The following is a 60,948-nucleotide window of genomic DNA, read 5'->3' on the forward strand; positions in this document are numbered from 1 at the left end:
CTGCAAGCTGGCAGACCTTGAAACGTCACACCCCAAATATTTTTTTATTGTTATATTTTACGATGCTTTATTTTCATTAAAAAAAAGCATAAATAAATCGAATCATTTTTTTTACTACTGAAAACCATAACTTTAGTAAAGTTTTTTTTTTGTTGTTGTTTAAACAAAATAATACATTTTCACTAAGATTTGAATAAAAATAATGGATTCAATATATTCCGTGATCACTATTTGATAAATACTGAAAATTTCATCAAAATTGGTTAATTTCCTGATTTTGGGTGAATTTTTAAGTAAAGGGAGGGATCAAAATGTTTATTCATTTTGAGCATCGGCATTCATTTTGCACGTACCTATATGTCTAAGAGCTGTGTTTTTTTAATCAAACAAAACCAGTTCATAAATATATCTCGGTGAGAAAAAAAAAACAGTTCATAAATATTTTGGTATTATTATACAAACACCGTGACAGCGTTAGGGTTAGGGTTTAGGGTTAGGGTTAGGGTTAGGGTTAGGGTTAGGGTTAGGGTTAATTCGCTGTCACGGTGTTTGTATAAATTTACCAATATTTTTAATGGCAGTTCTATTTTTTATGTTAGAAGTAAAAAAAAAACAAAAAAAAACATATCGACACCTAATGTTTGATTAAAAAATTAAAATAAAAAAACAGTGCATAAATATGTTTTTATTATAAAGGTTACAATTTTGTTTAAAAAAATTTTAAATAAAGAAGTGTCAATCTTAATAAAAGCTTATAAATCTTCATGTATTATTTCAGTTGATTGTTAATAGAGTTTATATAGATTGTAAGCCGATTTCAGCAAAGGTGTGAACCTTATTTGGTTTGTTGAAAGGAAAATGTAAATTAATGAATTTGTAAAAGTTATTCCCCTTGCATTGGCTATTTTTTTTTTAATGATTAATATATGGGAAAGAACTTTGTGAATAATTTGAGATAAACCAAAAAAATAAGCTCAATACATTGGAGTTTTATATATATATATATATATATATATATATATATATATATATATATATATATATATATATATATATATGGATTATTATGGATACTTTGGATTATTATGGACCATCTTCTTCCAATTACGGGATTTCCTTGGATTTTACTTGTGCAAATGGAAATTCTTTTAACTTTCTTGAAGTTTTACATTTGGATTTTACGGTCACTGGATTTTTTATCTTCCACCAGACTATCCATTCATGTGAAATCACCTTTCTGTTCACCATATTCCCTCTGCTTCACTTTGTTTTTGTTTTGAAGTAAGATCTTTGACTTACTTGTTGTTTTATCAAATACTTCTGCATGCAAAATCCGATCCTGCATTTTGCTAATTCCTACCCTCTGATGAGAAGGAAAGTATTTCTTCGAAACTCCGCAGATTAAGGACTATCCATTTATCTAGTGTTTCCTTTTCGGATTAAATATGTTTTTAACTCATTTCAAAGTGTTTTTTTAACATATTTTATTAACTGTTTGCTCATATTATAAGTTCTATTTCCTATTTGGTTTTATCGAGCTTTTACATCTGGCTGAGATAATTTTATAAATATTATTTCTTTAATATTTATAATATACTTTAATTTTACCATCGTGGATCATTTTGGTAAATTTAATTGTAATTTTTATTTTATATATATATATATATATATATATATATATATATATATATATATACATATATATATATATATATATATATATATATAAAATAAAAATTACAATTAAATTTATCAAAATGATCCACGTCGAGACAGCCATCCCTAGACAGAGAACTACCAAGATACACAAATGAATCAACTACTCCCAGTCTAGCACCACAGACCATGACGTTCGGCTTCATGTATGACTGGCCCAGTGCAGGAGTAAACATCACCTTTGTTTTAGACAAACTGATCCTCAGACCAAAGGCAGTACAGGAGTCAGCAAAGCTATTCATTATATGCTGCATATCAGTCTCAGTGTGTGACAAAAAACAGCATCGTCTGCATATAGTAACATCTTGACCAAGACATGATGCAGCTTGGTTCTGGCAGTAAATCTTCTAAGATTAAAAATGCGACCTGTGGTTTGAAACTTTAACATGACATCCTTATCGCAATCCCGAAATGCATGAGCAAGTAGAGCAGCAAAATATATAGATAAAAGAGTAGGGGCATGAATATCAGCTTGTTTGACACCATTGTCAACTGGGATTTCATCAGACAATTTTACGTTAAACGAGACTCGAGCTTTCATGTTCCTGCGCAGTTCCTTGAATATTCTAACAAAGGTTGGAGGACACCCTACTTTCTCTAAGATTAACCAGAGAGCATACATACATACATACATACATACATACATACATACATACATTTAAACAGACAGGTTAGATTTATATTATAGATTACGTGAGAAACCCTTAAAAAAATTGACAGAAAGAAAAGCAATCATTTTAGTATATAGAATGGAAGATCAATTTCAAATATACATTTAGCGTAAAATAATCGGTAATTCTTTTTTGGGATACCAGAATGCCAGATTTCAATCCGCAATTTTGGTTTGTGAAAAATTACACCAGTGCGCCAAATTTTATTCCTCATAAAAACAAATTCCTACAAAAAAAAAATTATTTTTACATTTTTATCTAGCGAATAAACATAAAATTACATATGAAAAACCATGTTTATTATTTATAAAAATCCAACATCGGAGCTGAAGTCGATGTTTTGCTTCTAAAAAAAAATGAACTTTTTGGATAAATCTCTGTTTGGCGTACCAGGAAAATATTTTTTCTAAAGAATAAAAGTGAATAACGTTTATTTTTACAAGAATCTTTATCAATTTATCTAGCGAATAAACATAAAATTACCTATGAAAAACCATGTTTATTTTTTTATTTATTTATTTTTATTTTTTTTACATGGAGGTCACCACTTATCAAGGCCCAGAAGCCACTTGGGGGTAAGGGTTATTGCGTGTACAGTAATCACTGGGATAGTATCGTAGTAATCATTAGTATTGGAGATTAGATAAAGTGTCTTACTTAAGGGGGCGGTTTGTCAGGAATTTGTTTATATTGGACTTGAAGACATCACAGTTGTAGTCATGTGGGAAACAGGCAAATGGAAGAGAGTTCCACAGTCGTGCACTTCTAAGAAAGAAGCTCTGCTCATGGAATCTACGCTTGGATTTAGGCACAGATAAAGAGTGGGGAAAATTAATGACAGTGGTTTCAGCCAGATGGGTGTTTTTCGTGAAAGATTGGCGAGGGGGGACCAGAGATTGGAGCTCAAACGAGCACTTCCCATGGAAGTAACGATCAAACAAAGACAGGCTCGCAAGTCTCTTCTGTGGGAGAGAGGTTGCAGGGAAGAGAAAAGGGCATCCCTCACTAAGCCATGAAGTCTATTTTGTACTTTGTCAAGGCAGGATAGGCTGTTTTTAGCAGCTTCTGCCCAGATGTGGCAGCAGTACTCCATCCTTGGACGTACTTGGCTTTTATACAGATAGAAAATTGCATCTGTAGTGAGATATCTTCAGGAGCGGTAGAAGAATCTCACCATCCTCCTAGTGACCTTGGCAACAGACCTGATGTACATGTTCCATTTCAGATCAGGAGTAAAGGTCAAACCCAGAAGCTTGTCAAAACATGGAGCCTCCCCAAGACGAGAGGCATCCATTTCAATTGATGCCAGACGGGAGTCAGAGCGTTGATGATAATAAATGTCGCAATCCAATTTTTCTTTTTGGGGAAGTTTAAATGTAGATATAATTTCCTTTTAAATTAAGAAAATCTTCAGAATTTTTTCTCTGTATGCATTTTATCCAAGATTTTGATAAACTCATTGGAAATTTTCATCTCTATTTTTCACTTGCGTCCAAAGAGAAGCGCCATAGAACTTCAATTATTTCAGAAGAAGCTGATGAAAGACACCGCCAATGTACAGATGGTGCCAACGAAATTTAAAAACCCCATCCAGAGCATTTAAAACCTTTTAATAATCAAGTGAACTCCCTTGGATGGGGACATATAGACATTTAGTGAATAGATGCAAAACGTTTACAAAGGGAATAAGCAAGGTATCTCTCGATAAATAAAATAAATTAAACTCTGTGAACAAATGTTAAATCTGTAAATGAGATTTATAACACATTCTGTGACCTTCTCAGTCTTATGTTGTACAAGAACAACTTCTCATAAAAAAAAACAATTTGTGCTTATTTCATTTTTATTTTAAAAATAAAAAGAAAAGAATCGGTTTGAAATCGGAAGGCTATAATTTTTCCGATTTCGATAGCCCAAAAAGTTTCCATTTTTCCGATTAATCGTCCCAACACTAGTTACTACCCTAACTTTGTGTGAATTTAAAGGATTTTATAGTGTGTGTGTGTGTGCGTGTGTGTGTGTGTGTGCGTGCACATGTGTGTATGTGTGTGTGGCAAAAAAAATTGTTTGAATTAAAACATTTTTTTAACAAATTTGGAACGAACATTTACCAAATTGTTATATAATTTTAATATTATAAGCTCTAGTAATGTATACCCTCTTGAGTTACTAGTAGTGATGGGACAATACCAATATTTTCCCTGATTCCGATACAATTACCGATTCCGATTCTGATTCTTTATAAATCTCTAAATATTTAACTACAGAATTGTTATTTCCCCCGATTTTCTTAAAAAAACATGTTAAATATGCAGATATTTTCCTAACCGTTAAAATACACTTGTGGAGGATGATCTATCGAGTTTTAACTTTACTGGTAATTTAAAATCAATAAATGTTTATTATTTTATCATTATTAACAGCAATGGACGATTTTGTTTTCTACAAAATCAAATAAAAATAAAATACAATCAAAAGAATTGTTTTTGGCATTGGAAAATAAGCACCAATTTTTTCGATTCCGATACCCCAAAATTGGTCGATTTTTCCGATTCTCGATTCCGATTAATCGTCCCAACACTAGTTATTACCCTAACTTTAGTGTGAATTTAAAGGATTTTATAGTGTGTGTGTGTGTGTGTGTGTGTGTGTGTGTGTGTGTGTGTGTGTGTGTGTGTGTGTGTGTGTTTCATTTGTTCGTTTATCTTCTTTATTTCAACATACATCAATTTTACCTTTACTTATGGTGCAACGAAAAACCGACGAAAAGCCATCGGCTATCTCATTCATGCCAGGATTCACGCCACCGCCACAGGCGCCACACCTATGTGCCCGGAGACCCAAGAAGTTTTACTGTATGATATTGCTAATCTGTTTTATTATATAATGTAAAGGATGGTCCAATTTTTGAAGTATTTTCTCTCTTTTTTATAAAAGTAAAAAAAAAAAAAAAGTGGGTGGATCACTGGATCATATCAAGGCGCCAAGACTTACAATAATGACACTTATATGTGTATGTGCAGGAATTTGGTGGGTGTATGTGTGCTTTTATATATTTTGTGTATATGTGTGTGCTTTGTGTGTACGTGTGTGCTTTGTGTGTAGCCTTGTGCGTGTATCTGTGTGATATACCCCCCCCCCGCCGGACACGGTTGTGTATGTTTGCCGTATATTTTGTGTTTGTTTTAGTGTGTGTGTGTGTGTGTGTGTGTGTGTGTGTGTGTGTGTATGCGTGTTTTCATGTTTTTTTGTGTGTATGTGTGTACGCGTGCACACATGTGTTCAGTAGTGCGTGCGCTTCTTCGTGTGTGCGGGTATGTGTGTATATACTCGCTAACACTTGTGTGTATGTATGTATGTTTTTTTGTTTGTTTAAGTGTTTGTTCTTTGTGTAAGTGTGCCCGCGTTGTGTTCGTGTATGTATATGTGTTTGTGCGTGTTTTGTGCGTGCGTGTGTGTGTGTGTGTGTGCGTGCGTGTGTGTGCGTGTGTGTGTGTGTGTGCGTGTGACATACCCGTTGATAAGAAAGTGCTTTATCGTGACGGCTACCACGTTAAACAACTTTTTAATTCGAGAATCAACGTTAAATCAAAAATCTGTTTTCGTTTTGAAATGGCGGCCACACCATTTCCCCAGCACACTACGGAAATCCTCGTCACTTTCATTGGATCCGGAATTGCTTTGGTAGTCGTTGCTAAACTGATACGCCGATTCTGGGGAGAAAAGGAAAAGTAAGTAAAATCAAGGGGAGAAAATGGTTCAATTGTTGAATAGAGAATGTCGAATATCTCGCCGATTTCACTTGCATTTCGCTTAACATTTCGATAAAACGGGGCGGGGGTAACTTAAAAAGATCGCGGCCATGGAAAAATGCGAGAAAAAAAAAATTTGAAAGTAGTTCTATGTTGTTTTCGTTAAATATTATTAATTTATATTATTAATCAATAATATAAAATGATGAATCATTTCGAGTTAAAATTCGATTTTCATCGTTAGATAAACAGTAAACACAACCTGAGTTCAAATTTGGTGGCCATTCTGTTTTGCTTCGGCTTCTTTCACATAATGTTACACTTTTCAATCGTGTTTTCCTCAATTATAGATGCATAATACTAACTGGATTTTTTTTTTTATAGGATTCCTCATTTTAATAATATACAACGAAAAAAACAACATGAAACTATTTTTTTAAATGCCTAAATTGATTTTTCTCGCGTTTTGCAAGATCACGATTTTTCTAAATTACCAAATGTCTGACGTCGTGGACAAAACTGATTTTTAACGGCCCTATGAAAGTAGAACGTTGAAGGTCGCAGCTAGATAATGAAACGAAAAAAATTATGTGTAAGCAACAAATGGGTTTATGTTATTGTTTTTATTATATACTAGCAGGCAGCTCGGCGTGGCCCGGTCGTAAGATACGCTTAAATCTATATATCTATAAAAGTGAACGTGTCTGTGTATCTGTCTGTCTGTGTGTCCGCGTGTGTATATTTCCCTACGCAATAACTTTACACTCGAAATTTGATATACAGGGTAGTGAGATTTGGGAAAATCGATGTGATCGGTTTTCGGCCAGAGATTTTTTGGTGATTAAGGGGTCAACGTTCAACGATTTGACCTTTGAGAACTCTACCAAACTCCTCTGATAATTTTGAGTCTAAACAATTGAAATTTTAGATGTAGGTTCCTTGGACATGGATCTAACAACAACTTGATTTGAGCCCAAAACAATAAATTTTAAGGGATCATAGTTAAAAAATCGACCGCTTTTTTTTTTTTTTTTTTTGCTCAACATACACCTCCAAATACCCGGGCAACGCTGGGCACCTATGCTAGTATTAGATATTTTAATTCATGCAGATTACATATTTATTATCAAGAGACGATTCTTTAACGATTATTATATCAAACCTATTATATAGGAGTGATATCAAAACAATATATTATATATATGTTTGCTCTTATTTTGTTTCTCCTTTTGAAACTGATTCATAATTTACAGTTATTTTTCCTCTCTTCCCCCCTCTCTCTCTCTCTCATATATATATATATATATATATATATATATATATATATATATATATATATATATATATATATATATATATAGAGAGAGAGAGAGAGAGAGAGAGAGAGAGAGAGATAAGTATTGGCTGAAGAGAGCTTGATATGGATATCTTAAACGGTCCTACCTATCAGGCTTGAAACCGATGGTACCAATGACTTGTCTCATCTAACAACTTTCTGTACACAAAATACAAAATATAAATGCGCTCTTATTTTCGGATTTTCCTTTTAATTGAGCTCTCTGCTGGATTTCTTTTTCCAAAAAAACTAATCATTTCTTTTTCAAAAAAAACTAATATATATATATATATATATATATATATATATATATATATATATATATATATATATATATATATATATATATATATATATGGTGTCATAGAATTAGAATCGAAACCAAAGCATACAACTCTCCACCCTCATTCCTTAGCCTCTGAGATACGCCTCTCTCTCTCTCTCTCTCTCTCTCTCTCTCTCTCTCTCTCTCTCTCTCTCTCTCTCTAAGTTATTAAGTTAGATCCATGTCCAAGGAACCTATATCTAAGATTTCAAGTGTTTAGACCCAAAATTGGCGGAGGAGTTTGGTAGAGTTCTCAAACGTCAAATCGTTTAACTTTGACCCCCTTAACAGCCAAATCTCTGCCCAAAAACCGATAAAAATGGAATTTGCCAGGTGAAGGTCGAACGACGGCATTACGAATATACATGCGTAACGTAATAGTTCATGGTTTAATGAAGCAAACATGTCTTCATAGCTCAGGTATTAACATCAAAGGTAAAAGTAAATCGTAAGCGAAACATTTTGATTTCGATTCTTGGTGGTGGCGCACAAGTTATTTTTATTTTTTTTTAAATCATTACTATAAATTGAGTCCAATATAATATAATAATAAATACGAAATCTGTATCAATAAGAATATCATATTTAAGCATATTTTACAACCGGGCAATGCCGGGCTGCCTGCTAGTATATATATATAAATGCACCTGTCATCCCTTTTTATAAAATAGAATCACTCGATCGTTGAAGACAAGATGCAAGCAAGCAAGCAAGCAAAATTCACAGATTTTATAATTATATAGATTTCTAAATGAGGAATCTTTTCCATTTAGAATCCATTTAGTTTCATGCATGCAAAATAGAGAAAAGTACGCTTTTTTAGATAAACATGACATCAGGTGAAATTTGGTCGACATTTTGTTTTGCTTCAGCTTATTTACATGATGCTAACACATTTCAAGCGTGCTTTTCCTATATATTTTTAAATTCCACCCACCTCCACATGTTAAGAAAGGCTTCCTAAAATCTCGCAACTTTGTAATTATTTGGAATTTTGAATAATCTCCCCTCTCTTTTAAACTATTTGCAATATGGCGTTGAAAGATCGCCGTTTAACCATAAAATTTGATTTTCTATTCTAAAATTAAACTATCTGATCAATTTATGTGATTTTTGGTGTGCAATATTTTCTTTCCGCCAGGAATACATACACAATAATAATTTTCCTTCCTTTTAGTTTCTTATTGGAATTGAGGAGGTATGGGCTTACACTCAAAATTTAACTCAAATCTACAAGCATTTACAAAAAATTATATGGTATTAACCCTATAAAAAGAATATTATTACATGACTTTATGTCAACGGCAAGCGATTGGCAGAGACCAGGGGTTCCCAACCTTTGGCACTCTCGACCCCTTATCTAAAAGTTTGAAACCAATGCGACCTCCTACTTAGGGCTTACTTACTATCAACAGCTTAATTTTCTTTCTTTCTTTTTTTTTCTGTGAGCTACGGGAAAGAAACTTCAAACAAAATATTTTATGCATATTTTACGACCAGGTAACGCCCGGCAGCCTGCTAGCATGGTTACATACGTCAATAGCAAGCGAGTCAGTTGGTATAAAGTTTGAAATACACCAGGGCTTCCCAACCTTTTGGCACTCTCGACCCCTTATCTAAAAGTTTGAAACTCATGCGGCACCCTACTTAGGGCTTGCTATCAGCAGTTTAATTTTCTTTTTTACTTTCTGTGAAGGCAGTGAAAGAAACATGCACGAAAGTGGCCAGTGATGTGATTTGTCAGACATCAGTGGACATGTGATTGACGTGTCCACTGCTACTACACACATACTCGCTACTCACTGGTACACACATACATACAGTGAAACCTGACATAGTTATATGGAATAAGTCAGGACCATAATTAGAGCTTAAACTATGACAAAGCTCAATAAATGAGCTGTGCAACGATTTTCAGTCTCTGAGAATTTGAGTATAAATCTTCAAATAGTATTGAACCCCCCTCTCTCCCTTAACCACACACGTCTATCTGCAGTAAGAAAGAATTCAAACTGGGATCCAAAGTCAGAACCCAATTTGTTTCCAACTTTTAAACATTAAACATTAAGCAATTTTTTTTTGGGGGGGGGTATAATTAAAACTGTCCATCTTAACCTGAATCGTACTGTTGACTTGATTGTTTTTATAACTTGGCATTAATAACAATATTAGAGTTCAACTTGGTTTGAGAGACGTAAATATGAAGCGTAATAACTACTAAGATATCACTGATTGAGTCACTGTGTAAATTACGACCATGTAATTCCTACAGCCATCTACCTTGAAAATGATGCTGTCAAACCTGACATAGTTATCTCTTCTCTTCTATCTATCTTCTATTTCCTATTTATCTATCTATTCTTCTATTCTATCTATCTATATATCTATCTATCTATCTATCTTCTTTCTTCTTCTTCTATCTTCTATATAAATAAATCTATATAAATAAAATGAACTCATTTTTTCCGTCTGACTTTGACCTTACTAGGATTAAGAATCTAGACATTTTACGCAAATGTACTATGCACAAACTGCATCACGATATCTGAGGTGTGTTATAGGCATATTAGCTATCCACTAACTCGCAGATCAAAGCTTCCTATATTATATCTGGTGAGAGTTCACTGCCAAAACCAGTTGCGATCAATGGAAGTAGTAAAGTCATCTCTCTCTAAAAAATTATACTTCCACCGCCACTCATTTACACCGTCCGTGACCATTCACAAGAGACAAATAAAGACAAACGCCGGTTTAGGTTTTCATAAAAACTGGACTGCAATTAAGGTGAAACGCACCACGCTAACTTTTACGTTGGTTAAAAATAAAAACAAACACAAACCAAAAAAAAATTTACATTTCCTTACAGTGCATTAAACCTTATGATTTTTTTCTTTTTTTTTTTTTTACATAGGCATCACCACATTATCAAGGCCAAGAGGCCACTCAAGGATAAGGGTTAAAGAGTGAACAGTAGAAATTGGACATTATAGTAATCATTAGTAATGAAAATTTGGTAAAGTTGATAACTTATATGGAACGGCTCATCAAGAACTTATTTACGTTAGACTTGAAGACAACCATATTGTAGTCAGCCGGAAAGCAGGAAAACGGAAGACAATTCCACAGGCGTGCAGTTCTAAGAAAAAAGCTTTGTTCATGGAATCTACGTTTAGGTTTAGGCACAGATAAAGAGTGAGGGGAATTATTGATAGTGTTTACAGCTAGACGAGTGTTTCTTGTGAAAGTTTGGCGAGGGGGGACCATAGATTGAAGCTCATTCGAACACTTTCCATGAAAATAACGATACATCAGAGACAAACTCGCAACATCTCTTCTGTGAGATAAAGGTTGCAAGGAAGAGAAAAGGACATCTCCTTCGAGGCTACGAAGTCTTGAACTCTATCAAGGCAGGCCAAGTCCTTTCTAGCAGCTCCTGCCCAGATGCTTCAATTCCGTTTTATTTCGCATTCTCCGGCATTTACAACATCGTTTTCTTATTGGGGGTGGGGGGCTCCATGTATCTTCCCTCTGTTTTTCGTTTTTCCGATCTTTCCCTTTCTCAAATTTATTTCTTCTCTTTTTCCGTGTTTCCTCTATTTTTCGGCAAGTTCACCACCGCTTGTTTTCATTTTTATTTATTTATTTATTTTTTCTGTTTCAACGAACTTTACATTTTGTTTGTTTGTTTGTTTGTTTCTTCTCTCTTTCCGTTTTTCCTCTTCCTTCCGCAAGTTTAACATCGTTTCTTTCTTTGTAATACAGCCAGATTTTTTAAACACTAAAAAAAACAAAAATAAATTACATGGATTATTTATACGTTGTTCACATTTATACACTATTATTTATACAAAAAAATTACAAACAAATTACAAACACATTCTTTCCATTTTATTTTTATTTCTTCATTTTTTTTTTCTGGAAACCATATATTACATGATTTTCGTTAGATTTCGTTTCGTTCCGTTCTATTTTTGTGTTTACATTTTTCCTATCTTTCTGGAAAGTTTGACATCGTTATTTTTATATATTTATTTCCGTTTTATTTGATTTCGTCCAGTTCGATTTTTCTTTTTTTCTGTTTACGTTCTTACGAACTTTCTGGTATGTTTGACAGCGTTCTTTTCTTTTGTTTTTTTGTTTTTTTTTTGGGGGGGGGGGTACAGTTAGATATTAATTTTCAAGTCAAATTAATTAAAACATTCTTATTTACAATGACACTCTTAATATTTGCAGGGGATCTTTCTTAACAAATATATTCAACATCAAATTAGATTTTCTCATTTTTTATACGATCCCGAGCAACGCCGGGTAGCATCGCTAGTATGGAATAAGTCAGAGAGAGTTGCAACCTTGGTTGAAGTGAATGTCCCTAATGATGGAGGTGTGAACAGAGCTGAAAAGGAGAAACAGACCAAACATCAAAGGTCTCATGTATGCTAGAAAGAAACTGGAATCTTAGAGAGATATCAATTTATACCAGTTATTATAGATGCCACAGGGCTTATGAAGAAGAACCTGAAATCCTACCTAACTAATATCCCTGGTGAACCAAGTGCAAAAGAGATCCAAACAATTGCACTTAAGGGAACGAGGATACTAAAAAAGAGTTCTCGGATAGTTTTAATAAAAAGCAGGGCAATGTTGACAGCTGGTTTGGCTGCCCCATACCCAGCATTACAATCTTCAAACAAAAAAAAAAGTTTTAGACGCGCATACATATTCAAACACGCACATTCACTCACAGGCAAGCATACACACACCTAATGTCGTTGAACTAACGTAGCATGCGTTTTGCTTTACAACTAAACAAAAAATATAAGACTTTGAAAAATGTGATGATAATGCCTCCGTTCAGTCTCAAGATTGAATCTCACGTCAATCTATAGTTTTTTTTTTTGTTTTTTTTGTTTTTTGTTTCTTTTTTTTTAAACTGGATATGAGTTTTATTAATTTTTCCGGTGTGGTCTGACTATAACGCTGTCCATGAACCAACGTGTTGTAATCCCAGTTTGCGTCGCAAAGTAGACCAAGATTAGGAAAGAATTTCAACTCGCTTTTTCTTTGTAACAACAACATTTATTTCCTCATTATTACGGCTGTGACGTCACCCACATGATCTCGAACGTTATCTCGTTCCGTGTTCCACGTCTTTCACGTGATCGTTTTCTTTCTCTTTTTTTTTATAGTCTTTATGTCTTTACTGGTGACGTCATTTCGCATATATATGCATACGCGCGTCCGCGCTATGTTACACGACTACAACTGCTTGAAAGTATGAAAAAAAATTCAAACTGTACAGGCGCTTAAAGTAGTCCAACAAATTCTCATGCAAAAACATACGATCGCTCGATGGGCCAATTACTCAATGATAAGCCTTGTCTGTTTGCATTAATAGAAAATAGTGCATCAAAGCATGTTGTTTTAAGAGTCTGTCTGTTCGAAATCAAATAGAAATATGTGATTGGTTAACAAAAAAGGGAATAGGCAGAGTACTCATTACTAAGGCAGTAGATTTTATGATGTCAATAGCCGTCATTTATTTGTCTTCGATCATTAATCAATTGAAAGTAAAACATGAATCAATTCAACTCAAATGTTTTTTATTAATGAGTCATCAGTTATCAAGAACAAATGCCATTCGAGTATGAATAGCTTGTTCGGTAACAATTTTTTTTACACAGGAATCACTACTTATCAAGGTCGGAGGCCACTCGAGGATAAGGGTTAATGGGTATACATTAGTCAATGTGATTATAACGTAGTAAACATAAGTAGTGGGAATTTTGTAAATTGGATTACTTAGGGGAACGGTTCATCAAGAACTTGTTTACGATCCCGAGCAACGACTTGAAGACAATTAGATTGTAGTCAGCTGGAAAGCAGGCAAACAGAAGAGAGTTCAACAGATGTGCAGTTCTAAGAAAGAAGCTTTGTTCATGGAATCTACATTTGGGTTTAGGCACAGATAAAGAGTGTGGGAAATTATTGATAGTGGTTTTGGCTAGACGAGTGTTTTTCGTGAAAGTTTGGCGAGCAAAGTGGGGGGGATATAGACTGAAGCTCAGACGAGCACTTGCCATGGAAATAACGATAAAGCAGAGACAGGCTCACAACGTCTCTTCTGTGGGAAATAGGTTGCAGAGAAGAGAAAAGAGCATCACCCACTAAGCTACAAAGTCTATTTTGAATTCTGTCAAGGCAGGATAAGCTGCTTCTAGCAGCTCCTGCCCAGATGTGGCAACAGTACTCCATCGTTGGCCGTACCTGGCTTTTATATAGATAGAGAGTTGCATCAGGAGTGAGATATCTACTGGAGCGGTAGAAGGATCCTACCATTTTTCCGGCAACCTTGGTAATGAATTTAATATATGTGTTCGATTTCAGATCGAAAGTAAAGGTCAAGCCCAGAATCTTGTCAAAACATGAAGTTTCCCTAAAACGAGAGCCATTCAGTCAAATTATTTTGCAACATATCCAATTTATTGCATTAGCAACTAGTGATCGAACGATTCCAATATTTTTCTGATTCCGATACAATTCCCTATTCTGTTCTAAATTCCCGATTCCGGTACAATTATTGATTCTAATTCTTTTTAAATTTCTAAATAGTCTTTTTTTTTGGGGGGGGGGGCGATCAGATTACTGCAAAACCCATGTGCATATATTTTCGCAAGTGTAAAAAATGCATTTATGGGTATGACCTATAGATTTTCGTTTTTAATAAAATTCTTTAAAAAAATCAATAAATATTTGTTATTTCGTTATGAACAAGAGTCGTGTCGCGGTAAATAAACTTTTAAACGAAAACAAAGAAATACAAACAAGAAAAAGAATCGTTTTAAGCATCAGAAAAATAGACCCACATTTTTCCAATTCCGATACCCTTAAAAGTTCCGATTTTTCCTATTCCCGATTCCGGTTAATCGTCCCAGCACTATGAACAACGTGATAATATTTACAGAAATGTGTCTAGAATGAAGTTTTATTTTTATTTTTTTTATCTAGACTCGGACCCCACCTACTCTTTGGCGCCCTAGGCGTCAGCTCATGTGTGAAATTGCCTCTAATAAATCTGACGTAATGACCCGATTTCTTAATTTGTTCTCAATTTTCTTATCTCCATTTCCTTATGCAGATTTCGTTCTCTTTTTTAAGGTCAGACGAGATCAAATAATCAAGGTCATTGTGACAATGTCCTGATTAATCTAATATATAAACCGCTATATGTCTATATATCTATCTAACTATCTATCTGTCTGTCTGTCTGTCTGTCTGTCTGTCTGGTGGTCTGTTTGTCTCCATATGTTCAAACTCTATCTCCTCCGAAACTAAAAGTCGCAGAGCGGTGCTAGGGGCTTCAAATGATTGGATTTTTTTTTTTTTCACAGACCATTCTTTTATGGTTCTTTAGCCGGTTAAAATTGGTTTTAAGGGGTCAAAAGTGGGTTAAAATTGAAAAATTTGTTAAAAATTTTGTACAATCATCTTAGTTTATTTTTAATTTTTAAATTTTAATTGGTTTATATGCGTGTCACGTTGGTACAGTGGTAACGTCACCAGCTGCGAATGCTACAGTTTTCAGTTTGATGGCACCTAAATACTTTTTTTTTTAACTTTTGAAATCACGCCTAATAATAATATATACGAAATCTGGACAAATTAAAATATCATATTTAAGCGTATTTTACGCCCAGGCAAAAACCTGGTTCATATATATTCATATATATTCATTATAGGTCTAATTCGCATTAGTGTGATTAGTCAAAGGTTATCCTATATTTTTTTAGAACCTAAAAATCAAATTAGTGTTTATGAGAGAGAGAGAGAGAGAGAGAGAGAGAGAGAGAGAAAGAGAGAGAGAGAGAGAGAGGGCAGTTAAACAGACAGATAGAAATTGTAAGGATATTTATCTGTGATAATGAAAGGTGATATTTAGGTACTGGCAATTAATGGCTGCTTCGGTAGGGGCGGGGCATGGTTTTTAACGCCGGTTAATCATAATTTTTTTTAAATTTTCGAGTACTTTTTTGTTGTATTTGGAAGATTATAGTTTAAAGTTAATTTCTCAAAGAAAAAAAGTATGTGAAATAAAAAAATACATGGAATAATTTTATCTCAAATCTGAAAAACCCTAGATTTCACGTAAAAATTCATCATGACAAAAATCGCGTTTACATTTTTTTGGCAAGAAAAATGTTTTCTGGAATTACTTCCAAGTTAAGTATTAAGTAAAGTCTTAAGATAATGAATTAATACAATAAATGTTCTTAACTTTTGCTAAAAAAAAAAAGTAATAATTATCCAAAAATGACGAGCATTGTTTATCGTATCCATAAAACCTCTGGCGGCAAAATTGAAATATGTATGGAAGGACAAATTAGACATAATTTATATCTTTATTTAACATTATTTCGCCATACAGACCGACTTTTTTTTTCTTTTTTTTCTTTTTTTTTTTTTTTTTTTTTGGGGGGTCGCAAACCCTCCTTCATTCATTTAAAAATGCATAAAAGTTAATTAAATTCATTAATTATACTACTGACAATTTATTCTTTGAAAAAAAAAGTTAGCACCATTATTTATTAATATTAATACAAAATTACAATTGGTTAAGAAAACAATTTATAATCATTGAAAAAATTACACACTGAAAAAATACAGACTTACGTTAAAATTTATCATAATGTTTACGTGAAATTTAAAGTTGATAAACACAAACAGGCGGGTAGTTGAAAAGAGGTTGAGGGTGGGCAAAACAGACTGGTTTTCTTTTCAACTCTGTACATCCGTACTTACTGACATGGAACGTTCGTATAATTTTTGCGATTTTTTAATTAAATTATTTTTCTACGTTCCTGTTTCTCAATTTATTTTTTTTTACTTTATTTTCCAAGATTATATGAACATTATTTTACATTGATAATTATACGTTCTTGCGTGCAATGGAAATATTAGAATCTTACATGTAAAGATTATGTTAAAAATGTAAGCGTAAAAAAAGTAGAAATAATTTTTGCAATTATAATTTTTTTGTGTGAAAATATTAAATAAACAATGCTTAATTCAATGATAATATTGGTAGTTTGAGAAATAAATTTTTCTTCGAGTTATATCGAATTCATTAATACGGACTTCAGGGGCTTTTTTCATAATGTTCGTGAAAAAATTATTTTATTTTTATTTTATTGTTACAAATTACGATGCTTTATTTATATAAAAAAAGCAAAAATAAATTCTTGCGTTTTTTATTTACTACTGAAACCATAACTTTAGTAAAGGTATTTTTTGTTTAAACAAAATAATACATTTTCACTAAGATTTGAATAAAAATAATTTGTCCTTATATGTCGCGATCATTATTTAAAAAATACTGAAAATTTCATTAAAATTGGTTAATTTCCTGATTTTTTATAAGTTTTTATACATTTTGAGTAGTGGCATTCATTTTACCCGTACCAAGTGATATTCTGTAGGGGACTAGGATATATAAATACACCCAATCCCGTTACAAAAGAATAATGAAACGAATGGGAATTGAAGGAAACAAAGACTCAATTAATGGATAAGATAAATGTCGTTTATTTGCTGTTGAAAGAAATGAGCGTTTTAGTTATAACATGTCCGCGCGTATGTAACCCATGTTCGTTACAGGACTGGTGTTGTAGCAAGAATAGGAAATGTGTTTTCATCTCAAGTTCGGGTCACTATTGTTTGTTCGCGCGTGGGAAGAGAAATAAATGTTGTAGGGAAATTGAGAATGGTAGTCCAGCGTGTAGACAAAGAAGAGGATATTAGAGTTGTCATCAGTTAGTAGTCAGCGACGCGAAGGTGTTCTTAGTGGGCAGTAGTAGATGTAGAGAGAAAGAGTGAGAATGTATACATACAGTCTTTAGCTCGTGCCCCATACATAGTAGGAAGTGGGCGTGAGGTACGCGTGCGTGCGCGCGCGCCGAAACGGTGGCGGCTTGTTAGCCCAACCTCTCTCGTTGAGAGTTGGTTCTAAAGAGGATTAGAAACAGCTTATCGGCTTGTTTTTATACTCGTTTCCAGAGTGTATTTTGCGCATGTGTATTTCCTTAGAAAGCGGAAGTGACGTCGTCCATGTGCTGTGTTCGTGTTCGCGTGTGTGAGTACATGTGTATACGTGTGTGTGTATATATACGTGAATGTGAGTGTATGTACGCGAACGTGAATAAGTGTACATGTGTGGACGTGGGCGCGTATGTTTGTGTGCGCGTATGTATATGACAGCTTGAAATATGAATGTGTGTTTTGTGTGAGACTTGAAAAAGGCTCGTACAATTCTAGTGTCGTTATTACTCATATATATAAACACCTTCAAACTCTTCTCTCTCTCTCTCTCTCTCTCTCTCTCTCTCTCTCTCTCTCTCTCTCTGTGGCATGCCCACAGCCATACAATCTTTATCTCTTTTTGAGATATCATTATTTGATTTTGGAGAATAACGTTGAAATATAGGACAGTCTATGGCCTCGGTTTTTATGAAAGGATTAGAGGTGGGAAAGGATGCCATAGAGGTCACAACAAAGAATACATGAAATGAACAACTTTGGAAGTATGTAGATTCTGACTCCATATAATTAAAGACAGACAAATATTGAAGGTTGAGCCGACTTTATTTACTACTAACAGTTTGTATTAGAAGAGGCAAAGTGATCGTAGGATGGAATGTGATTTAACGAAGGATGGATTGTCCGATGGATATATTTGACAGTTTGTGTTACGGTGAAATGTTCGTAGAATGTTTGCAGGTATGTACGCTTTAACAAGGAATGAATGTTCGTAAAATGTTTGTAGGTGTGTATGAATTGACAAGGAATGAAGGTTCGTAAAATGTTTGTAGGTATGTATGAATTGACAAGGAATGAATTTTCATAAAATGTTTGTAGGTATGTATGAATTGACAAGGAATGAATTTTCATAAAATGTTTGGAGGTATGTATGAATTGACAAGGAATGAAGGTTCGTAAAATGTTTGTAGGTATGTATGAATTGACAAGGAATGAATGTTCGTAAAATGTTTGTAGGTATGTATGAATTGACAAGGAATGAATGTTCGTAAAATGTTTGTAGGTATGTATGAATTGACAAGGAATGAATGTTCGTAAAATGTTTGTAGGTATGTATGAATTGACAAGGAATGAATGTTCGTAAATGTAACTTATCTTTTGGACGATGGATGTGGTAGGGGTAGGCCGGTCATCCTGCTGTCGGTGATGCGTGTCCTGGCTTGTAACTGGAAAGCGGGTGACTTCTTTCATCAGCAGCTAGCAGCCCGGCGTCTTCATCTTCTTTTTCCTCCTCCTCTCCAGTTCCCTAATATCCCTCGTTTTATAGTGGCAAACCGACTCTCAGTGACTGTGATATTTGATGTGTTTATTTTAGGCGCGGAGCTCTGCCATTGGTCGATAACTATTTTGTGGTTATCTCATTTTTTTTCTTCCCAAACGGAAGCGATGCGTGGAGCCATGTGCGAAAGACGATTTTTCATTTTGTCTCTCATGGTGGATACGTTAACATCCGGTTCGCTGCTAATTCTCATCATGTTCCCACAAGTCTTTGTTAATGTCCGTTTGTTGCTGCATGGTGTCAGAATTACTCACACACAAACACACAAACACACAAACACACACACACACACACACACATAGAAGGAAAAAAAGAGAGAGATACTATAATATTAAAATAAAAATTTTCCAATTTCGCATTCAAATATAAATGTTAATGACATAAAGTTTCTTTAAATAGCTCGGTAGTGCAATACTAGAGCTATAAATATCTTTATACCGCTTCACTGGTAACAGGCATTTATTTTTATACTCATCTCAAAAGATTTCAATTACGGCACAATCATACAATTGTTACAACTTTGCTGAAAATTTTGTATATAGTTCTTTGCATATATGTTTCTTTTTTTATTAATCTTAAACCAGTGGGGAATTCATCAGGTTTAAATCAAAACAAAATAATAAAAGTCATATCGACTTAGGAATAGTCTATTTCACAATATATATATGTGTGTGTGTGTGTGTGTGTGTGTGTGTGTATGTCAGAATGTGAGAGACTACATAATTATTTCCACAGCCAAAAATCGCCGTAGCTCACAAGAGCCATGACAGCGAACAAACCGGAAGTCCATGGCTCAAGTTTCGCCCTCATTTAGGCTCATCAGTTAGACATATCCGAACTCTGGATTCGAAACCCGAGCCTCTTGCATGCGAGGCGAGTACTCTGCCACATGAGCATACGCGTCACACACGAGAAAGTCTATTAACTAACACAGATCAAGCAAACCGCGGCGAAATTCGATATATATAAATATATATATATATATAGTAATTTATAAAATATATATGGCGATTAAGCTACACTGAATATTCTGCGTTTCATCCACTATAGGATTCGTCAGGCTTATGCACGAATTCTGTGGTTGCTTCTTGTTTTTATATATGTTGAGGATTTCTAGTTAGCCAATCAGCTTTCTAGTATCCACCGCGCCCCTTCCTATCAGCCAATGGGCATGCATTTTATCGAACAAAGGATCTGTTTTAGAACTAGGTTAGTGGTTTAAGGTAGATCTTTTCCTTCCTTTTTTATATATATATATATATATATATATATATATATATATATAAATATACCTATATTTAGTTATAGGTATATTTATATATATATAACTACTTCATTTATTCACATAAATTTAATATACGAAAGTACAGATTTATGTGTAAACTTTAAGTATTTACTTCAAAAGTGCTCAATACGTAGGTAGAGCTAGTTAGTAATTTATAAAATATATATGGCGATTAAGCTACACTGAATATTCCGCGTTTTATCCAACTTTGTGTTTTTGCGCCACGAAACAGATAATGTCAAGAGTGGGCGTTTTGACATGTGAAAAGAAGTAAATGATAAGATTAGTAATATTTTGGAATTTGGAATATAACTGTTTTGTCATCTCGCTTTCTCTTTCTCTCTCTCTCTCTCTCTCTCTCTCTCTCTCTATATATATATATATATATATATATATATATATATATATAGCCAGTAGAGTTTAGTTTCCTAGAAGTACATCCAATGAAACAACATGTGTCTACCAAAATAGTGCTCAATGAGTGAACAGAGCAGGTATATTAATTTTATTTATACAAACATTAATGGCTACATATGTGCATACATGTTTCTGTAATCACCCACGTTGGGGGATTACGTCTTCAGGCCAAGAACCACCTGGATGGTGGGTGGAGGTAGATTAAAAAGGCACCGGTCAGTACTTGGTTGACCATAGCTAAGGCTTATTAACTTACAGACTCTAAGACAAGAAAACTAAACTCTCAAGTACCCTATGCCATAAAAAGCCAAAAGTTAGGTTAGATGGGGGAAGGGGAAAAGAAAAAAGATGTTTATCATCTTCAAAGATCTCACTCATCCTTTTACCGTTTTTGTTTTTTGACTCCCACCCAGGTTGTATTTTTAACTTGATAAACGAAATAGAAAAATGTATTTTGGTGGAAATGTCACTTTTGAAGGTGGTTCTTGGCCTGAAGACGTAATCCCCCAACGTGGGTGATTACAGAAACATGTATGCACATATGTAGCCATTAATGTTTGTATAAATAAAATTAATATATATATATATATATATATATATATATATATATATATATATATATAAACAAAAAAAAACATCGTATTCCACATGGTAACCTGAAAAAACTGTATTCTAGGGCTACCGTACTCCGGGGTTCCGCTAATATATATATATATATATATATATATATATATATATATATATATATGTATAGGAATTAAGTTACGAACAGTTATTTATTTATTTTGTAATTATTGTTCATTTTTTATGTTTATTACACGGGTTTTGAGTTTGTCTCTCTTCAGATATTATTATAATTTTGAAAAGAGCATTGTAACTCTGGTAAAATATTATAGCTCTGAAAGAGGACTAAACTGAAGGAGGACTAAATCTGCTTATATATATATATATATATATATATATATATATATATATATATATATATATATATATATATATATTTCATAAGCTGAAAAGCTATAGCAAGCATCTATATGAGTACTTTAACCATAGTTCCTGATTTCAAAAGGCGAAAAATTAAAAGATACATCTACCTTACTTTTAATGCTAGGTTTATTTATGGTGTCTTTTACATTTAATAAAAACCCTTCACAATATTTGCTGATGAGGAAACCTTGTTTGTTAAAAAACTATATGTAATAATTATTGTCGGTAACTTGATGTTTACCACAATAAAAACACTGTTTTCCGAAACGATCGTACAAATAATTGATTTTGTTGTTGTTCCTTCTTATGAAACGGATTTTTAATTTAATTATAATTTGATTTTTAAATTATCAATCACATTACTAAATATTAAATTAGCTCTAGGATATTTACCTATCGAGCTTATTATATATCTAAATTACAACGAGCACTTTTTCTTTCCTGTATTTTAATTAAACTAGTAATTTTACTATTACATTAAAATACACTCTGCTCTTTATACTATTATTCTAATCTCCTTTAAATTTATATATATATATATATATACATATATATATATATATACATATATATATATATATATATATATATATATATATATATATATATATATATTAAATGAAGTTGATTAAAGATATCTTTAATAAATCAAACCTATCAATATAGTGGAAACTCTACACGGTTAAGAGGAGCAATGCATATAATAATGAGATTACATAAACAATGAAACCAAAAAGAAAGGCCGCGTTTTCATAATTAGAAATGATAGAAAATGACAGAGACCTGAAAAAATTGGAATGATTAAAAAAAAAACTTGATTGCTCATTATGATAACCAATTTATGTTAATATTACACGTTTTTAGTTTGTCTCTCTTAAGATAGTTTTTATTTTGGAAAGTTTTATAGTTTTGGAAAGAACATTGTTACTTAGAAAAAATCTTATGGCTCTGAAATTGAAAATCTAGTAAAACAAAGTAAAGACTGTAAATTAGCAGCAAAAGCCCCGCCAGTAAAAGTATTCAAAAACTCCTAACGATTTATAGGAAAAGACCAGATAAAAATACTAACGCAAATTGATCACACCGCCGAATTTACGTTCGCAAGAAAGATGCGTTCAGTATCCGATGAGATTTTTTTTTTTTTTTTTTTACACAGGAATCACCATTTATCAAGGCCAGGAGGCCACTTGAGGATAAGGGTTAATGGGTATACATTAGTCAATGTGATTATAGCGTAGTAAACGTAAGTAGTGGGAATTTTATAAATTGGATTACTTAGGGGACGGTTCATCTTGATGAACCGTCCCCTAAGTAATCCAATTTATAAAATTTACGTTGAGGACAATCAGATTGTAGTCAGTTGGAAAGCAGGTAATCGGAAGAGAGTTCAACAGACGTGCAGTTCTAAGAAATAAGCTTTGTTCATGGAATCTACATTTAAGTTTAGGCACAGATAAAGAGTGTGGGAAATTATTGATAGTGGTTTTGGCTAGATGACTGTTTATCGTGAAAGTTTAGCGAGAGGGGCCATAGATTGGAGCTCAGCTGAGCACTTTCCATGAAAATAACGATAAAGCAGAGACAGACTGGCAAAGTCTCTTCTGGATATTACCAAGTAATAAAAAAGTGACTAAAGATAGTACAACATGTAAAACATATAAGGCCGGCGATAAAGTTTTTTCATGAACTATCAAGCAGAAAATTGTTTTGGAGGGGACGGTATAGTTTCAAAATGAATTGGAACAAGTGAAGCATGCGTGGTCCCCCGTGAATGCACAGTGAACGAGGAATTAAAAAAATGACTAAGTTCAGCATTTGCACCCTCCGCCACATTTAGCCCCAAAAGTCTCCAGGGGACGTGAAATCCTGGTGAAAATGAACAAACGGTGCAGTTTTAGGCCTTAACATATGTAAATTTGAGTTCTGCATCATGCGAAACTGCTAAATAGACATCGCAGAAAATTTTGGACAAATATGGTAAAATAATCCCAAAAATATAGTGTTTTTTATTAACCCTAAAAGAGCCCTGGGGCACACTCAAGATTTATTGCAAAGTATAGAAAAACACAATTATATATAAATCAGTTAGTTACAACTTTTCAGAAAGTTTTATAAAAAATCCAAGGCATCAATTTTTTTTAATAAGCACAAAAGTGTCAATTTTAATCCGAAAGGAAGCGACCGGAGTTTTCCCGGAAAATCCGTTCTGTTAATTTTTTACTCATATCATGTTTAATGTTTGTGCAAAAGTTCATAAAATTCCAAGGCGTAGTTATTGAGAAAAGTGCAGGCAAACGAACGGACGAATGGACAAGGGTGAATTTACAGGTCCACCTTCCGTTTGTCGGGAGATCAAAAATAATGAAGATAATACAGAGTATAAAACATAAGGACGGCGATAAAGTTCTTTTCAGTTATCAGGCAGGAAATTGTTTTGGGGAGGACGGTATAGTCTCAAAATGAATTGGAAAAATGGTTTTATATAATAATGTAACAAAGTACATATAAGCGTGTGGGAAAATATCAGCAGCAGCGAAGGGTGACTGGCTTACAAAGAAGTTAGCATGAGCAGTAGGAGCCGAGCATGCAAATTAGGAAGTGTGCGCGAGAAGAAAAAGGAAAAAGGAGAAAAAATGCACAAACATGGTCGGAGGTCAAAGAAAATGGGCATGTAAAGTTGAGAACGAGAATGGGCCGGCTGTGGCCGGCATGCACTCGAAGGAAGGACAAACACGAACCAAGCTAGATAGACATGTGACAGTTAGAGATTTTTAAGTGATTTCGAGACGAGTAATAAATGCGGATTTTTATTCTATTTTATTTACTTTTTTTTCAGTTTGTTTTTATGAATTACTAAAGTAAAGTATAACGTTACGTAACGTTACAATAAACGCAAAGACATTTTTCCGTAATAGCCATATAAATTAACTGAGACTCCGTTACAGGGAAACAGTGGAAAACAATATGGAATTACCAATGGAAGTGTTATGCGGCATTTTCCAGATTAAAAAGTCACATAGACAAGGAAATACCGATGGCGCTAACGTCAACTCCAAGAAATACGAATTCTCCAGAAACTAAAAATACACCATTTTAAACTCTAGGGGGAGGGGGAAGGAAAAAAGGAGTGAATATTTCTGTCCAAAATCAAAAGAAAACAAAATGTTGAAATCAAAATTCTAGGGAAGAATTTAGCCCTGTAGAAGGTATTATAATGAAACAGACTAGCACCTATGTAATACTAACAATGGTTAGCTAATCGTGAGAGGTTCCGACGAAAAAAAGATAGAAAAGGAAGAGTTTCGCACGCAGAAGGAAAAGAAGCAAAGACATTCACGTGCGTTGTCGGCGAAATACTTTTTCGTACTTTCTGATGATCTCTACAGACCAGTCAATCAATCGATTTGATTCAAAAGTTGGGCGATTTCCCCGATTTTGAGGACAATAAAAAATATGGAAGTATGAAAAATTCGTTGATCATCATTACAATCCCGGGCAACGTCGAGTCTCCCTTAATATATATATATATATATATATATATATACATACATATATATATATATATATATATATATATATATATATATATATATATATAGAGAGAGAGAGAGAGAGAGAGAGAGAGAGAGAGAGAGACTCGCTGTTTGTTTATAAATAAGCACTATAAAAGTGGCGTCGGATGTTTATTTAAAATAGACTATATATATATTACAGAAAGTTTTTAGATAAAACAAGTCATTGGTACCGTCGGTTCCAAACCCAATAATTAGGACCGTTTTAGATACCCATATCAAGCTCTCATCAGCCAATACTCATCTGCGCCTGGAGATGAGTATTGGCTGACAAGAGCTTGCTATGGGTATCTAAAACGGTCCTAATTACCGGGTTTGAAACCGACGGTACCAATGACTTGTCTCATCTATAAACTTTCTGTAAAAAAATGTATATGTATGTATATATATTGTTGTGTCTGCACAAATAATTAACAAGAACACGGAAAGTAAAGGTATAACAATAATATATTAGGAAGAAAAGTTATATACATACTTACATGTCTTCAGATATACTTCAGTTGGAGATATTCCGGCAGGTGGTGTGTTGAATGTCTTACTGGAGGCAATATAGGCGTCTTGCCTATTTGGCGGTCGGTTGCCGAACTCTCCCGGTATTGGTGATTGATATCTTTATATATCTCACTCACCCGCCTATTTTAATTAGTGGGTGTCTCCACAACATACATACATACATACATACATACATATATATATATATATATATATATATATATATATATATATATATATATATATAAATATATATATATATATACGCTCTTATTTTCGGATTTTTCTTTTGATTGAGCACTTTGCTGGATTTCTTTTTCCAAAAAAAATAATTATATATATATATATATATATATATATATATATATATATATATATATATATATATATGTCTGTATATATATATACTAGCATGGGTACCCGGCGTTGCCAGGGTTGACATGAAGTTCCGTTTGAAACACATCTGCTATACTAATCATTTTCATCATGGGTAATGTGGAAACCCCACAACAATTTTAAAAATAAAAGAACGGATAAAAACATGTAAATGTAATCGCCCCCCCCCAAAAGAAGTATCTGATACCCTCTCCAGATATTTCGGCAGAAGGGATCACTGTCCTAAGAAAACTCACGATTTTGTGTACCTAAAAAAATAACGTTTATAAATATTACTGTGTGCATTTATTTTTTATTTTGGTAAATGTGTAGTTTAGCGGCATAAATTATTTGCAAATATAAAAACTATTTCTATATAAAACACATTGTTAGACCCAAAGGTTGAAATAAAACCATAAAAAAATTCATTTTTATTATTTTTTTATAATTTATATTTATTATTCGAGGCCGCTATATTGCTTTTAAAATTTGGCCTTTCTAAGGTTTGGCAGATTGGCCTTTTTAAGCTCTTTCATGAACTATGTTTTTGGCCGCCATGTTTTTTTTTAATGAAAGAGCGTAAAAAGACCAAATTTGGCTTTTAAAAAGCCAAACTGCCAAATATAAAAAGGCCAAATTTTAAACGTGTAAGGCGTGCACATTAAGTCTAATAAAAAATGATAAAAAACATAAAAATGAATTTTTTTTTGTTTTATTTCAGCCTTTAAGTCTAATAATGTTTTATATAAAAATAAATAGTTTTTATATTTTTTTTTGTCTGTCAAATAATTTACGCCGCTAAACTACACATTTACCTTTATTTTTTGTAAGGACACTTCTTTTACTGACTTTTTTTTTGTAAATAAAGGAAATTTTAGATTTACTTTTTTAGGGAGGGGGGTGGCTTTTCGATTTGCTTTTTATTTGTCGTTTTATGTTTCTAATGCAATACCCCCCCCCAAAAAAAAATAAAATTGAATTTGTCATATTTTCGGCTTTGTTTTGTTTAATAAATTGTTAGGTGAAAGTAGAGAATGGTTTCACAAAAAATAATTAAATTTATCGTTATTTTATGTTTCCAATGTAATTCCGCCCCCCCCCCACCAGAAAAAAAAAACAAATTGTATTTGTCAGATTTTGCCATCTCCCTCAATCGTCAAACTTGAAAAAATGCTAGAGGTGACATGTCTCGTTGAACGCTTGGTGGACAAAAAGTGGGTGCTCATTTTACGTTAAATTTCTATAGAAAAGTGATCACCCACTCTAACATGTTATTTTTTTTTTTTCAAAATTTCTTCTCATAATATTTATAAAGGTTGTTTAAATGTATTAGGCTGAAAAAAAGTAGATCTCAATTTTTTAAAGGTTAAACACCGCTGGGTCACGTCCTATAATTAGAAAATTAAGTTTGTAATCGACGAAATTAACGCGAAAAAAGAAACAAAAAAGTGTACATTGTGGAATTTAGAGGGGGGCATTAGATCTTCATTTTTTTTAGGTATTAAACGACGTATGAAGCAATGTTGAAATCGTAATCTGTTTCAACCATTTCTGAGACTGACTTCATATCCCCCACCCCACTGTTAAAAATATACATGCAATAAAGTAATATTTAAAACGTAAAATGTTTCAGCCATTTCCGGGACTGACTTAATATCCCCCCACCCCACTGTTAAAAATATACATGAAATAATGTAATGTTTAAATCTTTAAAGGTTTCAGCAATTTCCGGGACTTAATTCATATCCACTACCCTACTGTTTAAAATATGCATGTAATAAAGTAATGTTTAAATCGTAAATGGTTTTAGCCATTTCCGATTTCATATCCTCTACCTCACTATTAAAAATATACCTGGAATAATGTAATGTTTAAATCGTAAACTGTTTCAACTATTTCCGGGACTGAATTCATATCTCCCACACCACTGTTAAAAATATACATGAAATCTAGTAATGTTTAAATCGTAAACTGTTTCAGCAGGTTTTCGAAATTGATACATATAAACATTAACACGATTAGGGATTAAACAACGATTATTTCAACATGAACGTTAAAGTGTAGTATCTGTGTCAGTATTTCTGTGATGTTAATTCCCCCCCCTTAAAAAGAGTTTTTGCAATTACTGCCATAAGGACATTACAGACCAAAATATAAACTCAACATACTTGATCTATTTATATGATTTTTGGAATGTTAAAAATAAGCCTCTAGCATGCACGTTGTCCATTTACTTGACTTTTAGAATCAACAGTTGATCCACGTGATTTAAAATTTTACGTTCCTGCTTGCACAAAACCAGCCAGTTCACCCACTTAGAATTAATTGTTTTGGATAATTTTTACATATAATTCATGCGAGAGAATGCTCTTTCCAACGGTACCTCTGAGAAAAGTTTTAGGCAGACATACATACATACATACATACATACATACATACATACATACATTACCACTGTTATTAAACAAATAAGCATATCTTAGCATGGAATTTTTAGCAACTACGTGCATTTTGGTTTTCCATTTTTATTTTAACAAAATAAAAAATCGAATAATATAAGGTTTACGAATATGATGGTGGATATATTGATACACAATTGTAAATATAAAATAATATATACACTATAATTTCCAATTAGGTGAGTAAAGTGCATTCAGTCGTATGGCAATATAGGTATGACTGACCCTCTCCATTTCTTATCGCTCTAAATACCTATGTTGCTGGCAGGGATACCCGAAAATATTACATGGATCCCCAAATGAAGGAGACATCATCACACTACATACTAAATGAATAAAATATTTTTCTCTTTAGGAAAAAGGAGTATCCGAAAGATGTGGTTATTTTATTCCAAGCACCTCGGACTCCAGAAGTACCTAACCTATCTCCATTTGCAATTAAATTGGAAACGTACCTGCGGATGGCAAATATACCTTATCAAGTAAGTCAGAGGTTTATTTCTTTGTTGTCACTTTTTGGCAGGGTGGGCCAAAACAAGGGTCCTATTTTTAAAAATTCATAAATTCATGTAAGTTTTAAGAAGTGTTTTTCGGCCAAAATTTGTTTTGTTTATTTCAAAAAAATCCCGGAAGGGTCAGTCTACACACACATAAAGTTTGGTGAGTTTAACTTTTATTTTGTGGAAGTTATTGCAGGGTGTCACGATTACTACCAGTCGAACGATTCGAACCCCGTATCACGAGACATCTCTGGCTCGATTAGCGGAGACCTAATCAATTCGGCTACCATTAACCGCTTGAAATAACGTCGAAGTTTAAACATCTTAATTTTAAGTGTTCATTTATATATATATATATATATATATATATATATATATATATATATATATATATATATATATATATATATATATATTTATATAATAAATGATTATTTTAGAAATATTGTAAATTTCAATGTATACCATTTTAACGGTTTGAGACTTATCATAAAAACTGAATCACCGTTAATTTCGAGTAAAGCTCAATGTATCTATTTTATACATATGATGATTGCAACGTCTTGTCAGACGAGTGCCACTCCCTCAGACATTTAAATCCATGAGCCCAAATGCCTGAGGGAGTATCTATACAAATATGATGTTACGGAGTCTTAGCTTTGTACGACAGCTAAGTCTCTCTCTCGGTTCAAAATGTTGAGATCCAGCAACAAGCAAGAGCAAGATAGCCAGCAACAAATTAAACTGCAGACCAGCTTAATGCAGGTAATGGTCTTCCGCTTTATGGTTTTTTAAATCAGAGATTTGCTTCTCCTTGAAAGGTGGCCTTCACCACAGCTTACGGGAGCCCTCTCCACCCCAATACACATATACACACACACACGGTGCTAGTTGGCCGTTGACCCAGAAAAAGAGTTCATTCGCCCTTTGGAAGGTCTTGTTTTTAATCCTTCAGGGAGACTAGCCGCCCTCCTCACCAAACAAGTCTGGTGGGGGAACCAGTTTAGTCGCCGGTGACCAGACCATGAGGCAGGTAGTACTGGGTTACATGGTACCAGTAGCATATGACATGACCTGACACATACATATATGTATACATATATATATATATATATATATATATACATATATATATACATATACATATACATATATATATACATATATATATACATATATATACATACATATATATACATATATATACATACATATATATATACACATATATATATACATACATATATATACATATATATACATACATATATATACATATATATACATATATATATACACATATATATACACATATATATACACATATATATACATATATATACACATATATATACATATATATACACATGTATATACATATATATACACATGTATATACATATATATACATATATATACACATAATATACACATATATATACACATATATATACATATATATACGTATATATGCATATATATATATATACGTATATATATGCATATATATACATATATATATATAAATATATATATAAATACATATATATAAATACATATATATACATATATATATAAATATATATATATATAAATATATATAAACATATATAGATACATATATATGTATATATATATATTACATATATATATGTATATTACATATATATATATGCATATATACATATATATATACATATATATACATATATATATATACATATATAGATTTACATATATATATATATACATATATATATATACATATGTATATATATACATATATATACATATATGTACATACATATATATATATATATATACATATATGGGATAAAAATGGGATAAAAATGAGTTGCAGTCCTTCATGAAAATCTAGATATCTCCCATTTTTGTGTAATTTTTAAAATAAGTATTAGACATTAATTATTAAATATTAGTGAAGGGATGGAGATTTTGTCCTGGCGTAAAATATGCTTAAATATGATATTTTAATTCGTCCAGATTTCGTATATATCATTATAGAGCCGTGATTTCAAAAGTAAAAAAGAAAAACTATTTAGGTGCCATCAGCTAGAATCGAAACCGAAACTGTAGCATTCAAAGCTGGTGATGTTACCACTGTACCAACGTGACATGCATATGAACTGATTAAAAATGAAAAATTAAAAATAAACTAAGATGAATATACAAAATGTTTAAGCATTCTTTTCAATTTTGACTAATTTTTGACCCCTTAAAAACAATTTTAACTGGCTAAAGACCCATGAAAGAACAGCCTATAAAAAAATCCAATCATTTACGGCACCTAACGCCGCTTTGCGATTTTTAGTTTTGGAGGAGATAGAGCTTGAAAATATGGAGACAGACTGACAGACAGACAGACATATAGCCGTTATGTCCCAGTGACATATGGCCGAGTGGTCCTAGATGTTGTATCAAAGTTTACAGTTACCCAAAGGTGCTGAGTTCAATCCTAAACGAAGGCAGTAAAAAGTAACATTCAAAACAGAGAATCAGCAGCTATGTCTCAGAGCCTAGCTGCAATCCGAACACGGTACCCTCGTAATGAAAATAAAGGGTTGACTTCGAGACTCCTAACAAACGGTTACAAACACCTGATGAAGGCCGGAGGGCAAAACGGCCGAAACGTTGTGACGATAATAACCAAGATGAGGAAGTCAGTCCGACAATCTCAATCAATGAAAACACCTCATCTCAAAAATACAGACTATTACTATATAGCCGTTTATATATTAGATTTGCCAAATTTCAATTTCTTTAAAGAGATGTTTTCTTTTAGGTGGGGGGGGATAATAGGGTCATAACTCCCCATTTGAAAATTGAAATATTTCAGATTTACATCCAATTTTATCCTTAGTAACGTAATTAATATGTTTTTGTTAATATGAGATCCACCTTCTCAAGCTTTACCTTCTTACCGTTTGGGAGGAGGTTTGTTTATTGAAAATCGCCTGAGGCGGTCCTAATGGGAAATGCTGAAATAAAGGCTGAGCCTCGTCCAAATATCACAGATGAAATCGCTTATGAAATCTATATTTGATACAAATAAACTCTGATTTATGCTTGACCTGTCCACCAGGTTTCAGGCAGGAACGTCCAACAGTCTTTGTTTTATCACTGTTCAATGATAAGAATACCCGGATGTGACATAGAAAATTGCCAAAAACTGTCATAGGGATGGATTTGATAGAAAAAAAAAAAAAGGATAAATGAAGAACTGGGCAACGGAAAATTAATTTGGAAGTTAATTTCTACAAAGCAATCAACATATCTTAGTATATGAAACGGGCTTTAAACTGAAAATAGCGGGGGGGGGATGATGATGATGATGATGATGATGATGATGATGATGATGATGATGATGATGGGAGAAGGCAAAGGTATGCGTATTTGTATATCTATTTCTATATATAGGATGCACTCATGAATTTTGGGATGGGAACACATCCTATCAGCGTAAGGGTGGATAATGTGAACTATATTTAGTTTAATTTAGTTTTATGCAAAGCACAGAGCAAAGCAGGTAAAAATAAAAGGTGGAAGTCACTTGCAAAAATTCAGATACATTCGAATTTGGAAAAATTTTAACAATAGGAATTAGATATTAATTAATAAATATTCCCCAAATTTCAATTCTTTTGAAAGGTTTTAGAGGACATAACCCACTTGAAAATGCAAATATTTCAGATTTGCATTGAAGTAGATCCAAAGTCATTCGATACCGATTAAGCAAGATTCCTCGAATTTCAATTTCTTCTTAAGACCCCTTAAATCGTAGATATTTTCTAGAATCCAAATCGGATTTTGATAAAAACTGGAATAAGGATTCTAGACAAAAGGTTTGCCCAGATTTAATATGCCTCTGAGGTCAGTCTTTCAAGCTTATGTTACAAGCTTCTGGGTTTGACCTTTACCCCTGATCTGAAATGGAACACGTACATCAAGTCTGTTGCCAAGGTCGCTGGGAAAATGGTGGGATCCTTCTACCGCTCCAGTAGATATCTCACTACTGATGCAATTCTCTATCTGTATAAAGCGAAGTACGTCAAAGGATGGAGTACTGCTGCCACATCTGGGCAGGAGCTGCTAAAAACAACCTACCCTGTCTTGACAGAGTACAAAATAGACTTCGTGGCTTAGTGCGGCATGCCCTTTTCTCTTCCCTGCAGCCTCTCTCCCACAGAAGAGACGTTGCGAGCCTGTCTTTGTTTTATCGTTATTTCCATGGCAAGTGGTCGTCCGAGCTCAAATCTCTGGTCTCCCCTCGCCAATCTTTCACGAAAAACACCCGTCTATCTGAAATCACTGTCAGTAATTTTCCCCACTCTTTATCTGTGCCTAAATCAAAACATAGATTCCATGAACAAAGCTTTTTTCTTAGAAGTGCACGCTTGTGGAACTCTCTTCCGTTTGCCTGTTTCCCACCTGACTATAACTTAGATGTCTTTAAGTCCAACATAAACAAATTCCTGATGAATCGCCCCCTTAAGTAAAACACTTTATCAAATCTCCATTACTAACGATTACTGTACACACAATGACCCTTATCCCCGAGTGGCTTCCGGGCCTTGATAAGTGGTGACCCCCATGTAAAAAAAAAAGAAACAACTATCATATCATTCTCATATCATTTCTCTCCATGCAACGCATGTCCTCAACCATTACTAGTCAGGTTTCACCTCAATACATTATCGTACTACGTACATATTCCTGATAGATTTTTTGTAAAATGTTTTTGACTCCTAATGGGGATATGTGACAAATGGATTCGCCAATCATTTTTATAACTGCCGGCTGTGTTAAACAACCAATGAAAACCTTTCAAAACTATGATAAAAATTGTTGAATTTTGGATTCAATCAGTTTGCCGTTAACTACGCCACGGATTGCATTTGATTATTGGCCGCCATCTTGGTTACTGCCAATTACTGATCTGAACTACGCCGCCATCTTTGTTACTGCCAACTGCATTTGATTATTGGCCGCCATCTTGGTTACTGCCAATTACTGATCTGAACTACGCCGCCATCTTTGTTACTGCCAACTGCATTTGATTATTGGCTGCCATTTTGGTTACTGCCAATTACTGATCTGAACTACGCCGCCATCTTTGTTACTGCCATCCATATCTGCTATATTCTTGTAATTATTTTTCAGAACGAATATTGTCTGAAAATGTCGCCAAAGAATAAAACTCCTTGGATAATGTATAACGAGGAAGTGTACAGTGACTCTCAGTTTATTATCGAGTTCCTTAATGAAGAATTCGATGTTGACCTGAGCAAGCATTTGACTCTGAGGGAAAAGGCGATCGCTCATTCCATGCGTAAAATGACTGAGGAAAGCCTTTACTGGTAAGTTAATGTTTTATTTCATTTTCAAAGAAGTTAGGCCAACATTTACCGGAAGTTATGTCATGGGAGCAAGTAGATAACATTTGAAGATAGGTAACAAAGCAGTATGTAACAAAGCAGCCGTTTATTCTATGCATAAAATGATTGAAGAAAGCTTTTACTGATAGGTTAATGCATTTCTTCATTTTTCAAGAAATTAGGCTAACGTGTACCAGCAGTTACGTCATGGGAAGTACATAACATCTGAAGACACGTAGCAAAGTTGTTGCTTATTTCATACATAAAAACGAACAAAGAAAATCTCTACTAGTATGCCATTGTCATTCCTCATTAATTTTTTTTTTTACTTGGGAGTCACCACTTATCAAGGCTCGAAGGCCACTCGAGGATAAGGGTTAATGAATGTAAGGCGGTAGTATAGTAATCGTTAATGGTGTAAATTGGGTAGAATTTGATTATTTATGGGAACGACTCAACAAAAATTTGTTTACATTGGATTTGAAGGCTACGATGTTGTATTTAACTGGGAAGCAGGCTAGCGGAACAGTGTTCAACAGGTGGGTAGTTCTGGGAAAGAATCTTTGTTCATGGAATCTGTGTTTAGATTTAGGTACAGATAGAGAGTGGAGAAATCATATATAGTGGTTGTAGCTAGTCGAGTGTTTTGTGTAAATTTGGCAAGGGAGGACCATAAATTGGAATTTAGTCGTTTGTTTAAAGAAAATTTACTGAACTAGAATACTACCCATAAAAAATTATGAGATTATTTATATATTATATATTATTTAAATAAACACGTATTTGTGACTATGGTATATACATAGAATCTATTTTTTAAAATGATGTAACATTTGAAGACATATAATAAAGTGATCACTCATTCTATGCGTAATGTATAGGATATATACATACGGTCACTTTTTTCTTTCCTTTTTATTTCAGTTACTGTTTCTTCTCTGCTCTTACTTTTCTTCTCCCTTTCTTTTACCATCCCTCTCTCTCTCTCTTTCTCTCTCTCTCTCTATCACTCACTCACTTTGTTCCTTCTTTTCTTATCCCTCTCTCTTTCTCTATCTCTCTCTCTTTTTCTCTCTCTCTTATCCCTCTCTCTTTCTCTATCTCTCTCTCTCTCTCTCTTATCCCTCTCTCTTTCTCTGTCTCTCTCTCTCTGTCTTTTAAAATTGAAATAGTTACAAACAAAAGGAAATATCGCTACAGGCAATACTACTATTCATTCCTCATAGTTGTGTAAGGATTTGAGTAACGACTGATGTCCGAATTTGTGATGGTGATTGGAGCATAGGTGGGAACTCTTCTCCCTTACAAGATAAACAAAACAAAACAAACAAAAAAAAAAAATATCAACTCGTGAACAAATTCTAAAACTCAAAATAATAAATTGTATTTAACCAGAAGTAGTTTATTTTTATATATGAAAGATGTGTAATTGGTATCCAATTCCGTATGTTCGTGATCTCTCATGAACATGAAATTGATAAGATTAAAGTTCATGAATAGAGTGGGGAAATGTGCATTTTTATAAGACGAAAGACCAGAATTATGATCCAAGTGAAAGAAATAATAATATATCTGTAATCGTAAGGGTTTTAACTGGAAATCTTTTGTGACTGAGGAAATCTTTGTGACTGAGGAAATCTTTCACGACTGGGAAATTGTTATTGCCAACATATTTTATAAAGTATCTGTGCCTTATTCTAAACTCAGATTCCATGAACAAAGTTTCTTTCTGGAACTACCCATATGTGGAACACTGTTTCACTGGACTGCTTCCTAGCCAATTACAATATGGAAGCCTTCAAGTCCAATGTAAACAAGTTCTTGTTGATCCGTCCCCTTAAAATAATCCAAATTCTACCCAATCTACACGATTAACGCTTACTAAACTACCACCTTACATTCGTTAACCTTTATCCTCAAGTGGCCTTCGGGCCTTGATAAGTGGTGACTCCATTGTAAGCACGGCAAATGAAGATATTCCAGGAAGGTAAGAGTTTTGCGAGGAAAAATATTCATTTTTTTGTTTTTTGTATGAGCTTTATTGGTAAAGGATTGAGCAATTTTTCCGTTGCAGTTTGCTTGGTATATTTTGTGTTGCAGTTTTACATTTTTAAAACGGAGTCAGACATGTGTGATAATCACGGGCAGCGGCGGAGTAACTTGCGGAAACCTTGTCTAGAACTGATTTGTTTATGGTGCGTCAGGTCTTTTATATTGATTTTCTAGAATGTTCCGGCCTGTTCACTGTCTGTATGCGTGAATAAACAAAAATATAGTCCCACGGATTTGTGTGTGTGAAAAGATTGCTTCACAATCACAATTGATAGAGTTGCGTGGGCGAACGGTGACAAAACCAAATTGTTCCTGAAATGAATAAATTCTGGCCGAAAACATTTTTCTGATTATGTGACGATCGATTTGATATAGCTGGTTATTACAGTTGGAAAGAAAAAGAGAAAAAAGAAAATAAGCAGAGAGGGATAGCGAACAGAAAGAGGTTAATTTTCGATTTAAAAAAAAAATTTTTTTCACTACTTTTGCATATTTGACTGGCTTTGCAAACTCACTTTTTCCTGATTCAAGCTATTTTACATTAACTTAATGTTTAACTGCTTACATTAACTCAACGGGTCAGATTTTTATTTATTTATTTTTTTAAGTTTATTCAGAAAAATAAATATTGTTTTATATCTATGTCTTATTATGAGTTTTTACTAATTATGTACAACAAAGTAAGGCACGATAAATGTACAACACATATTTCTGTTGATTTTCTACTTGTGTGATATTTAGACACGTCATTCGAGCAACCTGGGATTTAACAACAAAAAACAACCGATTGTAATTTAGACAGACTAGTACGCTATTTGTTTTCCTCTAAAATCATCTTTGTAAAAAATAAACTAGCTTTTGTGTGTTTGTTTGTTTGTTTGTTTGTTTGTTTGTTTTTCGTTTGTTTGTTAGTTTTCTGGGATTTTTTTTTTTCAGACTGACTGGTCGAGATTTTGGGAGAATGAAATAATTTGTTGATATATTTACTTTTCATTGTCTTTTTTTTTTTGTAAATATTTACTATTAAAAAAACATTATCTGGATTTAAAAAAATTATGAGTTTAAACAAGTAAACAAACTTGTTTTTCTTCTTATGTTTAACTGGCTATAGTCAACTAACGTACTTCCTAACTTCCGGTGTGTTAGCTACCGGAAGTGGTGAAAGGTTTCACTTTTATTGTTCCTATTTACTTGCCTCCCCACGAGGAAAGAGTTAGACACAAGATCGGTTTTTAATGTGGGGAAAATCCAACTATCCAAAAAGAGGCACTCTGGATAGAAACAAAAATAAAAATTGTCTCAGTCGTGAAGGATTTCTCCTCCACTGACCGAGGACAGAAAAGGTAAAGTGTAGTATCAGAATACACTACACTGTGATATTGGCCCGAAGGCTGTTCTTCAGTATTTCTGTGAAGCGATTTATTTATTGAAATAAAATATAAGAAAAGGACATTATTGAAAAAAATATACAATAAAAATTAAAATAATTAAAAAAAAAAATAAATAAAACTAATTTCAATGATTCTTAATTAAAAATTTTAAACGCGTTTTCAATAATTCTTTTTTTTTTTTAATGAGCGCAAAAAGTGTTTTCAATAATTCTTTTTTTTTTTTTTTTAAAAGAGCGCAAAAAGTGTTTTAAATAATTAAAAAAAAAAAAATGTCTGCAAAAAGTGTTTTCAATAATTCTTTAAAAAAAAAAAAAAAAGAGTGCAGAAAGTGTTTTCAATAATTCTTAAAAAAAATAAAACTAATTTTTTTTATTTTCTGGATAAATCTCAAATTAACAAGAAGATAAAACCTGACATAATTTTATGTTTCTGAATTTTTAAGATCATCATACATTATTTGGATGTTTGGAATTCTTCAATTCTTCAGTTTATTGTTTTCAATGTCAGTTGTTGTCCACATAAACATCTAGCGTATTGGATAACGTACTTAGAAAAATGAAGTTGTAAAGTTACACTCTTCTAGAGTCTAAATGCACAATACTCGTTAAACACGAAATACAGTTGCAAATTACTTAGAACTCTTACCCTATCATGGTTGACGGAAAGATGACGTTCTACCCTTGTTGATTATACACAGTGCCACTTTGATGTAATGAGCTACTATTTGGGATATAATTGCAGGGACACTATATAGGGAGTTTAGCAGCAAGATGACTGTTTACACTACACTTGAACTTCTGCATGTAAGTACAGGCGGGGAAACAATAACCCGGAAGGGAATTCCAAAGTCTAGCAGTTCTGGAGAAGAAACTATTAGAGCAGAAGTCTTTCTGGCATCTGGGGATATCTACTTTGTAGGGGTGGGATTTTGCTGCTTATCAGGTTTGCTGGGGGTATTTACATCGAAAGGGGTACAATGGCTTGTAGTTCACCAGAGCATCTACCATTAAAATACTTGTAAAATAGGCAGGGGGATGCAACACTTCGTCAATGGGACAGAGGCTAAAGCCTAACTGACAGTTTGGGATCAATTTGGTTGGCAACTCTCTCTTGTACCCTGTCCAAGATTAAGAGACTAGAAGCAGATTTACCAGCCCAAATGTGACAACAATACTCCATACATGGGCGAATGGTGGCCTTGTAGAGGTATAGGATACTTTCAAGCTAAGTACCTTACTAGCACAGTAAAGAGATCCCACCTTCTTTGCAGCAGCCGTGGCAATGCCCTCACTGTATCTGTTCCAGTCAGACTATCAATAATGAATGAGAACATTTTTTTTTTAGAAAAGAACATAAGCAAACATTAAAATCTCGTTTATTGATTATCGTAACATGTTAAAGTTTTCTCATTAATCTTTAAATTTCAGGATTTTAGCTCTCAGTCGGTGGGTCTATGATTACAACGAGTCTCTCTTGAAGAAGCAGTTACCATTAAGTGGTTCCATTTTACGGAGAATCCAGTCAAAAATTAAAGAGGAGGCTTATTGCCAGGGTTACGGCCGCCACAGTCAAGAAGAAGGGGAGAGAATTTGCAGACAAGACCTGCAAGCTTTATCCACTCAAATTGGTAAGTAATAACTAACAGTTATACTTTGAACTTATTTTAACGTAGTCGTTATATCAAAGAAACAGAGAATAGGAAGAAACTCGACTTTCTTTTTTAACAAAAGCTTTTATTAATTTTATAGTAGGTGTTGTCGTCTCACCACATGTTGGCCAAGTAAGCCTCTGGCTGGCTTTGAGTAGGATTTAAACCGCTATCTCCAGACAATTCTCACCTGAAACCCTACCCAAAGCCAGCCAGAGGCTTAGTTCGCCAAAACGTGGGGAGACGACAACAACTACGAAAGGCAGTAATTGCAGTGGATGTAGTTAGATTCGGAGTTCTAATCCCATCGCGGTTACCACCTGAAGAAGGCCAAAGGAATAGTTGGCCGAAACGTTGTGAAACAACTAAGAAAAAGATGAGGATAATAGTTCGCAATAAATAAAATTGATAAATAATATTCATCTCAATAATGAATTCCAATTAAATAAAATAAAAGCCTTTATATCTGGTATTTCCAACAACGCATTTTTTCTAAATATTTAAAGTGTTAATTTCTCATTCTCCAGCCATGTATGACTTTTAGTCTCTGCTGTAATATCACCCGCGTGCCTTGAACACATGCTCTTTCATCATATCTCAAACACCACTGTCCTTTTGTCTCTGCTTTGATGTCACATTACATATGGCATAATCATGCTGACAAACCAGTTCCCATTCGATCACTGAAGTTAAGCAACATTGAACCTGGTCAGTACTAAATGGGTGATCATTTGGGACTTCCAGGTGAGGTATGTGCTCTCCGTTTATATTGGCATTGTTTCCAGTCTCGAGCAGTGCCAATTCAAGAGAGGTGTGGTTGGTGATTGCGCAACCCTTGTCTCATAATTACACATGCAGCTTCCCCTACAAGGGGTATCCTTTATATTTCGAGATGGAACGGAGGCATCAACGTCACTTCGCACAGCCAGCTTGGTTATTTGCACATTTTTATGCAGCTACTTCCAGCGTCAGCGGCTTTGTTATCTATATATCTATAAAAGTGAGAATGTGTGTGTGTGTGTGTGTGTGTGTGTGTGTGTGTGTATGTAGACACTTCTCAACCTATATACTTAACAAATTTTTGATCTAAAGACTTGAAATTTGATATATAGGGAATGTGGACATGTGGAAAACCTTTTAATCGGTTTTCATCCAGAAAAAAGGACTGCTAAGGGGTAAAAATTAAAAAATTGGTACTTGGGGGGTCATCAGATTTTTATCTGTTTGTAAACTGTTTCACGAGGTTTGAAAACACTTTTTAAAAATTGTTGCAAGTTGGTTTAATGGTAATCGTACTTGATTCACTCTCTCTAGGTTTTGGTTTTGATCTCAGCTCAAGTTCTTTTTTTTTTTTACTTACAAAAAGTGAACTGCTTAGCAAAAATATAATACTTGCATGCACCTGTCTCAGTTTCTTTCCATTATTTTTTTTTTTTACTTCATTTTTTTTAAAGTAATTTAATGTTACATTTAATACCGGAAAATGCCGGGTACATTTAAAGTGCCACCCTAAAGGAAACAACACTACAGCTTTATTTTAAAACTTTTATTGAAAAAATTAATTCAGGTAACTTGAGAGCTGACATCTATTTAATGTAGCCGCCTTCTGACTCAATCACTGCCTCGATATGGGTCTGGAACTGGGAGCATGCCTTTTCCACAAGGGCCAGCAGGAGCTCGGTGAATACTTGGTAGATGGTGGTGATCAAGCTGGCTTTGGTGTCGTGGGAGGTCATGTTTGTGATGTTCTCAATGTATGATCAAATGAAGTAATCCAGCAAGTTCAGGTCATGGAAGAAGGAGGAGGGACCAGTGAGAGAAGGATACAAAGTCATAGCACTCCTTCTGAAGCCAAGCCTGAGTCTCTTTGGAGTTGCGGAGCAGTGCCGAGTTCTGCTGCCACCTGATTGCAATGGCCACATGATTGTACCAGGGGATCACTACACTCTTCAGCACATCTTTGGTGTTGACTTTCAAGCTTACTTCAAAGATGTGAGGTGGCATGATGTGGCCAACACTTGAAAGCACACCAAAGACCATAACCATGGCCAGAGACTTTGTTTTGATCACTATGGGTATGGCCCTGTATTTTTCGCGGCAATCCAGTGATGAATTTAAGGGTGTTCGCAACGATCTTGTTATCATAACTTGGATCGGCGGAGAGGTTTTCATCAAATGGAAATGGAATCATGCCGCATTTTCTATGGTGACAATTCTATCGTTTCACCCTGTACAAGAAACAACATAAAATAATAAAGGTCATTTGAATAAAAATACTAAACCTGATATCAGCCACTTTCATGGGAAGAAACAACATGCATAATCGAATATCAAAAAGATAAGTTAAATGTTGGATGCTTGAAGTATACACAGGTGTAATCAAATCAAACTAAAGTCAGCTCAATCCAGTTAAATGTCCTTGGGGTGTGACTACAGTAACAATGCTGTCCTAAGGAGATGTTTAAGGTCGTCACATATGGTTATATAATAAAAGCTTGAAATGGATATCAGAGTTGACTGACGATTTGGATTGGAGAAGAATCAAGCCATTGAATTCCTGTGTGCATAGCTAATAACAATCACCGTCACCAAGAATAAAGATATATTGTTATATTTTCTGTTGGTTCATGAGGGAAGAGAAAACAAAGAAGAATATCACACGCAGCAGCACGGTCCTGAACAATTTCGTCCATGTGACCTAAAACGATCCTGAACACCTCTGTCGACTCAAACCCAAACGCCTCTGATGATTCATCACGACAATTCGACACAACACAATCCTGACCAACTCCATTGATTCGAATCCGAACACCCTCAATGATTCGATACAATCCCAAATACAATGACTTAGCACAATACGTTACGAGAGCAACCTTGAGAGTTACTCGCTGAATGATTGTTATAAGTTTTTTATAGCCTTTGGACGAACTCATTTTCACCGCAGGCATTGGCATACAATTCTCGAGTACTTCCGTGCATGCTCATCAAATTTTCATATATCAGTGTCGGCAAGACGATCTATATTTGAAAACACATTCGTTGCCAGGAATGTCTTCTTTAAGTAGCCCGCTCTCGCCTCTCATGCAATCGGGTGAGTCTACTTTTATGGGGGTGACGCCAAGACCACTCTGGTCTTGTAACTGAGCGTCTGGGTTCGATTCCACCTCCCCCTTCCAGGGCCACAAGACACTCACGTTGTGGTCCAATGTTTAGAGGCTCTGGAGTAGTCGTGCGACGTTCCCCATGTCTGTGGGGATAATTTCCTGGGTGGTCGCATCACCCTTCTGCTATGATGCACCGGTTGGTCTTCCTCAACCTCCATCATCTCCGGGGAAGCTGTGTCATCCACCTCCATCTCTTCGCAGGGTGATATTTTCTTGCTGTAGATCTGTTGCAGTAATGTCTGCTGTGTTTGTTTGTCCATATTCAAACGTTACTTGTAGCAGGTTTCCCATATTGGCGACGCCATGTAAAGTGTCGGCAAGATGACGTATATTTGAAAACACATTTGTTGCCGTTGTAACTGAGCATCGATTCCATGTCTATAGTGTCATAATTATTTTAATCATAGAAATACAACACTTGGAGAGCACCTGTTCCAGGCACTGGTGCTAAATTGTTCCTCTTATTTTATTTCTTTCTTTTTGGACTTTAAAAGGGGTCAGAAACATTGAGAATTTCCCATTGCTGGATATCTTGCATGAGGGTTCCATGGACTGAAGAATAATAATGATTATGACTTGTTTGAGAGGGAGAGGTATGATAGTCTACCCTATGTTTGTTTTTTCTAAGTGGTTAGATTTCAATCAACGATTATCTTATTTTTTGACAATCAGTCATGTTATATTATTTGTTTTTCATTCTTACGATGAATAGGTTGCAAGGAGGTACTATGAATTAGTGGCCAGATTTATAGGGGCATCCTAAGTAGGGAGTTGTGTAATGAGATGCTTGTTCACATTACATTTTAATTTTTGCATGTTGGTACAGTTGAAGAAACAGGGAATAGGAAGGGAATTTCAAAGGCAAGTGTTTTGGAGAAAATAGCAATTTTAGTAGAACGTTTTTTGGCATGTGGACACCTCTCGAGTGAAAGGGTGGAATTTTACACCTAGTCAGGAGTATTTACAATGGAGGCGAGTACAAGTGGAATAAGCTTGTTAGAGTATGGTCCGTGGAAGTACTTGTAAAAGAAGCAAAGGGATGCAACAATGTGATGATGGGGCAAAGGCTGGAGCTTGGTAGACAGTGCAGGAGCGATTCAGTTAGAGAATCTTTTTTGTACTTAGGCAACAGATTTGAGAAAAGAAGCTATTAGAGCAGGAAGCTTTTCAATATTTGGGGACTATAACAGTGAAGGGGTGGGATTTTGCTGTTGGTTGGGTTGTTGCATAGCGATCGGGTGTTCATATTGGAGACACATAATACAGAAGATGATAATGACATTTATATACTGTTTATATCACGACGACGACTGTGACAATTCCTGGAGACTTCATATTATTATTAATACGAAGCTGAGACATTTATGCAACAGTTTTTGTTAACACATATAGAGGGGAGAATACATTATTGATGATGGTGGACAAGACACATAATACGTTGATGGAGTTATACAAAGTTTGTTTACAAGATGATAGATAAAACATATTTACCTTTTCCTTTTGTTAGAATGATAACAAACGAAGACAACAGTTTACAAATATAGATGGTTCTTTATTCATACCAGCTGGATGATTAATGATGATCAGGGATTCAAGCCTTTTTATTACATTGTCCTATCTCCCCCCCCTCTGACCTCCAAGGGGGCGTCAGCTCCCAGTGTGGTTGACTCGACTCTGACTAAGTTGCTCTCTGGCTTTGTCTCTCTTCTGTCTGTTTCTGACTTCGAACTCTGTCTCAGTATATTAGAAAACTCCTTTCTTGATGACGTCAGAGATATGGTGAACAGTGTGACTCCCTCACGTTTCAAATTACATGTGCGCTTTGCACATGCATCCACACACCTTTGGTGAACAAAGAAATTCCTAAATTGAATTGTATCGTTTTAAACCTATTTTGTTAATCATTATTTCTAAACTTGTATTGTCCATTCTTTTAACTGACATATTTGATATCCAGTTATTTCTAAAAGAATGAACAATCGAATACATTCATGATTTAAATATCTATCTCTGACATAAATAATATTTAGTTATTTGTGAGAACAAGGATTTCAATATGTATTCTTTTTTAACTCTTTTTACTGTGTTCGATTCTAACCGTTTCTAAATATCCGTTTAAACTTATCTAGTTTGCTCTTTTACTTACTGGGGTCTGTTGAGCTTTGTAGATAATGTAGAAGCTATTAGGTTAAAGACTCTTTTTTTAGATGCTGTCTAAGAAGGAGAGACAAGTGGAAAATGCACCAACCCAAATGTGGTAACAATATTCCATATCCTCCCATTATTTTTGATGTTGAAGGATGAGTCTCCTTGTTGCTTCAGTTGCTTGGAGATTAGGTAGAAAAGTATCCGTTCTTGACAATCAGCCCAACAGGTAGGGGGCAAAGAACTGGCGCAGTACCTGTCCTGTTGGACTGAGGTACGTTACTTGGATATTACCTAGGCAGTCCACCCTCCCAAGCCTTACTAGCTGGCTTTTGGGTGGGGCAAGTTTATCATTTGTTGCTTAGGCTGCTTCTACTGGGGAATGCTGATGAAGATGGCCGGCAATTTTTGCTAGGCCAGAGTGTTCCTCCTTTAAGGCGGATTTGGCTGGACATCCCCACTTTCTGACCTTGTGTCACATCTTGCTGAGGTTGGCAGCAAATTAATATATACTCCATGAGTGGTGGCTTTGTAGAGATACGTGATATTGGCAGGTGTGAAAAGTTTACTATCTCGAAAGAGGGCGCCCACTCTTTTTGCAGCAGACTTGACAGTATCATCTATGTATTTATTCTGATGCTTCCTATCTAAAAATACAATGTTCACTGATTATTTAACTTTATTCAACTTTGGTACTTCTGCATTTATTGATCTGCAATTATTGATCTGCAATTATTGATCTGCATTTATTGATCTGCAATTTTCACAAAGATGGTTTGGGCTCCTTCGGCAGCTGACGGAAATTACCGAAAAAGGTCAGCAGAGCCTTCCTCAGTTTTTAACAAACGTGCTGTCTGTTTTTTCCAGTCGTCCTGGACTTCTCCTTGCCACTGGACTCAAACAGTGCCGATTCAGGAGAGGTGTGGTTGAGAATTGTGCAACTCTTGTCACACAATTATATGTGCAGCTTCCCTTACAGGGGGTATCCTTTATCTTTTGAGACTGAACGGAGGCATCGAAGGGATTTCTATTTACACAAGTAGAAATTAATGACGTTCTCTAAATCTTTCTCTTTCATCCAGACATATGAATTTAGAGATAACTATCTACATCAAAACATTTCTAAACCTGTTCCTCAAAAAACTATAATGGATTTTAATTCCGTACTGATGAACATCAACCTTCCTAATTTCGTAATGGATTACCAAGCAAAAGATAGTTAATACTCCACATCATTAATAAAAAAAAATACTGTGTTAAATAAAACTATTTTTTAATATAAAATATATATATTTATCAGTGGTGAAAAAAACCAGAGTAGAGTCCTCAATGTGTAGCCATAGCAGTATATATATATGACGAAGCTAGTCAGATATTTCCTCTTCTTTTTGAGGATTTCCCCCTAGCTGAAACAATATGTAAACTCATTCTGGACTCACAGTAATAATTTCCTATATATATATATATATATATATATATATATATATATATATATATATATATATATAAATGCTGTGTTCGAGTTTTTATTTATTTGCTTCCCCACTGAACAAATTAGGCACAAGGCCGTTTTTTAATGTGGAGAGATTGGGGAAATGGGGACCAGCTCCCCGGGGAGTAGGGGGGCTGGATAGTGACAATTGGTATGAAGGGGTTCCCCTACATTGACCAATAACTGATTGCTACAAGAGCAATGGTCTTATATGTGGGGTTGCCCCCACATATAGTCTTTGAATGCAGTATCTGCCGGAACAGATACTACACCTTGATCTTCATTTATTCCGTTTAAAGAAAAATTACAATTCAAAAAATTTCAATATAAAATTAAAAAAACTACAAAGTAAAATCTCCAAAAGACAAAACAAATTTAGGCACAAGGCCCTATAGGATCTGGGGAGGGGGGAGTGTTGCAGGGTCTTTGTAACTAAAGTAAAAATGGAGTCTGTGGTGACTTACTCTTGACTGGCAACATTTACCACAATATCTCATTCACGCTGTGGAATCTAAACTAACTAATGAAAACCCCAGCGTTTTTGCAAAAAACATATATTTACAACTTGTGTGTGTGTGTGTGTGTGTGTGTGTGTGTGTGTGTGTGTGTGTGTGTGTGTGTGTGTGTGTGTGTGCGTGCGTGCGTGCGTGCGTGCACACATGCACATTTTTTTTTTTTTTTTTTTTTATCTTGTCCAAAAGGCCAAGCAATCCCCAAATGCTGTGTTCAAGTTGATTGTTATTTGTTGGTGTTGTTCTTTAGTGTTGCATTTTATTTATTTTTTTTTTAATTATAAAGGAGTTTATAATATTTAAATGAATATTTAAAAGTCATTGACAACCACTTTCATAAATTGCTTACCACACACGTCAATACTCAAGCAATATCAATTTTTAGCCATTACTCTTTTAATTAAAAAATATGGAGAACGATGCCTGTCCTAAACTTCAGCCACTCTATTAAAAATACCACCGTTTTCGAACCAGGCTCCAGCATTATGGTTTCCCCACATTGGAGCGCGATTCTTTATGCAAGGCATGCATAGCGAATTAATAAAATTAAACTATGTCTTACGAGGGGTGTGCAATAAGTAATGCCCCTGACTCACTTCCCATAGCAGTAGAGCAACGAAACTTGGCACAGTTATTAGTCTTTCTCTACATAGGAACCACCCAGAGTTATGTATTTCTTTCAGTTTTTGTAGAACACCCCAAGTTGGTCCTCCAACCACGACATGACTTCAGAAATCAAGGCTGCATCATCTAGGAAACGCTTTCCTTTCAAAAACAACTTCATGGTTGGGAAAAGGTGAAAGTCTGAGGGTGAAAGGTCAGGAGAATAGGGAGGATGGGGAAGGATTTCATAACCACATGCCCGTGCTTCTGATCTGGCGACATGCGAGTTGTGGACCGGAGCGTTGTCCTGCAGGAGGAGGGTACCTTTGCTGATCTTGCCCCGTCTCTTGATTTTGATAGCTTCCCTTAATTTCCTCAAAAGTGAAGCATAATAGGCTCCTGTAATTGTGTTACCCTTTGCCAGGAAATCTGTCATCACTACTCCGTCCTGGTTCCAGAAGACTGTGAGCATGACCTTGCCAGCTGAGGGCTGCACCCTTGCCTTCTTTGGAGGTGGTGAGTCCAAGTGCTTCCACTGCATTGACTGGGCTTTGGTCTCTGGATCATAGTAATGGACCCAGGTTTCATTCCATGTAATCAGTCTTTTGAAAAACTTTGACTCATCTTCTTGGTACATCTCCAAACTCATCCTCGAGCACTCAACACGTTCTCACTTCTGGAATGGTGTGAGCAACCTGGAAATCCATCTGGCAGACACCTTATGCATATGCAAATGGTCATGAATGATAGTTTCCACAGACTCTGTACTAATCTTGACATCTTGGCCTATTTGGCAAATGGTAATGCGCCGATCTTCCAAAATGTCAGCCTCAATTTGATGGATAGATGCCTCATCAATGGCAGAAGGGGGGGGGGGGGCGACCAGGTCTGGGAGCTGTTTCCACAGACTTCCGGCCATGTTTGAATTCACGATGCCAGCGTTTTACAAGGCCATATGACGGGGCATTATCACCATAAGTTTCTTTCATTTCATCAAAAGTCTCCTGTGGTGTACGTCCTTTCAAATACGAAAACCGGATCACTGCTCGACATTCAACAGGCTCCATTTCACACCTGACTCAGTTCAAACACCTGTAAAGCAGAAACCACAGTTCAGAGCTGTAATTTGCTACAAAGCCCATAGAGATATAAATCATCGCACATGAAAAATTTCAGCTAGATCAGACAACTGGAAGTGGGTCAGGGGCATTACTTATTGCACACCCCTCATAGGTTCATTTACTTGATTGCTACTTGTTGGACTTGTTCTTGAGTGTTGCATCTTATTTTATTTTTTTTTTTGGAAGAGAATCTATGATATTTAAATAAATATTTTATTGTCGTCGATAATATATTTTCCCTTTTTAGTAGCATTATATGTAACCATGCAATCAATTACTATGAGGTGCCCTCAATAAGTTTCCAGACTTTTTTTTACAGGCATTTAAAATTGTTGTAGACGCTTGAAAATTTAGTATGTTATTACTATACATCTTCTGAGATTACTGGCCAATTTTTATGATTTCAGGTTCAAATAAACAGCTACAGCAGGAATTGGAATACACCCTACTAAAGCCTGATTGTCACAGCTGGTGAATTTCCAAAATGCAGTCTGAATGTAAGAACACAGAAGAACGATATGTAATAAAATTCTGTATTAAACTTGGAAAAAATTCCACAGGATTGTATGGAATACTTCAGACTGCTTTTGAACCATCTTGCATCTGGAAACTTATTGATGGCACCTTGTATTTCAATCGTCTTTACCGTAATTTCTGAGGATTGCTATCTCAATAAGAACACTTCATTTTTTTCTGTTGATATTTCGTTTACGTTGTTAAAGGAATTTTTTTTTTTTTTCATTTTTATTAAAATTTAATCACAGGTCAAAATATGTTCTTGATGGGAAATCAACCGTGTGAAGCCGACAGCGCCATTTTCGGAATGTTAGCATTGTTATTTATGTTGTCGGAGAATAGTTTGATTAACCAAATCCTTAAAGGTAAGGAGTAATTTCTACCTTATTGATATTATTATTTTAGAATCTTATATAGAACAGCATCTGTTAGAAAATGAAAGGGAGGCTAGAGAAGATGATGCCCAAAAGTAGAACTCAGAAATCGCATGACTTCTGTGCTACTGTCTTTGACAACTGAGCAGAACAGACATAAAACTTTGTTGTCTTGGCCATCTCTGGCCGAGGAGACTGGGAGCAGAGACGATGTGCATAAGTGGTTAAAAGTTGGCCTGCTTATCTATGTAAGTAACCTCCCTCAACTCCATTTCACTGCAAATGGGTCTCTCTCTCTCTCTCTCTCTCTCTCTCTCTCTCTCTCTCTCTCTCTCTCTCTCTCTCTCTCATGTACATGCACTTCTGTTTTTGTTCTGTCTAAAATAAAACTTTCAAAACAAAACAAGCATCAACAAGTTTTTGATAAACAGCATAAGAACAACAGAGTTTTGTAATATTTTGGAGATTTTTGTCTTTTGTTTGGTTTGTTGGTTGGTTGTTTTTGTTTTACGGCATATCAAACCTTTTCAGATTATTTAATGCCGAATCCACTGATTTGGAAGAAAAAGTTTTTAATAGGATATTGTTTTTGTTTTTTTCAAGTCGGTTTCTATTTAACCCATAGTTGGGACCCTAACAGGTACTACTACTCCAAAGTGGACCTGGGAGCAATGGCAATTAAGGGGTGGCTCCACACTCCCCAAAGCCCGCAAGCTGGGGCCTCACCATCGGATATAGTTTAAGGTCATATCCAGGACCTTGTCTTTTGTGCTTAAGTCTCATTATTATTAATGTCTCTTATTACATGTCTATATATGTAGTCGTGACACATCTAGTGTGTGTACATACAGGGTGTCCCCAAAAAGTCACTGAAGGGTTTTGAACTTAAATAGATTCTTTATTTTTGATGATATCATCATGTAATTTTCACATAATCTAAGATATTGGAAAATTTAAAGTAAAAATGACAAAATTCAAACAAACTTTATTCATGAAAATTAATGTCTTTTAAATGTTTCCCATTTTCAGCTTCACATATTTGTGATCTTTCCAAAACATTATTCATGACAGATTGCAGAATCTCTGGATTGCGATTTGACTCACTTATTTCGTTCTGCCAACTGGCAGACCTTGAGACGTCAAACCCCAAAACCTGCAAGAATTGAAGGAAAACATCAGGAACGAAATAAGGGAGTTAAATTGCAATCCAGAGATTCTGCAATCTGTCATGAATAATGTTTTGGAAAGAGCACAAATATGTGAAGCTGAAAATGGGCAACATTTAAAAGACATTAATTTTCATAAATAAAGTTTGTTTGAATTTTGCATTTTACTTTTTTAAATTTCCCAATGTCTTAGTCAGATTGTCTTAAAGTTACAAAAAGATATCGTCAAAAATAAAAAATCTATTTAAGTTTAAAACCCTTCAGTGACTTTTTGGACGTCCTGTGTATATATTCAATGATAAAGTCACTATACCTGTTTTTTTCTGTTTCTCGATCTTCTCTGATCGATTCTTTCTGTAACTGGTCAATGCTGTAAAGGAACATCTGACGAAACCATAATGCTGATTTTCTGGCATGGATTACTTTATCCGTCTACGAGTGAACAGGGGGTGGGTTTTAAACCATCGCATTGTTGATCCACTTCTTTTTATTTTCTTTTTCTTCAATGCATTTTCGCATTTGACCCAACACGTCTGCTTCGTCCAAAATTGGAAGCTATACTGCACTTGCATGCAAGTGAAAGGATATCTTTCTCTCTTTCTTTCCATGTTTTCTTTCACACAAAGCGAATGATATTTCAGGCGTCACCGCTGACCTCAACTGCAGCGTTTGACATAAGTTAACACTTAACCCCTTGAACTCTTTTTCACTAACAAACCTGCCAGCAAAATCCCAATTTCCAACATGCCAGCGTAATCCGGGATAGATTATATATCGCATTCACAACCTGGGTTACAACAAAATATGCACAAGTGTATAATGTTTATGTATCCGCGACAGTAAGAAGTTATCTTACATCTTGCTCAAATAAAAAATAACCCTCACACCCCAAAATCAGACCAAATAGAAAAATAACCCTCACATCCCAAAATCAGACCAAATAAAAAAATAATCCTCACACCCCAAAATCAGACCAAATAAAAAAATAACCCTCACATCCCAAAATCAGACCAAATAAAAAAATAACACTCACACCCCAAAATCAGACCAAATAAAAAAATAACCCTCACACCCCAAAATCAGACAAGATGCAATAAAACAATAAAGAACTTATTACTCAAGAGGATCCAATTGAAAAAATAAAAAGATTATTTCTCCATGGATATAACCTGACACCATTCCACGATGCATTCCATAGTGGTATTTATTCTGCATTTTGTATGGTGAGATAAGGACTAATTTCTATTTTATTATTATCATTATCTTGGATCTTTTACAGCATATCTTCGAAATAAAAAGTAGTCCAGATGCACAAAAATCAGAAAAGATGCGATTTCAAAAAAAAAGCTTATCACTAAAGAGATCGTTTCTCCACCCACATAAATTAACACAATTGCATGATGCATTCTACAGTGGTGTTTATTCTGTATTTTGTATGTTGAGAAATTATTGTTTGATCCATCCTTATGTTAAGATTTTTAATCTAACCCTAGCCCACGAATCCACTTGCAAATGTTTACTGTGAGAGTTTACTGTAAATGTGTTATATATTGTCTTATTAGAGAGAGAGACTTAGTGAGAGATAGACAGGGTATATATAAAGAGAGACAGGGACATTTTAATACAGACATGTAATTCATGGATTTAGATATATAGATAGATTGATTGATAGTTAGAGGAGATAGTTTGACATTTATGCGTTTGACAGTTCTGTGAATGGGAGTGTTTCTATAACACTGACACATATGTTTCTTAACCTATTTTTGAGATGATGATTTTCACAAAGTTCTTATAATATAAATTCACGATAACTTTCTGTTGAATAACATAACACGAAGACGCAGATACAAAAATATGGTGATGTGCCTTTATTCCATTTCGACCGGTCAATGGCTTTGCATCAAGGAATTCAAAGTCTCTACATGATTTCCTTCTTCTCACCTTCGCTTCCAAGGCAGAATGTCAGTTTTGTTTGTCCGACCCTGTCCGACCTCTGACTTCTCTCTTCTCACCTGACTGACTAACTGACTTACTGACCTACAGCTCTCTATATTGAGAAATCATGGCGTCATTGCGTGACCAAACACGTGCATCTCGGACTCGTGGCCTGACATGCCTCCGTCTCTAAGCATGCATTGTTCCTCACGTTTCTACAAAGCCAATTTCTCTAACCCACTTTACAAATAAGTATGATATTTTCCATTGTTCGTTTTTTAATTTCTTATTTTAACTTCACAAAATTCATCATTACATTCCTTTTTCAATAAACAGATATCTAACTATTTTATTTGAACTAACAATGGTAATTCTACATTCCATTTTCAATAACATTCTGTATTATTTATTTTAACTTATGATCGGAATTCTCAATTCCAAATCTAGCTTTTCAGGTTCGAATCCTCGGCTATCCTATCTCATATTTATTCACTTACAAGAACAGGTAACTTGTTCTTGTAACAAATGTAATCCTACCCACACGACGTTTATTCAGAAATAGGGCATTTTTTTTCTGGTGCTATCCTTTGCAGATGATTTCAATCAACAATTACTTTATTTATGGCAATCCAATATCTTTATTTCTCCTGATCAGCTGACTTGAATCAATCAACAATTATTTTATTTTTGACAATCAATCATATTGATTTTTTTTCTGACCATGTGCATGTCCATGTCAAGTGTGCATACTCCTGCTAGATGATATTTTTAGTACATCTTACCTGGATATTTAACAGTAGTTCTTGGAAAGAAACTTTGTTTATGGAAGTTCTGTTTGGGTTTTAGGTAAAGAGAAGAAAAAAGAAAAATTATTTAGAAAGAAAGAGGCATTATTTACTTCCTTCCCACTACTAGAAAATGTGACACAAGGTCAGAAGATGAGGAAAGTTAAACTAGCACCCTTAAAGGAGGAGCACTGTGACCTATTAAGAATTACCTGGGCAGCCCCATTAGCATTTTCAGGTATGGGTGCCTCAAGCAGCAAGCAAAAATCTTAACCCCCTCCTTTCTGTGAGAAAGAGGCTGTGGGGAAGAGAAGAGGACATCCCCACTCAATTTTGAAGTGTTCCGAGTTTGAATCCAGTTCATTAAAAAAAAATCACTTTCACTTAGGATGGTGGCAACCTTCATGTGGTCCCTCTTGTAAATACCTGATGTCTTTCTAGAAATAATTCTCACTAGAAAAATATTGGGGAAACCAATGCTGACAATAGAATCATCAGATTCATGCAATATGATGATGATGATGATTGATATTAACTGTTTGTTAAGATAAATAGATATTTTTTCTGATGGATCACCGCTTATCAAGGCCCGTAGGTCACTCAAGGATTGTCACTTGGACAATGATCATCACCATGAGAAAATTGAAAACAGTGGATAAAATAGACAAAAAGTTACTTAAGACAACTTGATTATCCAAGAAGACAGCTAAAAAAAGTACTTGTTTATATTAGACTTGAACACAACTATGTTGTAGTCAGCAGGGAAGCAGCTTCACAGTATTTTGTTCTTCAGAAGGGATTTTGTAGGAAAAAAAACCTTGTTCATGGAAGTTCCATGTTGTTTTTGGTACAGAGAGAGTGAGAGAAAGTTAAGTCCTTTGTTATTGTAATAGACAAGGGCTAGCTGTGAATGTTTTGTAGTGGAGACCAGAAACTGGAGCCCAGTCGAGCACCTACCATTAACATAATGATACAGTAAAGAGAGGCCAGCAATATCGCTTCTATGTGACAGAGTCTGCAAGGTATAGAAGAGACCTACCCCACTAGATTTCAAAGTCAGTTTTGTACTCTATCAAGAGAGGAAAGGGTGTTCTGGACAGCACCTCCCTATGGGGAGTATTATGGGCAGATGCTTTTCAGACTGATATGCTAATAGATATGTTGCGCACACACGCACACAAACATATCTCAAGTACGCTAAGTTATTTGCCCTTGTCTCAACTTTAGATTTATCCAACAGATGGCGTTTTCTACTTCCTGTTTTGCTCTCTAGCTATTTCCATTATTGACCTATCTCTCTCTTTTTCTCGTCTAACTAAACCTAACCCTAACTTATCTCTCTTTTTTTCGTCTGACTAACCCTACCCCTAACCTATCTCTCTCTTTTTTTGTGTTCTAACTTGTCAGTGTAGACACATGTTCTTTTTCACTGAACCATCCATGTGAACACATGCACTTTTCCATTTGCTTCGGCAAGCAAGACTTACGTTTTAAGCTAAAACATAGGTACCTTTGTTTTAAGGTAAGGCGATATAATATGAACTAACGAACTCTCGTGTACAACCACACACACATACACAATGAACATATACGTGCAACGAACATTTCAACTTCATGCATGCCCGTTCATATGCACATACACACGCGGGTGCACAACACTCTGTTATTGTTCATGATTTCTCTGTTTAAATAAATATTACTTGTATATATATATATGTGTATAGGTATTTTGTTTTTTTTAATTCTATGTTGGAGCCGACATAACGATCCCTACAAATCGCTTCCGTTACAACTGCATCAGGGGTCAGGTATTTTCTGGAGTTATAGAATGATGCAACTAGTTTTTGCACTCTGTCCAGAGAGGAAAGAGTGGTCTGAGTGAGACCTCAACAGATGTGGCAGCATTAATCCGTCTTCAGACATATCTGGATCTTACAGAAGAGGAGGACTGCGTCAGAGGTCAGGTATTTTCTGGAGTGGCGGGATGGCCCAACTACAGGGTGGTCAAAAAGTCAGGTAACATTTTAAAGAAAAACGATATTAGCAATACACGTATATTTAAGTACCATACATTGAAATATAAAATGAAACAAACATGAAATATGTTTATTTTGTTAATTGTCGTCCATTTCTCTCTATCATTCGCTGGAAGCGATTAACCACTGATTGTGTAACACATGTAATCATGTCAGCTGATATCCGCGCAATCTCCTCTTCAATAAATAACTTTAAAGACGCTATTGTATCAGGCTTCTTGCCATAAACGCTATCCTTTACATAGCCCCAAAGCCAGAAATCAGGAGGGGTAAGTTTATATATTACACTCAAATATTTAAACAAATAATATTAAACGAATAGAGATTATAATGGATCATATTGTTTTTTCTACCTTTAACATGTTACCTGACTTTTTGACCACCCTGTAGATTTTCCTGCGAGGGTGGAACAATATATTGAAAAAAAAAGTAGAGCTGACATTTATTCAATGTAGCCGCTTTCAGCCTCAATCACCACCTCGATACAGGTCCGTAATTGGGAGCATACCTTTTCTACAAGCACCGGCAGGAGTTTGGCGAATACTCGGCAGATGGCAGCTATCAAGCTGACTTTGGTGTTGCAGGAGGTCATGTTGGTAATGTTCTCGACGTATGACCAAACAAAGTAATCCAGCAGGTTCAGTTCGGGGAGGAGGGGGTAGTGAGAAGGTTACAAAGTCGTAGCTCTCCTTCTGAAGCCAAGCCTGGGTTTCTTTGGTCTTGTGGGCCAGCGCCAAGTCCTGCTGCCACAGCTAGTGTCTGCCAGCTGCAACCTAATTGCATCATGGGATCACCACACTCTTCGGCACATCCACGTACACTTTGGTACTGACTTTCAAGCCGACTTTGAAGATGTGAGATGGTTATGATGTGGCCCTCAATTGAAACCACACCAAAGACCATAACCATGGCCAAAAATTTTGTCTTTCATCACCCTGGGCACGTCCCTGTTATTCGTAGCAATTCAGTGATGCGTTTTGAGGGTGCTGACAATGGTCCTGTTGTTATAACTTGGCTCTGTAGAGAACATGAGTTGTACAATAGCACTAATCGTGCTCGTTGAACATATATATATTTATATATATATATAAATTCACCAGTCATCCCTTTTTTAAAAGATGGAATCACCTAATCATCGAAGACAAGATGTAAGAAAGCAAGCAAGTTCCACAGAGTTTTATAATTATATAGATTTAAGAGGCTCCCAGAAAGATCATTTCAAATAAATTCAGAAAGTTTTCTGATTGGTCTACAATATAATGAATTGTAGACCAAGTGCGCTTGGCCTTCTGGTCAAGATCAAAGTGTAGTATCTGTTCCGGCAGATGCTGCAAACTATGACTAGCTATGACTAGCAAAGACCAGATGTGGGGGCAACCCCACATGCCTGACCATTAACCAGCTCCCATTTCCCACCTCTCGGGAGCTGGTCCCCTTTTTCCCTTCCCCCTCCCTTCACTCCTCACATTAAAAATCGGCCTTGTGCCTAATTTGCTCGGTGGGGGAGCAAATAAATACCATCTGTTCCGGCAGATACTACACTTAAGATAATTTGTACCAGTCAATGGAGGAGAAACCCTCTATACTGGGACAATTATTATTTTTGGTAACCAGAGTGCCCCCTTTTTGCCTACTTTAAGGGGAGCTGGTTTTTACCTCACATTAAAAACGGCCTTGTGCCTAATTTGCTCAGTGGGGGAGCAAATAAACACCATCTGTTCCGGCAGATGCTGCAAACTATGACTAGCTATGACTAGCAAAGACCAGATGTGGGGGCAACCCCACATGCCTGACCATTAACCAGCTCCCATTTCCCACCTCTCGGGAGCTGGTCCCCTTTTTCCCTTCCCCCTCCCTTCACTCCTCACATTAAAAATCGGCCTTGTGCCTAATTTGCTCGGTGGGGGAGCAAATAAATACCATCTGTTCCGGCAGATGCTGCACTTAAGATAATTTGTACCAGTCAATGGAGGGGAAACCCTCTATACTGGGACAATTATTATTTTTGGTAACCAGAGTGCCCCCTTTTTGGGGAGCTGGTTTTTACCTCACATTAAAAACGGCCTTGTGCCTAATTTGCTCAGTGGGGGAGCAAATAAATACCATCTGTTCTTCAGATGCTGCACTTCATTTTCTTGTTCTCTTTCGGTGGAGGAGAAATCCTTCACGACTGAGACAATTTTTATGTTTGTACCTTTTCTCCACGTTAAAAAACGACCCTGGTGTCTAACTCTGTCCCGTGGGGAGGCATAGTAAATAGGTACAATATAATTAATTGTTTTTATTCAGGATCGTGTATGCAAAAACAACATGCGTACAAACACGTTTACACATTTTGATTTTATGTCGATGTGTAAACATCAACTTCTACAAAGATGTGCATGTTAGTATTTGGAGTGTTGTTTTCCACTATGGTATCACACACACACACACACACACACACACACACACACACACACACACACATCTAGTTTACAATTTACATCTAAAGAATGCATTGTGAGATGGCATTATTTTATTTTATTATTTACTTGTGAGCCAGTGTTTGCACTCTCAACAATCGCCTATATGAGAGACAACAACATGGCCAGAACAAGTAGAAAAGATGAAGACGAATAGAAAACCATGGCAAATAACAGTGTGTGAGGGTGGCAGATGTCAAAGTGGGTGGGGCACACCAGGTTTTATATATACATTATCAAATTTCACACAGGAAAATGTCCGATTAGCAAAGATGATGAATTATGATTTATTTGGTGTCATAAATTTTCAAATAAACATATCTCAAAGAGTGACCTTTGCTTTGAAGAATATTTAACTGAGGATTATTTTTATAGTGAGAATACAGGAAATATAATATTGATTATTTAAAAAAAATGTTAAATTGTTACAATCTTAAATTTGTGATTTTTTTTTTTTTTTGTGGTGTTAGTGGTTGAATAAATAAGTATTAGGGAAAATACATACAAAAATATTTTTGCTCATGGCAGGATTAGTTGTGAATGACTATCCGCTTCGCGTGTCTGTCACCGACTCTCTGGTAAACCGCTTCTCGTACTCGTACAAGGACGGAAGTGGAAGTGATGTCATAGAATAGTTCATTATTGCTGGTAATAGGGGTGCATTTTTCAAATTATTTAAACAAATTTCTTAATACAGGGTGACCTAAAAAAAATCGGGCCCCAACTCTAATTAGGCCCTGTTTCTTAGTGCTTTGTCCGAATGAAATGAAACTTTTGTCATAACTAGTTTATTATATTCAAAGCATCACATCAAAACACTAGGGTCTTTGGCCTTTTTTTCTCCGTTCTACAGCATATGTTCTAGATTGCCTCCATTTAGCTTTTGTTTTTTGGGGGGGTTACCCTGTATACTCAGTCATGGATATATGGACGATTTCATGAAGGTTAACTAATTTGCATATTTCTTTGAAAAACGAACGCTCATTAATGAATGATTCATTTTTTTTATGGTTTCTTATTAGGTGATTGGGTCATGCCTTGTCTGGAGCGAATTCCACAAAATTTCAAATATTTTTATTAACAGTAAATTATAAAGATAGATGTTGAAATAAGTGTGGAATTTCCACAGAATTTTGCTAATAAATATTAATTAAGTTAACCCTGTAGTTATTTTCTTCTTTTTACATTTTTCTTTCAGACAACATTCATCCAAATTTAAAAACATATGTTGAAAATATGAAGAAAGAATTCTGGCCAGATTATAAACAAACACAGTCGGATGAAACGGAGAAAAACCTCAAAACTTCATAGAGAAATATTTATTGAAAGCAGGAATTCTCAACCGGGTCCACAGAAGCTGTAATAGAACTCATAAAAAAAATCATATTTTGGGGGTCCATGTTAAGGGATCTATATGGAAATTGGTTGAATATAAATAACAACATGTATAACAATTATACTGCGCGCACACACACACACATACACACACACACACATGCACACACACACACACACACATATATATCTGTATATCTATAAAAATAAAAATGTAAATGTTTGTTTGTTACAAACAGGTAATTTAAAAAACAAGTGGACTGATTGCTTTGAAATTTTGCTATAGCATTTTAATCTAATACAAGTGTGTTTTTATTCTTTAATATAAAAACTATTACAATATTAAAATAATTTCTCTTTCAAAGTTGTTTTTCCTTGACAGGAGACGATCTCTTTGAATGCAACAAGTATTCCTTCACATTACATTTTTTCTTTGTTTTTTTTTTTTCTTAATGCTTGTTTTTACTATTTTGCTATAGCATTTTGCACTAATACGCTCTGTTTTCATATATTTACTATCAAAGAATAAAAAAATATTATTTTCCTATGACCTGACAATTGCTGAAAAATATTGATCATGACAAGCACTGACTTTAGTGTACTTTCAACTAAACAATACATCAGCATGTATTATTTCATGTTCGTTTTTCAGTAACAGTTATTATTAATAGAATAGTTTTGCTATAGCTTTTGACTGGAATACAACTATTTTGGTAAATGAGCATTTCAGGTGTGTAAATTATTAAACTTGCATAAAACCATAAAAAGCTTTTTGGGGGTTTAAGCACATTATTAAACCCACAACATAAATCTTTAATTTTTTTTTGTGTTTTACTTATTAGACTTACATAACACCATAAAAGTATTTTTGGTGGACGTTTAAGAAAATTGGCCTCAACCTGTTGCAATATTTTGGATGTATAATGGGGTAGTTATTTAATTGCTGCCCACATCGGCAATATTTGGCATAAGGCCTGGAAAGTGGGAACCCCGCAGGCTCCCCTAAAGGAGGGGCACTCCTGCCATTTTAAAAATTGCCTGAGTAACCCTGTCGGCATTCTCCGGTCGGGGCGCCTCAGGCAGCAAGCAATAAACTTGCCCCCCCGGAAAGCCCGGTGGCAAGGCCTGGGAGGGTGGACCTCCTAGGTATTACCAAGGCGGTGTACCTCAGTCCAACAGGTGCTGATCCGGTTCCCGGCCCCTCACCTGTTGGGCTGAGTGTCAAGTGATGAATCCTTGACGTGTACTACTCTGTCTCCCTGCAGCCGAAGCTGCTAGGCGACACATCCCATCATCCCAGAGGTATAATGGGGTATGATCCCACACAGTCGGGTGATTCTATTTATAAACGATGCTGCTAGGAAGTGACGAATCGAATTAATTCACATTCTGCTACCAACCAATCAGAAACCAGAATTGCTCCATAAATATTAAACCTTTTCTGTAGCAATTGTCTCGACACGGTAAGAATATTTTGCTCTGTGGAACTGTCTACTGCAAACCAGTCACCTCTCAGGACTTGTGTGTAACAACGAACCATTGGAAACTGTTCTGTCTACT

At 35.0% G+C, this 60,948-nt stretch overlaps 1 protein-coding gene across 2 annotated transcripts; it reads left to right on the forward strand.

The window, feature by feature from the left end:
• Positions 1-5,295: 5,295 nt before the first annotated feature.
• LOC145259837 (failed axon connections homolog) lies at positions 5,296-59,811 on the forward strand. Of its 2 annotated transcripts, none has more exons than XM_080117666.1 (6): positions 5,296-5,423; positions 29,111-29,237; positions 34,437-34,633; positions 39,522-39,721; positions 49,544-49,660; positions 59,252-59,811. In XM_080117666.1, the coding sequence occupies exons 1-6, from the start codon at positions 5,386-5,388 to the stop codon at positions 59,362-59,364; spliced, it is 792 nt and encodes a 263-aa protein (XP_079973792.1). In that variant the 5' UTR covers positions 5,296-5,385; the 3' UTR covers positions 59,365-59,811. The 2 variants fall into 2 exon arrangements, with proteins under 2 accessions (XP_079973792.1, XP_079973791.1); XM_080117665.1 differs by lacking the exon at positions 5,296-5,423 and adding an exon at positions 5,438-6,118.
• Positions 59,812-60,948: the final 1,137 nt, after the last annotated feature.

Source organism: Euprymna scolopes, chromosome 35 (genome assembly GCF_053919585.1).
Source record: "Euprymna scolopes isolate OS-2025 chromosome 35, ASM5391958v1, whole genome shotgun sequence".
In the NCBI taxonomy this organism is placed as follows: domain Eukaryota; kingdom Metazoa; phylum Mollusca; class Cephalopoda; order Sepiida; family Sepiolidae; genus Euprymna; species Euprymna scolopes.

What these genes read in the sequence shown, in the direction of transcription:
- LOC145259837 (XM_080117665.1), top strand. Translation starts at nt 5,616, where the DNA reads ATGCGTGTTTTCATGTTTTTTTGTGTGTATGTGTGTACGCGTGCACAC. An exon ending in TTCTGGGGAGAAAAGGAAAA is followed by an intron (nt 6,119 to 29,110) that starts GTAAGTAAAATC and finishes TTTTCTCTTTAG; the next exon opens with GAAAAAGGAGTATCCGAAAG. An exon ending in AGCTTTATCCACTCAAATTG is followed by an intron (nt 39,722 to 49,543) that starts GTAAGTAATAAC and finishes ATTTAATCACAG; the next exon opens with GTCAAAATATGTTCTTGATG.